Source organism: Hyaena hyaena, unplaced genomic scaffold (assembly GCF_003009895.1).
Source record: "Hyaena hyaena isolate Hyena2069 unplaced genomic scaffold, ASM300989v1 scaffold_1541, whole genome shotgun sequence".
NCBI lineage: Eukaryota > Metazoa > Chordata > Mammalia > Carnivora > Hyaenidae > Hyaena > Hyaena hyaena.
In genome coordinates, this window is record NW_024082178.1 from 148,181 (window position 1) to 220,269 (window position 72,089).

The 72,089-nt window shown below is 45.8% G+C and overlaps 1 protein-coding gene across 1 annotated transcript; it reads left to right on the plus strand.

The window, feature by feature from the left end:
• The first annotated feature begins 19,714 nt into the window (after window positions 1-19,714).
• CDC42EP3 (CDC42 effector protein 3) lies at window positions 19,715-44,726 on the plus strand. The gene is made up of 2 exons (XM_039224168.1): window positions 19,715-20,460; window positions 42,727-44,726. The coding sequence occupies exon 2, from the start codon at window positions 42,959-42,961 to the stop codon at window positions 43,721-43,723; it is 765 nt and encodes a 254-aa protein (XP_039080099.1). The 5' UTR covers window positions 19,715-20,460; window positions 42,727-42,958; the 3' UTR covers window positions 43,724-44,726.
• The last annotated feature ends 27,363 nt before the right edge of the window (window positions 44,727-72,089 follow it).

The window sequence follows — 72,089 nt, forward strand, 5'->3', positions numbered from 1 at the left end:
GGCCTGAAATAGGAGACATTTAAACAGTGGTATTCGTGGGGCATCTGGCTGGCTCAGTGCGTTAAGAGGCTGGCTCTTGATTTTTGCTTGGGTCATGATCTCGAGGTAGTAAGATAGAGGCCCATGTCGGGTTCCGTGCTGGGCATGGAGCCTGCTTAAGAATCTCTCTCTCTCTGTCTCTCCCTCCCCCTCTATGCCTCCCCCACTCATGCTTTTTCCCTGAAAAAAAAAAAAATCTTAGGGACGCCTGGGTGGCTTAGTTGGTTAAGCGTCCGACTTTCGCTTAGGTCATGATCTCGCGGTTCGTGGGTTCGAGACCCGCGTCGGGCTCTGTGCTGACTGCCGGCTCAGAGCCTGGAGCTTGTTTGAGTCTGTGACTCCCTCTCTCTCTGACCCTCCCCTGCTCACGCTCTCTCTCTCTCCTAGAAATAAATAAAAATAAATAAATTAGGGGCGCCTGGGTGGCTTAGTCGGTTAAGCGTCCGACTTTCCGACTTTCGCTTAGGTCATGATCTCGCGGTTCGTGGGTTTGAGCCCCGCGTCGGGCTCTGTGCTGACTGCCAGCTCGGAGCCTGGAGCCTGTTTCAGTCTGTGACTCCCTCTCTCTCTGACCCTCCCCTGCTCACGTTGTCTCTCTCTCCTAGAAATAAATAAAACATTAAAATTAATTAATTAATTAATTAATTAAAAAAAACCCAAACCTGCCAAAAAAAAAAAATCTTAAAAAAACAGTGGCATTTGTAGGTGCTATAGGTAAGGAAAAGCTCCCCAGAGCAATGAATCGGCATCTCAGATATGGCATCTGGGACTGGATTAGGGTCCAGGCCCCCTTCCCAACAAAAAGCAGAGATTTTGACAGGGCTGAACTCCTGGGTGCAGATAAATTACTCCCTTTTCTAAGGCTAGGAATAAATGGAGCAAAATCCAAACAGAAATTTAAATCAATGTTTCAAATGTGATACAATTAATGCAAAATTCCCAGCCTTCCCTCTCCCCAAGTCTACTGCCTAATTATATGATATGGTTGGAAGCATTGCCAGAATCTCGTTCTAATTTTGCAGCAACAACACTAACTCGGGCTCTGTTTCTGCTTCCACACCCCAAACTGTTAACTCTTAATTCTTCAGCTCCCCTTACTAAAAAGTAAACCCTTTGAGGGGCGCCTGGGTGGCTTAGTCGGTTAAGCGTCCGACTTTCGCTTAGGTCATGATGTCGCGGTTCGTGGGTTCGAGCCCCGCATCGGGCCTCTGTGCTGACCGCCAGCTTGGAGCCTGGAGCCAATTTCAGAGTCTGTATCTCCCTCTCTCTCTGACTCTCCCCTGCTCACGCTGTCTCTCTCTCTCTCTCTCTCTCTCTCCTAGAAATAAATAAAAAAATATTAAAAAAAAAAAAAAAGTAAACCCTTTGGGACCTCCAAGCTATTGAAAAATTCTTAACATGTAACACCCACCACAGAAATTCCTCCCGCAAGTCCTCCAGATACTTTCACAGAATACTGCGTTTGCTGGAAGATTCTGCCAACAGCCCCAACTTGCCTGGTGATGAAATAAAGAACAGGTGTTGCTCTTTCCAAGATTATTTTAATGTAAAGTTAATTAATGGGAAGCAACACAATAAGCAGTATTCACAAATGGCAAATAGAAATGGCAATTCCTTGTCCTATCCAAACCCTAGATCTTTATCAATGAGTTTTTCCATTTCACCTCAGAGACCAATAAGGGGGAACAATTTCCTGACTTGGCTTCTCCACTGGCTTCTGTTAGGGTTCCTTTGGTGGATCCCTCCTGGAACCCAGTTTCTCCATCCATCTTCCACTCCTCTAAAACACACGAATAGTATTTCTGAGAAATCCTCAGATGCATACGCGCTCAGCTATCTGAACTCTTAAGAAATCTGCCTTTTCAACATCTTAATGGAAGGGAAGGTAGAAAAGCCTCCATTCTTTGATTTGTGCAATCCCAGGGGATGCTGCCCCCATTGAAGTTCTCTCCAGTTCGCACCTGCTCTTGAAACAGTCCAGCATGATAGTTTCTGGCTATACCTTAAGCCTCTAGATACTCATTCCTGTTCACCACTTAGATAGCTGGACAACTGTCCCCTCCCTAGAACTCTGATGCCATCACACTGATCTCAGCAGGTTACATTTCCCTCCTTAATTCACCCCATTCCATGAACAACACAAGGCTGTTGGATTTGACCAAAGTTTGGAGATAGAGATAATTATACTTTTTATATTAAAAATGACCATAGGTGGGGTGCCTGGGTGGCTCAGTCACTTACAAGTCCAACTTCTTGATTTCAGCTCAGGTCATGACCTCATGGTACCTTGAGTTCGAGTCCAGCATCAGGCTCCATGCTATCAGCGCAGAGCCTGCTTGGAATTCTTTTCTCCTCTCTCTGCCCTTCCCTTGCTTGCTCTCTCTCAAAATAAATAAATAAACATTTAAAAAAAATGACCATAGGGATGACTGGGTAGTTCAGTTGGTTAAGCATCCAACTCTTGGTCTTGGGTTCCCTGATGCCTAGCCTTGGCCCCCTGTCCATTCCCAGAATTTGAGAAAGAATATTCCTAAATCCATTATGTTGCAAACCTTTACGTTCCTCTATGAAAATTTATCCCTCTACTTTAGAAGGTCGGTCTCATCCTAAAAGACGGTCCTCCACCTCCAACCAGGGCAATCCAGGAGACGTCACAGCCACAGCAGTATCTCCCCCACAGGTTGAATTGTTCATTGTGGAACAGCACTTTGGACCTCCAGCCAAACAAGACATTCGGCTCTGGCAGAACGAATGTAGTCAAAATCCATTTTAAAGAGAACGAATGTAGTCAAAATCCATTTTAAAGAGAGAAACGATGATGAGGTGCCTGGGTAGCTCAGTGGGTTAAGCATCTGACTCCAGCACAGGTCATGATCTCACAGTTCATGAGTTCGAGCCCTGAGTCGGGCCCCATGCTGACAGTTCAGAGCCTGGAGCCTGCTTCAGATTCTGTGTCTCCCTCTTTCTCCGCCCCTCTTCTGCTTGCACTCTGTCTCTCTTTGCTTCTCTCCCCAAAATAAAATAAAACATTAAAAAACCTTTAAGGAAAGAAACATTGGGATGCCTGGGTGGCCCAGCTGATTAAGCATCCAACTCTTGATCTTGGCTGGGGTCACGATCTCACAGTTCGTGAGATGGATCCTCTCTCTCTCTCTCTCTGTGCCCCTCCCCCCTCTTTCTTTCTCTCTCTCTCAAAATAAGTAAATAAACATTTTTTTAAAAAGAGAGAGAGGGTGAGAAAAACATTTCCCTAAAGGCAACATGATCTGAACAGGTGCCAAAGGAGATGGCATTTTGCCATTATTGACAGATACCAATCCCTTGTTTGTATTCTCCTGCTTCCAGATATTTCCCAGGCTTTTCTCTTTGTAAACCAACTAACCAACCAATCAGCCAAGGAGCCCATTACAGCATCTTTGAGAATAACAGAACCATGAACATAATCGCTACTCCATAGCGATTCTTTACCTTGGACCAAATCCTATTCTAGTCAAGATTTCCTCCTATTCATGCTAGTGTTGGAAGTGGGGCAAAGACTAACACAGAGGTCCACGGTCCACCGAAGCCGTCTGCTTTCTGCCTGCAGGACTGCTTTTTCCTGTTTTACTGGCATGGAGTTAACACTTAGCTTCTCTGCAAGGCTCTTTGCCATCAGTCCTCAGACCTCATGTCCTTCCTGGGTTGTACCCAATCCCCTATCAGTGACAGCTCATGGCTAATCTGGCAGCCGACTAGTGATGCCTAGTTAGAGTTCAGTTACATGAGCTTTGTCAGTATAGCTTCTACTTTAAAACACATTCAAAACCATCTTCTGCCCACGCATCTTCTGTTTCCCCCATAAATCCCTACCGTTCTAAATCCACATTCTGACTCCTTTCATTAGTTCCCGTTTCTGGGCCAGATTTTACTTCTCATCCTCACATAAGTCTGCTTTCTTCCAACTCCTCTGCTCCCATCTTTTTTTGTTCCAGAATTTCTCTTTTCCTGCCCTGTTTCTCTTCCACATCTGCACTTTTTTTTTTTCAAGCCGCCTGACTGCTCTGGAACACCTTCTCTCTTCTCACCTGACACGCCAGCTCTCTCAGCTATTGAAATTCAGGAAATTTCCCAACCACGCCAGAGCCAATAGTGACAGAATCACTACTGCTGTCAGTAGACAGTTCTACGGGGCTCAAAATAAACACGACTTGGTTAATCCGGGCTTTGTTGACCATGTTGCAACGGCATAATATATGCATTACTGCAGCTACCTTACCCACTAGAAATGTAACCCAGTGGCATTACTAATGAAACAGCCTGTATGGGATAACCCAAGACTCTAACCACCATTTATAATATTATCTGTTTAGGAAAATGAGGCCTCCATTCTAAATAACCACAAATGAATTTTTGGAATGTGACTGGCCCACCCCTGACATCTGTAAACATTGCAGTAATTTCCCTTCCACTTGCAAGTTTCATCTGATCCAAAAAGCAGCACCTTTCCTGCTTTAAACTCCCAGAGAGACCCAGAAAAAATGCACTGGTGCAACTAGAGGAAGCCCACTTGCTGATGAGAATAACAGTAAAACATTTATTTCTGTGTATTTTCACCTTCTTACCACATCTAATTTTCAAAACAACTCTTAAGACTTCAAGAGCAAATAGCAATGACTTGAGCAAAGAGCAAACTATTTAGCAATGGGGGACCTAGGTTAAGGTCTGACTCTACTATGTATTAGACATCTAGTTGGCCAAGTCACGTAAGCCGTGTGAGCCTCAGTTTCCCTAACAGTAAAGCAATTGTAGTAACAACAGCAATATCCCACCTAACAAATTTCATGATTCTTCAGAAGGCATAGAAGCAAGACAAGCTGTGAGCAGGGGCAGAGCTGCTGGACAGGTGGGAACTCAGGTGACCACAGAAATTCCAACAAGCACCTAGAGACATGGCAGCCAAGGAAACTAAGCGATGTCCAGATAGACACAAATAGCAGGACGTCCTCACTTGTGGTCAAAGCCTGGTGAGCAAAACTGAGTGTGTGGTATTCACCATCCCAGTATTTCATGGAGGCCTTGAAACAAGCCAGGTTAAATCCTCGGGGAAGAGCACCCAGCATTCGAAATTCTAGGAAGAGAGACTAGAAACCCAGAATGAGAATCCAAAGAAAACCCAGCTCTATGAAATGAGGGGGGACAGAGGACACTTGGAAACAGGTGGCCAAGAATCATGACACTCTTGAGTGGCTTAACCATGATTCAAGACAAATAAGGAATTCTAGTGATCCTCTCTGAGACCCCAGGCCCAGCAACAAAAGAACCTTGGCACATGGCATCGGAGCTCACGCGTTATCAGGCCAAGGTATAGGTTATAGGAATGTACACTAAGTTGGCAGAGGAAAAAACATTTTCTAGTAGAATTAAGGTTGACCGATCAGGTAGTTCAATCAGTTGAGGTTCTGTGTGCTTGGCTGGGCACTCAGTCCCAGAGCAGGTGGATCTATCTCACTGCCTTATGGCCATGACCTCTTCTCTGCTCCTGTCAATTACCCTATAAGTGCTGAGTGCCAGGGCACCGTGGTGATGAAGTAGATTGGCACCACAGCAGATATTCATCAAGTGTCAGATGAGTGCAGGGAAAGAGGCTTGAGGACTGAATACAAATTAAAGTCCCCGCATGATAAGTGGGGATTCAGACGCTGTAACGTTTTGTGCAAAGAATAGCCTGTGCTTTTTCTCTCATGCAAAGGAATTTTAAGGACGGTGTCTCGTCCTTCGTAATTAAGCCTGCAGACATCCTTAGTTCTCTGCTTTTGGAACTTTGGAAGAGAAAAGGCAGCTCTCTGCATTTTAAGAGCTGTGTAGAAAAAGGACACACCAACTTCAAAGACTTCAATAAAAGACGAGAAGTCAATTGTCAACAAAGTTCAGAGTTCCTATTCGAGGCCAGTCAAAAGTAAGAAGCCAAAAAAAAATTGTTAGGCAGAGAGAGTTAATCACTTAGTTAATACTTTAATATTTGAAAGTGACTGATTTATCAGTCCTGACAGCTCTCCTTTGCAATGCTTTCAAGGAGGAGTGTAATATAGGACAGAATCCTAGGTGTCAGCTTCCTGGCGGTTGTGTGAGGAATGTGGATGTCTGGTGAGGGCTGCCCTTGAGCCCTGCAAGATCAAAACCCAGGCGCAAGCCTCGAGGAGCCCTGTCCTGGGGAGAGGCGTGTGGACCTGTGCTTCCCCAGTGCTCATCCCCAGCAAAGGGAACTTCGCATTTCCTAATTAGGTTATATTCAGTGTTCACAGGCTGGTGATGGATGAGATACTGAAGTGTAATCACAACTGATATTATTCATGTCCCAGGAATGTGCAGCCGAGGCTGCTCGGCGAGCTCAAGCAGAAAACAATGCTACAGCCCACAAGTAGCTTTTTTCATATTTCAGATTCTCGTTTGGATGCGCTCCTCTGTTTGGTCACGATTGCAGAACACGTCTCTAGAGAAGGCACATAAACATGTTGTAAGTTCCACTTCCAGGTTGTTACGACTCCTTGGGCCACATAAAGCCTGGCACAGCGTGCTTTTCAGAATGCCCAGAAACGGGGCCAACCGGGACAGCCTCTGCATCTGCCTGGTGATGCTCAGTTGCCTAGAGGTCCAAGTAAGCACAGAGAGGGTAATTAAATCCATCAGTAGGTGTTGTGCCAGGCACTGTGCTAAAATAAAAGAGGAAGATGAACCGCCTATTCTGAAAGGGTTAGCAATCAGGTGGAAAAGCCAGACCTAACACGCCAGTCACTCTAGGAGTTCTGCTCCCCCACCGCAGTTTCACCTTCCGTCTTAGTTACTCTCGGTTAACCTCACATTAGATATTGGGACGTGTGAGACTCAAGGTAGAAACAATCTGACTTATCAGTGAATGATGCTGATGACCCTCAAATCAAAGCCACATGCTTACAAGTATTTGGTAGGCTTATACCAATCCACTCAAATGCATTCTTAGAACTAACACTGCTTTCCTGATTACAACCAATCCATTCAACAATTCACAAATACATATTGATCACTACTATGTGCTAGGTACTGTTCTTGCACATCAGATGCAACTCAGTGATATCAGAGAGGGATAAATCCTGAGTGGCTCCCTGGAGAAGAGGAAGATTAATTGTGACTAGAGGGAAGGGGGATACCAAAGAGGAGGTTTAAGGAATGAGTAAGTGTATATGGGGAGAGGAAGAATAGTTCAGGAGATAAGAAATGAGACAGAGCCATGGGCAAGGAGTTATAATAACAGAGTCCAGCAACAGGACCAGAGAGCATTTGACAGAGGCAGTGAGCCTTGAAGCTATGGTGTTGATAGTCAGATGCAGGGCAGAGGGAAGGGCATTCCAGAAAGAAACAGCAGCAGTGCTCTAAGAGGTGAAGGAACATAGCAGTTTTGAATACAAGTAACTCAATGTGTTTAGAACCTGGGGAAAGTTTAGAAGATGAGGCTGGAGAAGAAGGCAAGGACCGGGGAATGCCAGAAGGTTTTCCTCAGCCATCTAAGTACTCTGTGTTGTATCCTTATGGCTATGAGAAGCCACCTGGGTGGCTGACTTGAGAGTCAATCTCTCTGACTTGGTGAGTAACTGGATGTGGAGAGAAGGTACAGACAAAAGATCCAGGTTAAACATAAATAAACCGGAAATATAACTTGACACAGAAATAAAGAGCCTCATGTGATCCCACAGGCTTTAGTAGGCAGGAGGAAAAAATGGAATGATTCTCCTATCTGTTCAGTACTACTATTTTCCAGTGATCATTGTCTACCTCATTTCATTATTTATGCAAATGCTCTCCCTTCTCTTAGATTATCTGTTCTTGGAGGGAAGACCAGAGAGATTCATGTCTAACTCACCTTTGTGTTATTCACACTTTCTGTACAGGCCTCACACACACTAACCATTCTCTAAATGTGTGTTAAATGAACAGAAGACACAGAATTTGTGTCTGGGAGCGGGGGGAGAGGCAGTGCCAGGGTTAGTACTTAAACAAGAGAAAGTCCTTCAACTACTTGCTGGGCAGAAAGGTTAATTTCTCTGTCATTCTGCACTTCCTGCAGGCAGTTATGGCCACCAGAGACCTTTGAAAACTTCAGAGTGTCCCTGCTGCCCATCTTAGAGATGATGGACTCTAGAGTCATCCGAGTCTATATAATTTCTAGAAGATTCCAAAGACTGCCAGACATACACTTGCCCGTGTAAGGCAAAAGTGAGTGGGAGTTTCTTGTCAAAATGTTAAGATATCCGTAGGGGCGCCTGGGGGTTTCTCAGTCGGTTAAGCATCTGACTTTTGATTTTGGCTCAGGTCATGATCTCACAGGTTGTAAGATCGGGCCCTGAGTCAGGCTCCATGCTGATCGTGGGGGCTTCTTGGGATTCTGCCTCTCCCTCTCTGTGCCCCTCCACCTCTCTGTCTCTCTGTCTCTCTCTCAAAATAAATAAGTAAACATTTTAAAAAAATTTTTAAAAGACAGCCACTCACTTATTTACTGATACCTAATGGTTCATGTTCACCAGGATTCTCTCAGGACATTCATTTCCAAGCTGTGTTCTAAAGCCAGCAGTATTTTGTATACTAAAGGTATACAGCGTACACCTAAATGCAGAGCTTACTTTTGTCATGGAACTTTTGTATTTTCATTTCGGTAATGCAGATCAATAGTGCAATGATCAACTCTTATCAACAGTAAGGAAAATATAGAATTCTATAAATCCCTGGGTTTTCAGTGATCTACCTGGTTTCATTATTTGTGCAAATGTTATCTCCTCTATTGGATTATCTGCTCCTTGAGGAAAGATCATTTTTTCCTGATTTAATTGTTTACTTCCAATTTTCAGAAAGAAAGACTTTTGGCTCTTTATAATGAGTTAAAATTTATTTATTTTATTATTGCAAAAGTTCAGTTTCCGATCTCTAATAAATTAAAGAACAACGAGTTAAAGATGGAAACCAGCTTTAAGCAAAGCAAGTAAGCCCAGATCCTCTTCCTAGAACTTAAAAAAAATAAACCTTTTAATTTTAAAATAGTTCTAGACTTAGAGAAAAATTGAAAATATGGTGATTTCCCATATACCATTTCCCTGTTAATGTCTTACATGAATACGGTATATCTGTGACACTTAATGAACCAGCATTGATACGTTATATTTAACTAAAGTTTGAATATACATTATTCAGATTTCTTTACTTTTTATCAAATATCTTTTTTCCTTGCTGTTCCAGGATGCCATTCCACAGCACATTACATTTAGTTGTTATGTCTCCTTAAGCTCTTCTTACAGTTGCTAAGTCTTTCCTTGCTTTTGACCTTGACACTTTTGAGAAATAGATCTCTCAATTAGGAATCGTCTGATGTTTTTCTCATAATTTGACTCTGGCTATGAGTTTTGGGGAGTTAGACCACAGAGGTAAAGTACCCTCCTCATCCTGTAATGTCAAGGTTGCATACTACCAACATGATCTATGACTGTTGATGTTGACTTTGATCTCCTGGCTGAGGCAGTGTTTGCCAGGTTTCTGCATTGTAAAGTTACTCCCTGCTCACCCCGCCCCCCCCCCCCCCCCCCCCCCCCCCCCCCCGCAACACACTGGTATATTGTGTTCCTTGAAAGGAAGTCACTATATACAGTCCACAATTAAGGAGTGGGGAGTTACATTCTACTTCATTGACCGAAAAATATTTATAGAAATTATCTGGAATTCTTCTGCAGAGGAGATCTGTCTATTGTCCCCCATTTATTTATTTATTCAATCATTTATTTATTAATAATTTTTAATGTTTACTTATTTTTGAGAGAGAGACAGAGAGAGAGCACAAGCAAGGGAGGGCCAGAGAAAGAGTGAGATACAGAATCCGAAGCAGGCTCCAAACTCCACATTGTTTTCACAGAGCTTGACATGGGGCTCAAACCTACAAATAGTGAGATCATGACCTGAGCTGAAGTTGGACACTTAACCGACTGAGCCACCCAGGCGCCCCTTCAATCATTTATTTATATCAGTATAGATTCATGGATATTTATTTTACTCTTTGGGCTAAAACCCAATACTACTTTATTTTGTTGCTCAAATTGGCTTTGGCCATTGAGAGCTCTGTCAGTTGGTTTCTGGGTCCTTCAAAACACTCAAGTCATTCTGGGTTCTCTTGTATACTGCCTTACTTTCCAGAACTACTAGATGGCCCAGGCTTATCTTGTATATTTCCTGCTTCTGTCCTAGAATCAGGCACATCTCCAAGGAGCCCTGGTTCTTTTATTGGCGAATAGTGTTGGAGATCATGATCTGGGTGTGCTGGATGCTACTGGGGTATTGTTGCTTCTAGACCTTCCTAGCTGACAGAAAGAATGTGTGTGTGTGTGTGTGTGTGTGTGTGTGTGTGTGTGTTTAACACATGTATATACACATATACCTATAAATACCCAGTACCACACGGATCATTCTAGCCTTCTTCCCTTGCTCGTCTACATCCTTTCCTATACTGAGAAGCTTGGTCCCTACCATCAGCCATCCATTACCTAATTGCTCAATCCAGTGTAATGTATTTACATCATTGTTAGCCCATAACCCCGTAGAAAATAATTTTATAAACTAGAGCTTATGTACAATCCCTTATGCCTTTTGTTTTTTACGAACTCAATTTATTTCCAAATTTACTTACGTCAGCACTTTCCTCACCCCCTCCTCAGTGATTGTTCATGCATTTATAACACAGTTACATTCTTTTGTCATATTTTACACTCCATCCTGGGATCCTATAGCCTCCTAAATGATTTTTAAATTTGCATAATTAAGGTTCACCCTGTGTGCTGAAAAGTTTTGACAAGAATAAAGAGGCATGCTTAATACAGCCCATCTTGCAGGATCTTTCTTGTTGGGTCTATTTTCACCACCACTGCCTGAGACTCTCCTCCCCCTTGACCTCCCTGGTTCCTGAGGGCTGAGCAGTAGAAGCCTCTCTGGATGCTTGGGGCAACCTTTCCCTCTTCAAATCGTGGTTAAGATGAGGCTGCTTCTGGCGTCGACGATCCTGCACACCTGTTTCGTACTTCATGCTTTGCAAGGCATGTCAAGTGCACCTGCTGTGTGGTCGCATGTGACCCTGGAGGTGGGGGATTCCTCTTTCCCTCTTACTGCCCTTTAACACTTTTCAAATCTTTCCATTTGCTTGAGAATCTGAACATTTACAGATCTCCCTTATCCACATATTATCTTGTATGTCCCTTTTTCTTTTCCCAGATTTATGTGCTATTGTGTCTCCTGGGCCACTCCTGGTGCTTCACTCACTCAACACACGTTTGTTGCACATAGACTCGGTCCCAGGGACACAGGACAATCCTACCCCTGGAGTAGGAAGAACAGATCCGAACATATTTTCTTGAGGTTTGAGAATGTGCCCGTCACATTCATAAGAGCTGTTTCACTTAACCTTCATACCCACTCTCAAGGTGTGCTCTAGGATAAACCCCCCACCCACTCACCATTCTTACAGACAAAAGCACTAAGGCCTAGAGAGCATAAGTCTTGGCCTCAAGGTCACACAGCTAGCTGATGGACAGCTGGGGTCTGAACCCAGGTGTCTGACTCCAGAGCACACTCGTTTCACCTCGATGCCATGGCCCTCCCGGGGACGTGATTTACAGCCCATTCTAATCTGTGCAGGGATGAACCGTTTTTCTCCAAATAGAAGCCAAATTATTTAGGAACAATAAAACAAACAAACAAAAACCTTTCTAGGCTTGGAGTCTCTGCCAATAACTGGACGCCCTTGAGAAAAATCACTCCCTTTTTCTTGGCTTCCATTTCTTCTGCTGTAACACGGGAGGGCAGGACTAGTGGCTTTATACGGTCCCGCTAAGCTCTGCTGTTCTTCTAATTAACCAGACACACCTGCAGCCCCATTTCGGAGAACCGTTTGCTTTGCGGCCCAATCGAACTAGAGAAGGAAAGCCAGGGAAGACAAAACACTCACCCAGTGACAAGAAATGTCCCCAAATCTTTGTGGCTGGTGTTTCTGTCAAAATGGGTCTTTCAGTGTTGCAGACTCTGTATTGAAACCATCAAGTGCTGGCACCAGGGGTAAAGAGAAGCAAGCCAATGATTTTGTCCATACCCATAGCATGAGTGTACAAGCCAGGATGAACCCTGATATAAACCATCAGCTTTGAGTGATAATGATGTGTCAATGTAGGCTCACTGGTTGTAACAAATGTAGCACTCTGATGCAGGATGTTGATCGTGGGGAAGGCTGTATCTATGTGGAGGCAGAGGGTATATGGAAACCCTGTCTTTTCTGCTCAATTTCGCTGTGCCACTAAGACTGCTCTGGAAAATAAAGGAAATAATTCAGCAAATATATTTTTAATTGAACCGAATTTTCTGCACAACCCTCACACACTTGTAAATCTGTGTCTGACTTCCAGCTTGGGGTTTTCCATAAACCCTGCTTTCTTTGACAACTAAGTCATTAGGCCGACAGGGAAGAATAAAAGCAATTAAGGAAGACAGTGGTATGTCTGACTTGGTCTTTCCTCTATCTTAGTCCTGAGTTTTAGGGGGTTCAAGACGGCATGAACCTCAGTGGAGGCAGCCCACTTCCCCAGCGATGGTAACTGTACCCCAAGGTAGCATAAAACTTTGATCCGCCAGAATGCTGTGCTAAAGGACCAGGATTCTAGTTCATTGGTTCTATGACCCGTGAGAATGTACTTCTTCCCAAGTCTGCCCTCCTTGCAAGAAAGCACAACATCTGTTGTTGCGGTGACCTTGGCATGGGTTTCTGGGGCCCATTGCTACAGGAATAAATGTTAGAATCCACTGTAAATGCTGCTGCTGGGAAAGGACAAATATCTAGAGGAGCCGAGGCCCTAGGCTGACAAAGGGACAACAGAAAGTCCCTTGTAGTTGGTTAGAAGGAAGGATGATAAGAAAGGAGGAAGAGAGGGTCAGAGGAGGCCGGAGGTAAACCTCAGATCCTTCACCATCATGAACCTCACAAACCAAGTGTTGGATCCTCCCTGACATCCTCTGTGGAGGCCATTTCCTGGGTTGTAAAGATCTAGGCCTTGTACAGGTACATTCAGACCACATGGGAAGTCCAAGGATCACCCTATACTAATGTCTATTTCAAATGCCGTCTTCACCATCAGTCTGTCCTAATCACCCTAAGCAGAGGCAATCTCTACCCTGACTGATCATCTCGCCATGGTTTTACCTTTGTTTCTTGGAGCCCAGAAAAGTCAGGAGGGAGTTTCAAGAAACTCCTTGGGGCCCTTGGGTGGCTCAGTCGGTTAAGTGTCCGACTTCGGCTCAGGTCATGATCTCACGGTTCGTGAATTCAAGCTCCACAAGGGGCTTTGTGCTGACAGCTCAGAACCTGGAGCCTGCTTCGGCTTCTCTGTCTCCCTCTCTCTCTGCCCCCTCCCGCTCACGTTCTGTCTCTCTCAAAAATAAACAAACATTTAAAAAAGTTAAAAAAAAAAAAAAAAAAAAAAAGGAACTCCTTGATGAGCGTGTGGAAGGCCCAGAGGGGAAGGGCCCCAGAATAGCTTCATTTTTGCCCTTCACAGACACCGGGGCCCTCCTTACAATGCCATTTAAACAGGCCACAAATGTATAGGAAATACCAATATTATATCAAATAGTGAAATATCAATATTACTGGGCCATCCATCCCAGAGAACCCAGATGATCTCAACTGAGATACATGTCGTCCTTGTCAGAGAGCACATTAGGGTACACGTCCTCATCAGCCTTTGGACAATATCCTGGAGTTGACGACATTTATCATACATTGCCTATATTTGTGTTACTCGTGCACTTGTTTTTATTACCTCTATGAATTTCGAATGGCTTAAGTGTAGGAAGCATATTCTTTGCATCCCTTAGACTACCTGCCCCAGTGCCCTACACTCTGGTGTTCAACAAAGAGAAGTTGAATGCCAGTCAGAATGTCAGATCACATTCCCTAGCAAGCCGACTTTATGGAATGAATGTGCTAAATTCTTATCTTTGCTTTCTAGGCAGATGCACGGGCAGAAGCAACTTGAAAATAGCACTTGCCAAACCAAACAGGAAGTCTTAGACCCCTGTCGGAGAACAGAGATTTTAATATTGTACGACAGAGGAGGCACCTACCTTAGAGAAAGCTCAGCATTCAGTATTCACTTGTGTTAATCTCAGTGTTTCTGGGCTAAGGGGCAAAGCATAGTGTGGGGTCACCACATGTTGACTCTTAAATGGGTACCTAATTTGCACACCATGTCCTTCCGCTCAGACAAGTTACCTAACCACAGTCAGGGGCACCAAGATGTCACTGGAATATCAAGATGAAGGCCTCTGGAATACAGTTTCCATATTTAGTCCAGCACGTTTGGAAAGATGAGAGAAATATAGGTCAGCCCGAGAGGAGTGCCAGCAGTATTGGCCTGATTTCTTGGCACAGAATGGCTGCCTAATAAATATGTGCTGGATGTGTGAAATGGCCCCCCTCCCCTCCTGCTCCAACCTGTTCCGTCAGTAGACAGCTCAGGGTGCTCACAGGGCCACTAACCCAAGACATTAACTGAAATGATCAGTTTCATTTCCTGCTCATCTTACAATCACTGATATATCTCCGTAATGTTCATTTTGGCAGGCAGAAATTGGATGAACATAGAAACTTTGACAATACAGTGGTCTGGACTTGCTAGCAGATAGACACGTGAAGACGATGCAGAGAAAGAATTAGTCGGGATCGAAATCTTTACGAATCCAGTTATCACTATCCGCACGACCTTGCGTGAATCACAGACCTTCCTCTAACTCATTCATGAAGGCGTGGTTTTATTCAACAAACATTCACTGGGTGTCCTGCACAGTGCATAAGCACTGAGGAATCATTTATTCATTCAACAAATACCTAGGAAGTCTCTACTACATGCGAAGCACCTAATCAGGTCATTGGGATGCAGCAGGGAATAGAACAGGCAAACTTTCTGCCCTCTCAGAGGAGGGGAGAATAGAGTGATACAGGGTGGGGGAGGAGATAATCAACAAATAAATATATGGTATGTTGGGTCTGTGTGTGGGGGGAAGATAACTGACAAATAAATACACAATATGTTGAGTGATAAACGCCAGGAAGGATAAAGGCAGTAAAGAGATAAAAAGGGCCACGAGTAGTATTTTATATAGAAGGTCCAAGAAGGACTCTGGGGAGCTACGCTGGAGCGGAGGCCTGAGAAAGCTAAGGAGGGAGGCATACAAGTATCTGGAGAAAGAGAACACCACAAAGAGCACGATAGGAATGACTCATAAACACAAAAGCCTTTTAAATTGCCCCAAATCCCTTCTGGAAGGAGAGGTGAAGTGTGAATCAATCGTCAGGGCTTTACCTACCCAACACGGACCAAGGACCTAAGAGGGGAAAGAAATGGAATGAAAGTAAAGGGTTCTGTAAGGCAAAGCAGGCTATCTGTACATAAGGTAAGGCCATTTATTAGTCACTGGTTTCCCGGCAATAATCGAATGTGCATCTCTATTTGAAGGCTTTATCCACAAATAAAATCGGGGCTGCCTGAGTTCAAAAACTAATTCAGATGCTGAGAGAGTCCCAGGATTTGGCAGTATCTGTGAGTGACTGTCTAACCCTGCACAGAACTGCAGGCTAGGCCTGCAGGCTACATGCTGCCGTAGCCTCCCTCAGAGTATACCATTTCCTGCTGCCTTTGATTAGGTGAAATAGTGACATTCTTTATTTACAAGGAAATCACTGGCTCGAAAATTCCTTAACTTTCACTGACTGTTTAACCAAATTCATTAGCGTGGGTTACCTTTATTTCCAGGACTGCCGAAACTAATTGGGGAGCGAAGAGAGGAATCCGCCAATTACAGGGGCCTTCTCGTTCAAAATGTTCTAACGTTCCAGTTTCTCTTACATTCTGCCTTACATCTAACTTAGGGGGATAATCGGGAACATGCACACACAAATTCAGTCTGAATGTGGCATTTTGGAGGAAAACCCCAGCTGGGTACACAAGAGTGTGTTTCAGCTTTGCTAGAAGAGAAGTAGTTATACATTATCCATGGACTATAAAGACATTTTTTGTGAGCCTTACTTTTAAATGTTTGAATTTCAGAACTTAAAATGTTCCATGTGTTTAGTATTTCTTGCTCAGCTCCACGAAAGAAAAGTGGTCAAAAATCCAGTCTCAGCATATGTGTGGTGTATTTCAGGAATGTTTAATATATTATTATTTCTGGAGCTATGGAGTTTGTGAACACGGCTTTTACGTTCATTACGGGTTGTCGCCAGGGGGTCATTGATTGAGTATCTACTATGCACCAGGCCCCATTTTACAAAGGAAAGATACAAGAGCAAATAAAGCCCACGCATCAGACAAAACAGGCCATAAATGAATATATACATAAATATAGTATAATGTCAGGTAATGAAGAAATCCTTCTTGCTTTAAGCCCAGGATGGCAATGTGGGTGGGGCTGCTATTTTAGAGAAAAAGCCTCTCCCCTGAAGTCTCATTTGAATAAAGGCCTTAATGGATCATCTGGTTATCTGGGGAAGAAGTGTCCGAGCAGATGGAGTGCCCCAGGCCCTGCTGGAGTTCCTGGAAAAGCCTGAAGGCCATGTGCAGTGAGAGGGATAGCTAGTAATCGGAAATGAGGTCTTACAGGAAACCATATGTCAAAGGGTTCCTGGTGGCCCCGAAGTGAAAGGGCCACTGAGCCCAGCTTCATTTTCTGGAGGTTCAAACAATTATAATGAATTGCAACGAGAGAGCCTGCTACCAAACTCCGATCTCATTAAGTTTCACTTTACCCCATATCAAAATGGCATATTTGGTGTTTTATCGCCCGGGGCCCATTTACCTATGCCTTTCTCCTGCCTGAAATGCCCTTCTTGACTCCTCTCCCTATTTACTCTCTCCCATATTTCAAAGCATAACTGTAGCTCTGCCTCCTGTGAAGGATGTCCCCCTACCTGGGGATGGCTGACCTTGAGAGGCTCTGACACCGGAGGCTTTTCCGGGACTTCTTACCACTTGTAGACTGGCATTCCGGGGAACTCTGGGGTGGAGAGCTGGAGCGCCGGTGTGCCGTTCTCTGTGTTTGTCTTTCACACAAGCGTATTCCTACGTACCAGGAGATTGTAAAATGAACCTCTGACTTTTTTAAAAACAGGTTGATGGGGCGCCTGGGTGGCTCAGTCAGTTGAGCGTCTGACTTCGGCTCTGGTCGTGATCTCACGGTTCGTGGATTCGAGCCCCAAGTCGGGCTCTGTGCTGAGAGCTCAGAGCCCGGAGCCTGTCTGCGGATTGCGTCTCCCTCTTTCTCTGACCCTCCCCTGCTCACGCTGTCTCACTCTCTCTCTCTCTCAAAAACAAATAAAACATTAAAAAAAAATTTTTTTTAAAGATTGAGAACCACTACCTTTGACCGGTGCTTCTCAAACATCACATGTGCACACAAAGCGTCTACATTCCATTACAATGAAGACGGCAAGTCAGTAGCCCTGGAGTGAGGCTTGGTGCTGCTGGTCCCAGGGCCACACTTGGTGACATGATGGTCCCCGCCAGCACTGGCTTGCACACACTGGCATGTCGCTCTGCCCTTTGAGTAGACTGCAGGAGAGCACAAGTGTGCTGCTGACGCTTTTTGGCTTATTGGGACTAATAGAAGAATATGCACTGTCAAGCCTGCCAGATGCTTGCTCTACAGATATCAGTGCGTTAATTGAAACTGATAGAGTATCTTCTCTACGTCTACTTCCTTAGTCTCGCTTAGGCTTCTAAGGTTACCACCAGTTTTTCAAGGCTCAACTTTTCTGTAATTCAGAGCAGAATCCCAGAACCCTTAAAATCTTCCTCAGACGATCCCTTTCTTCCCCCCTAAGCGAAATAAAGATTCATTGTACCTAAAAGCCTTCAGAGTTAGTACACAAAATGTACTCATTTGGAAGGATAATTCACTGTGTATGTAAGTGCACTCTCCCTGAGGATGTTCAGTATCGAGAAGATGGCCAGTACAAATAAATAATGTGGAGTATCAAAGAGACCAGGATAAATCAAATCAGCACCACTGGCCCTTGAAGGGGCAGGTTCTGGGTGAACCGTTTAGAGCCCAGGGATGGGAAGTCTCACAAAGGGCAGAGAGAGAGTTTCTAGAAGGTGAGGAATGGTGTAGGAAAATGAAAATGGTGTTTGGGGATAAAATAGCTACCCCAAACAACCTGGCACTCTACATTTGCACAAGCTATAAAAGAAGTTATTTACTTAGTCATGTGGAAGGAAAGTGTTTTTAACAGCAGCTAACTATAGAGCAAGTGAAAAAAATTTTTTTTACACATAAGACATATGTGCGAAGAATGTCTTCGTGTGTAAAAAAGTAATTTTTCATGTGGTATTTAATAAATATATACACATATTATTTGTACTTATAAAAATACCACATGCAATGAAAACTATGCATAAATATTTGTAAAAATCCCTTTATCTAAGTAGGCCAGTAACATTTAATATTTTTCAATAAATCCATACATAAAATATATACATTAGTGCCAAATGGAACATATATTTTGAAATATGAACCCCGAGCAAAACTCTTAGGAATCTGGAGTAAAATCCAGGTACCTGCCAAAGGAAACCTTGGAGCAGCCGTCATTTGAAGAAAAGAAACAACGCAGGGTCTGTTATCTCCCTGGACTGCTTTGCTGGTCAGATTTCTAACATCACTTCGGCTGAGTTTTGTATTTGACTTCCAGCCTCACGGCCATTTGACCTGCCAACTATTATTTTCGTTGAGGGTTTTACCACTCCACCCAAGTCCTTTGCTTTCCAGAGCAGTTGCGTCCGTTTCCTTTTCACTTCACCTTAACGTCAGCCCTCGTTTACCACGCAAGCTTTAAGTGCATCCTCTACGGGTTCAGACCCGGGGGCTTGGCGCCGAGGACCTGGAGCTGACAGCGCTCTGGAAAGTCAAGGTCCTCTGCAATGATCTGCTTTGTGCCAGGATTTCCGTCCAACCTGAGAGTCCCAGAGCCCTGTCCAGGCCCGGAGCTCCTGATCCACCCCCCCCCCGCCCCCCCGCCCCCGGTTCCAGCCGCCTCCCCAGGCCGACCGTGCGGGCTGGGACCTCACAGCCGGAAAACGCCGCCCTTTCCTGTCGCCTACTCATTAACCCAGGCGGAGGACTCGAGGAGGAAGAGACGGAGACGGATTAAGAAAATTAATTAACCCGGTCCGAGCTGGGCCTCCGGGCGCAGGGGCGGGGCGTGCCGAGGCGGTCGCCGGAATGACCGGCGGGCGCAGGTGCCTCCAAGGGCCGAATTTTAGGCTCCCGGGCCCGCAGCTGCGCCACTTGCACCTCGCCGCGCGTCGGGGGCGGCCGCCACCCGTCTGCCCCCGCTTCAGGCAAGTCTCTTTAGGGACCCCGCGGGAGAGGAAACACCTCCCCCTGGACTGGAAAAACCTGCAGCGTCGGCGGTTCCGTGCCCACTTGCTCAGCCCGCAGCCCCAGGCGTCTCCAGTGCGCCAAATCCACTCTCCGGGTTTTGGCAGCAGCTCCAAAGGGAGCGAGCTGGAAACTGACAAAACACCACCTTTCCCCGGAGCCGGGGCTACGGCTGGCTGCGCGACCCGCGGCCGGGGAGGGTCGGCGCGGTCAGGTGACCCCGCTTCCCCGAGAGTCACCCGCCCGCTGCGCCCTAGCTTCGCCGGGCTAGATCGGCTTGTTGGGACGAGGAGAGGTGGGCGCAAGAGGTTTAGTGCAGGTGTCCAGGGAGCGGGCGGAGTCCCTTTGTCCTTGGGCACCCAGGAGCTAGCACCCCGGGGGTCCCTCTTTGAGGAAGGTCGCGCGAGCTTCCCGCGACCTGTCTTTGTGCGGAGGGAGCCCCACGCAGCTTTTTGGGGGGAAGCCGCGTCCTTAAGGGTGGCGCCCGGGGGGTAACAATGGGCGCCCATTGTACTCCCGGGGCCCGCAGGCTCTGCCGCCGCTGACCCCCGCCCGCTCCGCGCGGCCCGGGCGCAGGTACCGCGGCGGGGTGGGTCTTTCGAGGCCGCGCGCGCCCTCCGCCCCGCCCCGGCCCTCCCCCGGCGCCGCCGGCCCCGCCCCGCGGGGCCCCGCCCTTCACAGGTTCAAGCTCGGCGTCCGGCCGCTGCGCGCTCAGTCCGCCTTGCACCTTCCTTCCCGGCCGCGGCCGGAGTCTACACCAGCAGGAGCGGGGGGCCGCGCCTGGAGACCCGCCGCCTCGCGCGCCTTTACGCCGACTCGGAGTGAATAGTGCTGTGAGGTGCCGCGCGGGCCGCCCCGGCAGGATCTGCGGGTAACGGGCTGGGACTGCGTGAGTCCTCGGGAGGCGTCCGTGCGGGGCGTCCCGCCCAGGGGCAGCGACTGGGATCGTCGGGGCTGCTGGTGAGTTGCTGCCTGCCCTGGGCTCCTTCCTCTCAGCCTGTGAGTCTGTGGGACCCGCGGTCGTGGCCGCTTCCGGCGTGCGCGGGGTGCTAGGCTTGGAAACGCACAGGGAGCGGCGGATGCCGAGAGCATCGCCTTCCCAGCTGGTGTCCAAAGGACCAAAGGGGACGTAAAGCAGCCCGGGAGGGGTTCGGGTGGCACGATCGAGACGCACAGCTCCACCATTTGTGCCCACCGCTTTTCAGGGTGGGGCTGCACTGCGCCCTCCGAGCTATTTTGACAGCCATTCTGGGCGCATATTCCATTTTTCCATCTCAGAACAAGCTGCACATGGCTACCGCCCCCCTCCCATCGTGGATTGGCACCAGGGCCGCGCATGGGTGCCCCGTGCAGATCTGCGGTGGCGGTACCCGCCGGGTGTCCTCTCTCTTGACGGGGCATTGTGGCTGGAGCTCCAACCTGCAGATCTGGCAGCTTTATTATTATTATTATTATTATTATTAATTATTTACGGTGGCTTCTGAACAGCTGAAGCGTCTTCAAGTTTTTTTTTTCTCCTTGAAACTGCCTTGACATAGACAAGTATCAGACACGTGAGGACGAATGGATCTGGCCATTTTTTTCGTTATGAATTATTGTACTCCACTCCCTCCCTCCCCTCGACTTGGGGAGGCATGTGTTTCATCTTATAAATAGAAAGTAGCATATTTTTTGGCAGGACCTCCTTTATACTGTACAGTCTCGGAGAGGTCAGTTTAAAAATAAATATGCACTTGAATGTTGAATTACCGAGAGCCAGGCTGTGGCTGGGACAAGCTGCGTGGACAGCAGCATCAAAGCCCAGAGCGCAGCTGTGTTGAAAAGAGTAAAAGCCCCAGAGTGCAGCCCAGGCTGACAGTCAAGTAATTACATTTTTGTTTAAAAAAAAAAAAAAAGGCAGTGAGTGAATTAAAATGAGGGCGGGAATAGGAATGTCAGGAGGGTATTGCAACATGAATCTTTCCAGCCCTGGTGCATTTGGGGGAGTCGCTGCATGTGTGTGCTGAGGGTGTAGAGGGTTCTGGAGAGGGAGGTGCTGGGAAGGGGGAGGGAATTGATGAATGTGTTAGGGAGACACAGATTTCCTCTCCACCCCCAACTTGTAGGCCTCACAATATTCTAGAGTTTCTTGGGGGTGCTGCTTTTGAAACAGAACAAGAAATTTGGAGTGTAGCAGATGTCCGTGTTTGAACAGCAAAGGCAATCTTGGAGACTTCCCCTTAAGGTCCCAAGGAGACAAAAGGCTCACCACGAAGCTCTGGTGATGGGGTGTCCCTAAGGCTATTTGAAAGGCTCCTATAACGTTTTAACTCAGAAAAGATCTTGCATCTAACAACCAAGAAATGCAACTTCTCCACTTCTCTGGACAGCGCTAAAGGTCTTCTCTTTGATACCACCTGTAATTTGTACGAGCTCTTCTTGGCAGTTAAAGAATTAGCTAGACGGTATGTGTGTGACAGACCCTTTCAGAATAGATTGAAACACTCCAGAGATACGTCGGGGCTGTTGTGAACTGTTCAGCACGGTCACACCTGGCATACATAACCGACTATTTGGATAGCCAAGGAATGGTTGGAAGTTCTTCCTTAAGTCTCCCAAAGAATGTAGATTTCCCAGGGGGCCTCACTTACTGAATAAAATACTGAGTACCAGCCTCTGGGCCCGAAGATAAGAACTTTACAGAAATTTGGAAGTGTTTCTGGATCCATGGCAGTTTCTGTTTTCCAGTGGTATCATCTGCAAGAGATTTACATTCTGAATTCCATGATTGGAACATGGTGCTGTGGCAGCAGCTACAGACATGAAATCGGATGAGCTCCCCCTTGCCTCCAAATCTAAGCAGCAAAATTCTGTTTTCTCTCTGAATGTAACTTGTAAAGACAGCTAAAGCAATGAGCATCACCCCCCCTTTTTTTTTTTTTAATTTTTTTATTGTGAATGTGCAAGAGGAATAAACACAGAACCATCGGCTCCCATGAGCCGGTCTCTCTGCCGTCCAACTTTTCCTTTAATGTGGTGTTTTGTTTTAGGTCCAACATGTTCACAGAAGCTGCCCTTTCTCACTTCTAAAGTTCGTGGTATTCAACAGCCGTGGGGATAAGGCTGTTTTAACCTGTATCACCCAAAGATTTTTACCAGGCCATACATTTTTCACAAGCTCCGTGCCCTGTAGTCATAGCATTTACCCAGTGGGTGCAGTACAATACCTAACCTGAAGAAACCCTCCAGAAAGAATGCCCTGATGTTTTCTTTTTAACTGTTAAAATTCTTATTTTCTGTCTAATTTCATTCAGGTCTGGCCTAATTTCTTTCTAACCAGACTCCTGTGGACCCGACTTATTCATTGAATAAGAACTTCAATCTATTTTTAAATGCAGTATGTTTTGCCAGAGAACAAGGATAGTCATTTGAAACTAGTAGCCTGAGCCAGCTACAAAATCTCCTTTACCAAGTGCCCGGAGCCCAAGAATTCTGCTAACACGCCACGCTGTTCAGGACTTTAGATGATAAAGATACTTCTTACATGGAGCCTGTCCTAAATGCCCAGCTGTCTTCTCAGCCCTTTACCTTGATTAACCCATTTATTTCTAGTAATCATTCTGTGGAAGGAGGAATTGTTAATATCCCCATTTTACAGGTGTGGAAGCCAGAGACAGACCTATTCTATACTTGCCCAAAATTACACTGAAAGGAACATGCCTAAATATGCATATACAGTTTAACAACCCAGTATGTGCCTGTAGGAGTGGCTAATCCTGCATGAATATCGGTACCTTTTGAGGCAAGGAGATGGGGGGTGGGGAAACCCTGAGGTTGAGAAGCCTCTCTCTGAGTCAGGCTGCCTGAGCTCATAGCCTAGCTCCAGCTCTTAATACTTGTGTGATTTGGGCAAATTACTTAGCCTGTGTACTTCAGCTTACCAATTATACAATGGGCATAATAATATTACTTGGAGGTTGAAATGAATTAAAAAAAGGAAACGACATAATAATGCACTTAGAACAGTGCCTGATCCAGAGTGTGTACAATAAAAGGTTGATGCTTTCCTTGTTGCTTTTATTTCTTTTCCCCCAGGTGCTTAATATTGACTCTCTTATTTAATATCCATAACTACTCATTGACGTAGATAGTATTGTTTCAAGATGAGGACATGGCCTCAGACAGGTTTAGTTACTTGGCCAAGGCCACACAGCTAAGTAAGTAGCAGAATCAGGTCTGGATTCAAGTCTACTTGACCTTGTACTAAATGCCACGCCCCCACTACCAGGAAGGAGTGGCAGGAAGACGATTAAATCTGACTCAGGTCTGGATTCAAGTCTACTTGACCTTGTACTAAATACCACGCCCCCACTACTAGGGAGGAGTGGCAGGAAGACTATTAAATCTGACCCTTATGAGGGGTTTTGGCCTCTGGCAGTGAACTCATTTCACAGGACTCTATATTCAAAGGAAGATGGCAGTAATTGCCAGCCTTGAGGGGTACCGGTTGAAGTATTTCATTTTTGAAGATAGTTTAATCCCACAGGTATGGCCACAGTCTTCTCTTGCAGTGGATCCAGCATCAGACTGCTAGTTAACGTGAGCATTTAATTTATACCATAAATGAAGAGGTTTGCTACGTGAAATTGTAGGACTCGGGAATGAGGAAAATAAAAAAGAAAGCCCTGAACATCTAGGGGCCTAGGGAACTTCTAGGGCCAAGGATGAAGGACCACAACCCTGCATTGAAGTTCAGGAGAACCAGGGGCTGCAGTGTCCTGTAGCGGTCTGGATGGTCCCTTCTTCAGGCCAGTGTCCACACCCACGGGGTCTGGCCCTTCAGTCCCTGGCACCCAATGAACATTTAATACCTGTTTCATAATGACACTGCTTTGGGAGGAGCTAAGCAAGAGGCAGGAGCCACCAGTAAACTGGGCAGGAAGGTTCCATCCTTGGCGGAAGTCAGGCCTCCTTACAGTTCCGAGGTCTGCACCTGCCCCGGGCGCTGCCAGATAAGCTTCTGGTGGGACAGACAGAGTAGGGAGGCCTTTGAAACCTAAGAGAGGTGCCCTGGATCAGCCTGCCTGGCATCCACTGCCTTGGACATGTGGGATTGTGATTAGCTGGGAGAGGCCGTCCAGACCAAAGTAGAGGTTCTAGAAAGCACTGCCCAAAGTAACTCAGGTTGCCTCAAAACCAAGAGCAGTAGCCTCAAGCTGTCGGCTTCCTTTTCAAATCTTCCCTTCTTCTGTCCCCACCCTTTAAAGGTTACAAAATAAAACAGTACCCCACAAACCAAAATAATATATAAGTAGCCAGATAGTTTTGTAGCAATAGTAGGGTATGTTTCTTTCTTTAAAAAAAAAAAGGCCTAGCTTGGCCTTGATACATTTCATCTCAGTGCCAAGTTCACCAGCATCTCTGGTGGTGGGCGAGTTTGACAGCATCTCTGGTGGAAAAGCCATTTTAAGGATGAAAACCCACAGTTTTATAATGGGAATGATGATACCGATATTTTAAAAGTTCACTGTTTTCTGAATAGCCAAGCAAACTGATGCATGCGAAAGCTGGTAGCATTCCAAATTAGTAGTATTCGATGAATCCTTATTGCTTGCTCGAGCCATGAATGAACAGTAGAAGCCTTGAATCTCAAGTATGAAATGAAAAGAACCTGATTTTCAGGGATTCGGCTTTTGTTTGCATGTTTGAAAACATCGTTATTAGGCTTCTGGCCTTTGGTTCTTTGTTGTTTTTTGTTTAATATTCTATTTATTTCTGAGAGAGAGAGCGTGAGCAGGGGAGGGTCAGAGAGAGAAGGGCATACAGAATCTGAAACAGGCTCCAGGCTCTGAGCTAGCTGTCAGCACAGAGTCCGACGCGGGATTCGAACCCACAAACCGTGAGATCATGACCTGAGCCAGAGTCGGACGCTGAACTGACTGAGCCACCCAGGCGCCCCCTTTGGTTCTTCGTTAAACCATGTTGCAGCGATAACACATCTGTGCTTAGCTAGTATAGCACCACCTAATTGGAACTCTGAAGTATGAATGGCATCAGAAAGGGATTCTTTGGGAAACTAGTTTGACGAAGGTCCCTTTCTGCAGGACTTCTTAGAGCATTTAATATGTCACTGGGCTTGGAGTCTCCACAGGGAGATAGTGTCCAGAGTCTCAAATCATTAGCCCACAGAGCAACTGACAGGAAACCATCAAGCCGGAGGCCGAAGCTGTATACTGCAGCCTGCCCTACAGAGCTCAGGAGCCCGGGGACATTTTCAAGAGCCCCCGGATTAGAGCCACAAGAAAACACCAGAAGATGTGAGCACACCTGTCATTTTGCTGTTTGATAACATTAATACGAAACTAATGGAAGCCATCACAGAGGTACTGGAGTCGAGAAAACAGCTTCTGGTCTTAGCTCTGATCCGGGGGGAACCGACTTCAGGGTCTCTCTCTCATCTCTTAGAGGAGGCGTTTGGTGCTGGATGCCTTCAGATCGTCTCTATCTGTAGAACCCAGGGAGCTGGAATCAAGACACCCATCAGCCTAGCAGTCTTACTGCTAATAACGGAAAACCCTATGTGGGGAAACAGACCAGGGCAGCTCTGTGGCAAGCGGCCTGAGCCGGCGTGCAAGGCAGGGAACTTCAAAGTCAGGCGTCTATTTAGACAGCTTACACATTTGGGAATCTGTCATGTTCGGGGGACAGCTTGAAGGTCATATCTGTGGACACATCATTGCCAGTGATAAATCACTGTGTGTGTAGCTGAAAAAGACCTGTTCTGTTCAAATTCATTAGAGGCTACACACAGTTTCTAAACAAGCAAGGCATTTTGGGTTTAATGTGGCTTTGCCATTTCAGAATGTATTTGATTGCTTTTCCTTTTATTTCTTTCTTTCTTTTACTTTTTTTCTCTTTTTTTTGCCAAGGATCAGTTCAGATGTATAACATTGATTTTAACGCAGCAGGAGACGAGGCTCTAAGCCCTTGGCTGGCCAGATGTGTCACAAGGCGCACCCTGCCCTTCCCGGGGTGGGCTCTGCCCCCTTGTCTGTGAAGCAGCGGAAGGGGAGGGACGGGGACACAGAAGAAGCAGATGGACATTTTGCAGCTCTGGCTGTAGACCGCTGTCATTCTGTCACTCTTTGCCCCGCTTGTGTCCGAGTCATTTCCACAGCGTCTTGTACTTTGCATTGTAACACTGCGTTTGAATGATCGTCTGTGGACCCTTGAGGCTCCCTAGTTAGACTGCCGGCTCCTTGGAAGTAGGGACTGAACCTAGTTCATGTCAGCTTTCGTCTCTTTTACAAACAGGACCTAAAGGAATAGCAGTCTAGTCCTAGCCTCTTCTGTAGTTCTGCCTGGGGCACGGTCTTCTCCCAGTGTTGTCAAGCCGGAAGTCATGTTCACTTAGCAGCTTATTCAACTCCTGCTGTAGTAGGGGTGCAAACAAATCGAATCCTGCGGCAGTAAAGTTACTCCTTCCCAGGCTACAGAACTTCCACATTCAAAGGGAGGCACCACCAGTCCTTCGATTCTGATGGTCACGATCACCCAGGGTTCTCTGAGCAGCAGGCCACCACCAGAACCTTCTCTAGTCGTCTTGGCTGGGTAGGTGCAACCTGTTCTGAAGCCTCCTGCCCGGGTGCCACTGTGGCGGCTCAGTGCCACGTGTCAGCCTGGCACTGGGCAGAGTCATGGTCAGTGCACTTCCTAGTGCTTGCCTGCCTCTCTCGGCCGTGACTGCATGAACCGTGGACCCCCTGGCGGACGTACTGATCGTTTGCTTCTGTGCGCCTGAGTGTCTGCTCCCAGCGGGTCAGCCCTGCAGCCTCTGCTCCTGCCCCTCAGTAGAGGCTGGTGAATGTGAGAGATCAGCCAGGACGAAGGCCCGTGGAAGCTTCTCTCCAAAGCCTACTTCTCACTGAGTCAGTCAGCTCCAGCCACGTGTCCCACCAGGTGCCTAACATAGCACCAAACTGCAAAGTGTTTTCTTGCTCGCAGATGGCTTCAGAGTGAAATGTCTTCCACAGACAGTAATGTTGATGGGGGGGGGGGGGGAGACTCGTGTAAGTCTGGTAAAAGTTTACGTTCATGGGCGTATTTCGTTCTGTCTTCCTCGCAAGCAAGCCTTCAGCTATGGGCTCCCCCAAGGGGCAGGTGGTTCTTCTTCTTCTTTTTTTTTTTTTTTAATAGTTTTTAAATAGTTTATTGTCAAGTTGGTTTCCATGTAATACCCAGTGCTCATCCCCACAAGTGCCCTCCTCCATGCCCATCACTCCCCTTCCCCTCCCCCCCACCCCCCTCAGCCCTCAGTTTGTTCTCAGCATTCAAGAGTCTCTCATGGTTTGCCTCCCTCCCTCTCCCCACTTTTTTTCCCTTTCATCTCCCCCATGGTCCTACGTTAAGTTCCTCCTAATCCACCTATACGTGCCAACATGTGGTATCTGTCCTCTGCCGGACTTATTTCGCTCAGCATAACACCTCAAGTTCCATCTATGTTGCTACACATGGCCAGATTTCATTCTTTCTCATTGCCATGTAGTATTCCATTGTATAGATGAACCACATCTTCTTGATCCATTCGTCCGCTGATGGACACTTAGGCTCTTTCCATGTTTTGGCTATTGCTGAGAGTGCTGCTATGAATACTGGGGTACATGTGCCCCCATGCATCAGCACCCCTGTATCCCTTGGGTAGATTCCTAGCAGTGCTATTGCTGGGTCATAGGGGAGTTCTACTGTTAATTTTTTGAGGAATCTCCACATTGTTTTCCAGAGGGTCTGCCACAGCAATTTCTTACTTGACACATCCCCAAAGGCAAGGGAATCAAGAGCAAAAATGAACTATTGGGACCTCATCAAGATTAGAAGCTTCTGCACGGCAAAGGAAACAATCCATAAAACTAATAGGCAGTCGATGGAATGGGAAAAGATAGTTGCAAATGGCATATCAGATAAAGGGCTAGTATCCAAAATCTATAAGGAACTCCCCAAACTCCACACCCGAGAAACAAACAATCCACTGAAGAAATGGGCAGAAGATATGAACAGACACTTCTCCAAAGAGGACATCCAGATGGCCAACAGACACATGAAATGATGCTCAGCATCCCTGCTCATCAGGGAAATACAAATCAAAACCACACTGAGATACCACCTCACGCCAGTTAGAGTGGCTAAAATGAGCAAATCAGAGGACTCTAGATGCTGGCGAGGATGTGGAGAAATGGGCACCCTCCTACACTGCAGGTGGTTCTTAACTTACAAGCCTGGTGGAGTGCCGACATGCCTCTGGGGCAGTGTGGGCAGCGAGATGGTGACTTCTTTCCATCTTTCCGGTTTTTTTCTCAGGATGAGGAATTCTACTTGGAACCAGAACATTTGGGGGGGGGTGTGTGTGGCAGGGGAGGTTCACACTATTTAAAACAATCAGTTCAGGTACATGGCTAGATCCCAAGGTCTAAAAGAAATAAGGTTGGATAAAAATCCCAACAGTGAACTTCCAACCTGCCTCATTCCTTATGCAGCTCTAGTTTCTTGGAAGGATTAATAATAATTGCCTCTTCTACTGATTTGTCAGCTCATTGCCTAACAGAACTTTGTCAAGCACTTTATACGTGTGTTGTCTCCTCCTAAGAAACACTGTTCTTACCTCCACTCGGCAGAGGAGCAAAGTGAGGCTCCCAGAGAAAATTACCGGCCTTGCTTTGTACCCTTAATTTGGTACCAGGAAGGATGGGAAGAGATGATGAACATTTTATAGGCTGGTAACAAGTATTTTGATTCTAAGGATAGTCTTAACTTCATTAAAAAGTGTTATGGTTTTTTTCCCCTTAAAATGCCCTGGAAACTAGATGTTTCTGCAGATGTCGAATCACAGACTCTAGCATTTCACAGGTGGAAGGGTCCTTAATTTCGGCGCTGCTCTCATCCCTACAGCATAAAACCAAGGCCCTAAGAGTTGAGTGACAGAAAGCATGATTCCTCTTCCGGACTTTTTCTTTTTTCTAGCTACAGCAAAGAAAGAAAATCTTAATATAAACCCAGTATATTAAATAACAGATTTGAGAGTCTTTTGGTTAAAGAGGAGGAAGGAAATGGGCAGGGAAGTTGGCCCTACTCTTCTGTCTACCTTCCCTTCACCAGTGACCCAGATGTGCCTCCCTTGAGCTCTGGGAGTTCCGGGGAACACAATGTGAGGAATCTCTGTTGTAAAATGCTTTGTCTTTAATACCAAGGATAAATCTTACAAGTCTATGGTTATATCATCTCTGTGCATCGGTGTAGCTCACAGACACCTGCCAGAGACTGCTACTTTAAGTCAGGAGCCTGGCCTACGGGATACCTAACTCCCAGGGAGGGGAGGGGGACTGCTTCCTCCCTCCTACCCTCCCAGAGAATCCAGACAGCATCTCAGCCTCAGCGGGGAGGCCTCTCCCCTTCTTCAAGCTGATTAATTCAAGTTGTTTTAGCCTTCTTCCTCAGCCCCAGCCCCACCTGGCCTCGCCATGACCTCTAACCACATGCCTCTGTCTTTCCTTGGGACCCTACACATTCCCTCTCACCCGACAGCTTACCAAATATTTAAAGAAAATAACTAGAGGCCCTTAAATTTTTCTTCATCTGACCGATCGTGGTTGATGATCATTTTCCCAGCTCATAGAAGTCTCATTTGTCCTCAGGCTGGGAGAATTGTACCTGGAGAGAAAGGGTGCCTGTACATTTGTAGGAGAAGCTAGCCCCGTGTCAGAGGAAAGAATTCTCCCCTGAGTCAGCTGGACATGGGAGTTTCTTCCAGCTGTGGAGACTGTTTACAGGGTGGACACGAACCATTTTATTGATGACTGCTACAGACAACATTTAAGGAGAAAATTAATTTGGCGATTAGAATGGTTGCCCTCCGTCATGTTGAATTTCAGTAGATGTTCTGGTTTTTCACTTGGTATAAAGATGATGCTTTGTGTTTACATAGTGCTCAGCTCTTAGAATCACCTTTAAGAGAAGAAGGTTGGGGCACCTGGGTAGCTTAGTTGGTTAAGCGTCCAACTTCAGGTCATGATCTCACGGTCTGTGAGTTCCAGCCTCACATCCGGCTCTGTGTTGACAGCTCAGAGCCTGAAGTCTGTTTCAGATTCTGTATCTCCCTTTCTCTCTGCCTTTCCCCTGCGCATGCTCTGTTTCTCTCTCTCTCTCTCAAAAATAAAGATTTAAAAAAAAAGAGAAGAGAAGCAGGTTGGGGATAATTGTCTCCGTTTACATAGACGATAACTGGCATATATATGTGTGTCTGGAGTTCTCCAAGGAGCCTGCAAGCCTGACTTGTCGGGAGAAGTCTTTGCTTCTCCCCTAAGGCCTAGAGCCTCAGTGAGCTCTGTTGTTTTGTTTGCCAATATGTTCATTCATTTGATAAGTTGTTTTTCTTAAGTACCTGCTCTGTGCTAGTCCCACATTGATATTCAAAACAACCCTTTTCTGTCGAATGTCCATTATACTTTCTTGTGGTTTCCTTGTACCTTTTGGGCCAAATAATCCAAATTTCCCCCTTAACCTATTTCCTTTTGAAAGGAAAGGTCAGGAGAGTGAGCTCATTGTTTCTTCCAGGGCCTCATTCTTTAAGATTGACTTAAATATAACTAGCGGGTCTGCATTCAGGGGAATGTATTGTCAATTTATTCTTGCCTGTCTCTCTGAGATGCTATTTGCACATTTCAGTCAAGACTTGAAGTCTTTTCCCTTCAAATAGCACGATAACAAATATTCTCAGCCTTAATCCCAAAGATCTGTCAGAGCCTATAGAATTACTGTGGCTTGCATTGATAGGCTGTAAAATTCTTACCCAGCATGGATAGAGAAAGGTTAAAATGTCTTACAGATGGAGAAATGAAAGAAAGCCTTTGCCACAAGAGGCCACAGCTCCTTTGTTAAATGATTTTATTTATTTTTTTCCCCACAGGAGTCACAGAGAGACTCCATCTTGGACTTTCAACAAGGGGGGCAGGGTTGAAGGGGGAGCAAGTCAAGACAGTCTCTTTCAAACTTTCTCATTTGTTCCTTTATTCAACATTTATTCAGTGCCAGCTGTGAGGTAAATGTAATCGTCTCTCCCCAAAAGAAGGCAACCTGGTGGGAGACAGAAGTGGTGACAGCAGCATAGTGTGATAGTTGGTGGTTTTGAAGTATAAACAAGGCACAGTAGGGGCGCCCGGGTGGCTCAGTTGGTTAAGCATCTGACTCTTGATTTCGGCCCAGGTCATGATCCTACAGTTCGTGAGTTCAAGCCCTGTGTCAGGCTCCGCGCTGACAGCACTGAGCCTGCTTGGTATTCTCTGTCTCCCTCTCTCTCTGTCCCTCCCCTGCTCCTGCTCTTTCTCTCTCAAAATAAATAAACATTTAAAAAAAATAAACATTTAGAAAAAATAAACATTTAGAAAACATTTAAAAAAACATTTTAAAAAAACATTTAAAAAAACCATTTAGAACCAACAAGGTACAGTAGAGGCTCAGTTTAAGAGGCCTTGGGGGAACGGGCAGGAAATACTAGCCGCAGGGGTGGGCAGGACCCAGAGGGCTTATTCTGTGTCCAGTCTACAAGAGTGAGCCTGCCTTTGAAGACCGAGAGTGATCAGGTGACTTGGGCATTGTAGCTGGCTCGCTCAAGATGAGGTTGGAGGCAAGGAGAGAAGTGGAGAGGCAAAATGCCCTTGTGCAGGAGAGAGATCTTGAGGAATTTAAAAAAAAAAAAAAAGGCTGAGGCCGTGGTGTTGATGAGAGGAGACAGCCGTGGGCCTTGATTTGGAGAATGAGGCAAGGGGAGGGGGTGGGGGTGACAGCCAGCTTTTGGGTTGGGGTGACTTCCTGCCGTTTACCAAGAGAGGAAAGTACAGAAGGGCTGTGCTGGGCTAGAAAAGGGGAAAAGATGGCACATTCGTGTGGGAGTTGAACAGGAAGTGCCTGGGGGAAGCCAAGTGAAGTCTCAAAGGCCAGGGGAGAAAAGTCCAATGCTATTTGTGAAGGAGCAGTGTCTTTTTTAGTGTTTTATTTGTTTTGATTTCCAATCCATTGTATACTAATACTAGTGTGCACAGTGCTTACCTTGGGCCCGCACCCAGCTCCCACGCAAGCCAAATGGAACTCGGCTCTCAAACCCGTCAATAGCCTGTCCAAGCTGAAGAAGCCACTCACCATGTGCTCGATTGTTTGGAAATGTCCAAAAGTTTCTAGTAGCTTACTTTTGATTTTCTTCTCTTGTCATTAGAGGAGACAGTTGAAGCCACGTTGAGAGGGAGGGGGTGATTGCAGGGGGATTGTTAAAGGTTGGGGGATGGACAGTAACTATCCAACCCCTGGAAATGCCATATCTAAGGCAGGGGCTCAAACTTTTTCTGTAAAGGGTCCATTAGTGTTTTAGACTTGGAGGGCCAAGTAGCCTGCCGTAACTCCTCAACTTTGACCTTGTCATGTGAAAGCATCTCTCCCACGTTTCCCAACGCCAGCACCACTGAGAACTGGAGCCAGATAATTCTTTGTTGTGGGGGGGCTATCCTGGGCATTGTAGAATGTTTAGCATCATCCATGGCCCCACTCACTAAATGCCAGTACCACCCCCCCCATCATGAGAATCAAAAACATCTATCGACATTGCCAGATGTGGGGGTGTGAAATCACCCTCAGTTGAGAACTGCTGAGCTAGAGACAACATATAAATGAATGGGCTTGGATGTGTTCTAATAAAACTTTATCTACACAAACAGGCCAAGGTCTGGAGTTGGCCCACTGATTATAATTTGTCAATACTAGCTCTTACTCATAGCGTCTTTGCTCGCCTTATTCTTATGGAGCTTACCACCAATCTGGAGATATCAGGCACAAAATCACGACACCAGAAAACAGAAAAATAACAAATGCAGACTCTTCAGGAGTCCTAAGAAAGCCTCTGCCAATGCAGTTCTGAGTCTGGGTTGCGTGAGGGGAGTTGGGAGAATTTCCCTGGGAAGGAAGTGACTAAAGCAGGTCTTGGAGGATGTTATGAGTAAGGGTCGATCATAAGCAGGTGGGAGGACATTCCATGTAAGGAACACAGGGTTCTTCGTTTCAGAAAGTTGGGGGGAAGTGAAGTGTCACTAGTGAGGGAAGGGAGCCATTGTCCCCGGTGAAAGCTGTTTGGTTGTTGTAAATGGCCCCCTGCACGTGCTTCCTCTGGGAAAAGAATTAACGGCACTGAACACTATTTTCTAAGAACAGGGTGTTTGTTTTTCTCCTCGAGACTCAAGGGGCTTTTATTGCTGCAAAATTTTAACCATTAGGCTTTTCTCTTACAGAAAGTCAAATTCCTTTTGAGATCCTTTTTGACAAAATTCTTTTGGTTGGTGTCTAGGACCATTTTATTCATTTTTGCTTCCCAACAAGGTTAAGTTCTGATCTCCGCCTCTCACTGATGTTGAGACCATAGTGTATCACTTCTCCGTGCTGTCAGACCTTAAGGCAGGTAGCCTGCAGTGGACATTCCATTCTGAACTCACTTATGTGCAAGTTCTCACATTGGCCGACCAGTAGCAATTAAGAGCCCGGACTGAGGAGTCGAGCTGTGGCTCAAATCGTAGCTCCTTCATGTTTTGGCTGATTGACCAAAGATACGGGCTTAATCTAAGATCCCTTCCTCAGAGGTGTTTTCTAACACCTACCTGGCCCACAACAAACACTCAGACGTTTGGCATTAATATTCATAAGTGTGAATTCCTTAGAAAAGCAGGCATTTCAAACTTGCCACTTCCTTGAGGAGCCCCTGCAGAGTTGGACTGGGGGCGGAACCGGGGAGCAAATCAACTCCTCTCTCATGACAGAAAGTGTCACAGGGGTTATGGATTTAAACACTTCTTGTCTTGATGTTCACTGCGTGTCATGTGTAGTGCGAGGCAAACAGAGAGGACCCAGCTCGTGTCCATAGACAGCCCAGTCTGAGGGGACATTCATTCATTCATTAGATAAATATTTGTGCACAGATGTTTACATACAAATAACACAGGAGAGCCTGCCTTGGAAGTGGGCGGCGAATGGGATTGGCCACATGTACCCAGTGGTGGTATGATGTGGAGATGCCATGATTCAGCCCATCCACTGAGAATGAATGGTTATCGAGGACCCGAGCAGGTTGGGAGAACAACATGGAAGATCCCCTATCTGTCTTTTCACCCCATTAAGAAAACAGAGTATTCAAGGGGCCTAACCTGTGTGGTCAAGTTCTCTTTCTGCATTGATATTGTCCCCGCTGCTTCTCAGGTCAGGTGGGATCCATTAGTTACGGAAGCATGCGAGCAGTTCACGTATCCGCCAAACTATCGTGCCAGCCTTGGTCTTCCTGACTAGCCCTGAGTCTCTGCCCCATGTAAAACTAGTCATGATAAATGACTCAGGCATTTCGAGAGAACCTGTCCTCCTTCTCCCACCTTGCTACAGGTGCCAGAGTTCAATGTCCCTTTCGAGTCCTCCCCAGTAACTGATTTTACTGGGAAAGGGTGTGGAATGGCCTGTCTTCAAAAGCGCAGACTCTCAAGGTGGATGTGCTGTCTTCCAGTTTCGCTTCTAAAACATCTTTCAACTTGTACTATTAGATCCTATAAATGTGAGGTGTGTACACAAATTAGCAGTGAGTTTGTGGCTTTCTACAAAGCAGGTCGTAAAAGAAAAATAAATACAAGCTGTAGCTGAATCATAAACGAGAAGTCCATTATAAATAAGTGAAGGTGAGATGTATCAGCCTTTCTGAGTGGGTCTATAAAATATAGTCTGTTCAGTCTGGCTGTAAGTTCATGTGCATGAAAGAAAGCTAGGCAGCTGGGGGCCAAGAGAATGTGGAGTTTTGCTGTCTTGCATTATACAGCTGTGTCCTCGGTTTGGATGATGTGGGAGAGGGTAAGAATCTAAAAATATAAAAGGCATCTTCTTATCTTTTGATGGGTAGAATAAGTAGACCAAAAATATGAAAAGCATCCCTTCAGGATGCTGTTTATCGGGTGTTCTCTGGTTACATTTTTTCTCTTAGATTTTGATTGAAGTTGAGTGTGGAATTTCAAATACTGTGATTTTTTTTTTCTGTGAATTTCGAATTCTTTGAAATTTTAGTAAAAACACAGCCGTCTTCAAATGGAAAGTCTTCTAGGTAAAGTCTGTGAGCGTGACCAGAGGCCATGAGTCCGTTGGCAGTGATCGTATTCCCCAGTAGGAGACTTAGAATGAGCAGGGACAAAATCACCACCCACCATGCACCACGGAGGAGGCCTGGGATGAGGGCTGCTCCCTATGACATCGTCAGACCTTGATCGCCATCCCCCATCCCACAGCCACCCTTTCCATCTTTGAGAGACCTGGAGTCTCCCTTGGAGAAGCCAAAATCTATGTCCCTGTAGCTTCTGCTGAGTAATCCTGGGGCCTCAGAGAATAAGCTAATCCCCTTTCGATGAAGGTTTAAATGAATCCTTGAGATTCCTAAAGATTCGTTTTCCTTCGCTTTGAATTTTCTTTCAGCCGCTCCCCTCCTTGAGCTGTTCATGTGTCATGACCAAGTTCTTTGTCTCCCAGTTGGGACTCCTCCGAACATGTAGGAACATGTTCCAGGTAGCCTTTATCCCTTCTAAAGTGTGGAGTCCGGGGCCAAACAGTTTTCCAGGGCTTCTCACAGCGCATAGAAATACCCTGAAGATGGCTGGGGGTGGAGAAGTTCTTGACTGAGTCCTCATCATCCTTCCCCGGGGACTGACGATTCAGACTTGAAGGAGGAAGCATGTCACATTTTTGCTTGGGGCCCAGGTGCTGTGCGGCAGTGCTGCATCTGGATGTTTGGAAGAAGGGAGGCAAAGTGAAAAGTGGTAAGAAGCTAGGATGTCCTTGGAGGATGTGACAACCAAGCAAGAAAGGGGAAGTCCGGTACACGCTCACTTCCCGAAAGTAGAATGAAAAAACCTCAGGATGGTGTCCCCACCCCCCACCTGTCCCTGTCTTTACACATGTGTGTTTTAAATCAACATCGCAACCTATTTTGCAGGATGCAAGGACTTTTTTACCCTCTCTCTCCACCAAGAATTACTCTAAAAATAATTAGTAGACCAACCAAACATTCCTTTCTTAAAATAAATGGAATTTTAAACATCTAAACCTCTTTGTTCTTTTCAGATGAGTTGTTAGTCTGGTCAGCTCTTAAATGATTCAGGAACTGAGTTTTCCGTGTGTCACTTCTTAAGAACCCCCTGTTTCCCCCCACCTCCTGGCCACGGCCCTGCTTTGGTCTTTTTTGGCATCATTCTGTTTGCCAAAAGGATGGTAAGGAAGTGAATCAAAGGGCTGCTTCAGTTTTTTTCTTCATTGAGTTATTATCATGATAGTGATGATTTCTCTTATTAACACTGTCACTTATGCTTCATTCAGTGACCAGAAAATGGAATTGGCCAGCTTATGGCGGGAAAGACAGCTCCAATGCTGTCATTCTTATCCAAACCGTGACATTAACTTCCCCTCGAGTCCTTCCGTGTCGTGGAATACTTGCGTTTCTCCCAGATTCCTGTAAGTGGGGGCCTGTGCGTTTGCAGCTGGACCCATGTCCCCACATCTGCCGGACATGCTCTCTCACCTTGCTAGAGGGTGACAAGCAGCTGACTGGGGGGGTGACCCCCTTTGTTGACAAAATCTATCCTCTCCAGTGCCCCGGGACTGGGACCTTTGCTTTCCAAGGGATCTAGTTTCCCAGATGAATATTATCTCCAGTGTCATCGAAGTGGGAGAAAGAGGAGCAAACAGTGATCCAAGAACACAGAGAAAGGGATCAAGGCGGGGCGCCTGGGTGGCTTAGTCAGTTAAGCGTCCGACTTTCACTTAGGTCATGGTCTCGCGGTTCGTGGGTTCGAGCCCCGCGTCGGGCTCTGTGCTGACAGCCAGCTCAGAGCCTGGAGCCTGTTCCAGTCTGTGACTCCCTCTCTCTCTGACCCTCCCCTGCTCACGCTGTCTCTCTCTCTCTCTCTCCTAGAAGTAAATAAAAATAAAAAACCATTAAAAAAAAAAGAAAGGGATCAAGGCATCGTGGAGAGTTTGGATTTCAGGGTCAAGAGGAGAGTTTTTGAGAAAAGGCCCACACGTGGGAAGATTTCTTTCTGTCTCCCTCTCTTTTTCTTTCTTGTCTTCCTGCCTCCTTTCTCTCTGACTTACTGTCTTGGGATTTGAGGAAGATGGTGGGAGGAGAGGAATCAGGGCCAAGAGAGGCCCCGAGTGGGGGCAGGCAGCATCCCTTGGGTGGTTCGGTACCAGGTGTTCAGGATGGATGGTAGAGTCTTGACTGATAGTCACAGGCTAGCAGTTCTCTTCATTTGACCCGTGTAACACCCGGGTTCTGGTTGCGTAGTTCACACCTGGCCTGGGCGCCCCTCCTTGCTCTCCCCACCCCAACCTATGGCAAGTAATCCCACTTCCTTCTGGGCAGAGGGCAAAGCCTCTGGGGTGTCGCCTGACTCAGGCTTTCCCACTGGGATTCATCCCCGCTGTATCTACTGCCGTAGCCGGTAGCCTCCCGGAGCCCAGGTCTCCTTTTCTGCAAGCGGTGAGCCAGGGACAGGATTTCGCGTTGGGTGTTTAGGACCGTGGCGTCGTAGAGCATGGTCCGTGCCAGTAGCCACCGCCTGAACGGAAGCTGTGCGCCCGAGCCCCGGTGTGTCCTCTGGTCGGTGCTGCCCTCCTCATGGACACTGCTGCATCCTCTGCCTCTTAGCTCTTCTCACGTCTTGGTGGCTAAAAACCCTTCTCTTGTGAGATCTTTTCCATTCTGCAAAGTAACACCCGTGCTGCCTCAAACGTGAAGGCCAGGTCCCTGTAGGAAGAGGTGATCTGTCCCTTGGCCATGCTCCGGAGAGACCAGGTCAGCCCTCTCCTGAGGTCTTCCTATACCCACATGCACCACCCTCCATTTTGGCTTTTGAACACAATTGCCACACGAGTGTTTGCATTATGATCCAGTAACAGGTTGAGTAGGCTTTTCAGGACCTTTGTATAACATTCGCTCTGAGGTTTAAGCAGCCTTATACTTACTTACTTACTTACTTACTTACTTATTTAAATAACTAATGGCTAAGTCATTCGTGTGGTTCAAAAACCCAAAGTCACACAAGGCTATACAGTGAGAAGTTTCTCTCCCACCCCTGTCCTGTCCTGTCCACCCCTTCCTGGGGGCGGTCACCATGATTAGTTCCTTGCGTGTGCTCCCAGAGGTACTTAGACACACGAACCAGTATCTTATAGATAGATATCTTTGAGCTCTTTCTATCAGCAGACAAAGAGCTGTTGCAACCTTTATAAGAACTGTGTAATAGTCATTCGTAATTGATAATACCTTAATTTCTTTAACCGGTCCTTTATCGGTGGACAGTTAGGTTGTTTCCAACTCAAGACTGTTGTAACCTCCTGGATTTGATAATCTTGTACATGTATTATTTCCGCTACATGCAAGCCAGGTAAATCTCTGTAAGTGGAATTCTGGTGTCAAAGGCAACCACCTTCCAATGAGGTGGAATCTGTTCGGGCTTTCACCACCGGGTAGACGCAAGGCCTGACCCCACCCTTATCAGCCCAGTGTGTCATCACACGTTTGTTTCTTAAACAGTCTCTGGAATGCACCCCCTTCATAATTTGGGAGTTGACTGAATTACCAGTGAGTGTGATCATTAAGTGTCAGGACCTTAAACTCTGGAGTCTGGCCACTGGGTTTAGTGCCTCGTAGCCATGTATCCTTGGCAAAGGGACTCAAGACTCAATGCCTGTACCTCAGTGCATTATTTATAAAATGGGGATGTTAACAGTAGCAGCCTCGTGGGTTCTTCTGAGTGAGCTTGTACATAGCCAAGGCTGGCACGGTGCCCAGAACATAGAGATGCTCTCAGTAATACTTAGTGTTGATGGTTCCCAGGTGCATGCACGTACCCTCCCCAGGACCAGCTCCTTTGTTAACAACTAAGAAATTGTGCATTAGCAATGGCAGAGAAGATGCGGAGGGAATAGGCCAGGAAGGGAAAGCCACATTGATGTACGTTGGCTGATAAGCCAGGGGGCCCAGAATATCCAAAAAGGGGGGGGGGGAAGCAGCCAGTGTGAGAAATCCTCATTATTAGGTCAAACATGGTTGCCCCTGAACAGGAGAAGAGAGATTAAATAGAGGGATGGGGTCAGAGCTCCATTTCCCCCACGTTACATTGCAAATAGCAACTCACCTAAAGCTAGAGAGACATTTATGTCCACACTTACTTTTAAAAAAACCCCGAACAACTTCCAATGAATGGGAGCTCATGGGTACATGGGAGAAATTCAATACAAATTACTGTTTGCAAAGTCCTAGAAGCCTACATCCCTCTCACTCAATAAACACTATGTAAATATTTATAGGAGGAAAAATGCCCTTTACAGTGTCTTCTCCTCCACTCTAGGCTCACTGCCTGCAGCTGATCTAACCTTCACTCACCAAGCATTTTCTTCCTCTTTTCCCCCTATGTTTTGTCCCTTCCTTTCTGCCTTTGCGTCTATGCCCCTGGCATAAAACCCAGCTTCTACCAGACTGAGCCGGCCTCTGGTGAAAGGCCGGCAGTGCCCACGGCCGTGACCGTGGCCCACAGGGACTGAGGGCGGGCATTCCTCTCCCTTCTCTCCCCAGAGCAGCCAGACGCTGTTCAAGTGAGGGCGATGGTGAGTGGCCCAGTCAGCAGGGAGGAGAGCACGGTCCTCTGGCTGCATCCTCACCGTATTTTTACTTCCCTGCCTGACTGGAAGGGCCCCGCCTCGATTTCTGGCCTTGCGTAACCCTGGCTGCACCCGCTGACCACGGGCAGCCGTCCCTTGCCCCTGAGCTGGCAGAGGACATGCTGTATCTCTCCCTGGCAGCTGTGCTCCTGGCTGTGTGAGCCTGGACACCGCTCCAAGGGACACCTGTCCCTCAGGGCTGCCCCCACCTCTTGTGGGCCCGGTGCCCTGGCGGCTCCTGCAGGCCACCATCCACCACGCTGTGCCCAGAGGTACAGAAGGGCAGTGCCAGTCACCCCTGAGTGGCAGGGGCCCCCGGTTGTTGTACATTCACAGGGGAGAGGACATCTTGCCATTGGGATCCAGGGCTTTGGACTTGTGCCACTTGCCACTGCCCCCAGACCCAAATTAGCGTCAAAGCTGAGAGAGCATCCGGACCCACCAGCGGGGCTTCTTCTGCGCATCTCTGTTAGTAACTGTTTCCCTGCAGCCCTAACCTCATGTGGGAAGCAGAACCACGGGGCACCTCCATGTGGCCGCAGCAGCAGCACTTCGGGGAGCCTGGTGGAGCCAGGTCCTTAGTTGGGACTAAAGAGAGAGGTGGTGCGTGTGAGTTCCGAGCTGGCAGCTTCAGGGTCGGCTCACTCCAGGTGCAAACCAGTTCGTGCTGCGTGGACCTCCTCCCCCACAGACGAAGTCAGGGCGGGGTGGGGCTGGCCTCTCTAAGCCCATCGGTCCCTGCCTTGTCCAGCCTGGGGGGCATGCCACTTCCCAAACAGAGCTCGTTGGGACCTTGCCGCTGGGTGCCAGAGCACAGCTCTTTCCACCTGCCATGGGGAAATGGACTCAAAGTTTTCATACAGATAGCCTCCAGCTGCTACAGAGCAAATGTGACTGGCTCTCTCCAAGCAACCACCCAGCTCAGCTCTTGGACATTTATTTCTTTATTTGCTCCGCTGCCAATGGGGAGGGGAGCCCAATGGGAGAGGTCTCAGTAGAGCATTTCAGGAATTCCCGTAGTGGGAAAGGTTTTCAACTTCTTCACGCCAGCTGATGGGACTGAAGAGTCAGAGGATTTATTTTTAAGAGATGAGGAGTTTCTCATCTGTAAGATGAGAACCCAGAGCCCCACACCTCCTGGCTTAGCGCTTCTCATTGTGTGAAGTAGCACATGCAGGGACAGCGTGTGCATTTTCTATGCTGGTAACACATTGCCGCAAACTTAGTGGCTTACAGCATCACCTAGTTATTGTCACACAGTTTCTGTGGGTTGGGAGCCCAGGCAGGGCTTAGCTCCAGGGTCTCATCAGGCTGTGAGACAGGTGTCAGGGGGCTTTGGTCTCATCAGAGGCTCAACCGGGGCCAGGGGAATCTACTTCCAGTTCCCCCAGGTTGTCGGCAGAAAAACTCCACAGGCCCTCCCTCAGCACAGAAGTTACTTTTTCAAAGCCAGTGAACGGCACCCTCCTCCAGTCTAAGATAGACTCTTTTATCATGTCACCTAACCACGGGGTGGTGACATCCCCCCACCTTTGCCATATTCTGTAGTTTAGAAGCAAGTCCCAGGCTGTGCCCACACAGGTGTTAGCATCTAGAGGCACATCATGGGGGTTACTCTGGGGTGCCACCTACCACAAGGAGAGGACACACACTTTATCAACACGTGTTCCAAAAGTATTTCCAAGACCCCACCCTGTTGTAGATGATCACACTATTTTTAATTTGAAAAGAAGTTTTGTTCTTTTGCTTCTATCAAAAAATGCCTCCAAGACCTGAATCCCTTGACAGCCCAGTTTTCTGTGCCACAACTTGGTTCCAGCTCCAGCTCTTTCTGTACCAGCTGGGTGTTCTTGACGAAGGGTGATTTACTGTTTGACTCCTGAATCCCTATTTTCTCATGTGGAAGACGGCATTTTGCTGAGATTTTGTTGGCCACTGGCATATAATAGCCGCTGTCACTTAGCCAGTGATAATTCCAGCCCCTTTCCTTATAGGACTAATCGCTGCATTGCATTAATGTATTTAGATGCAGAACTCAACAACAAAATATTATCAAACAAAAGAGAAAACATTTTAAAGCAAATCCACTTTGTATTGAAGGAGCTGAAATCACTCTGGTCATGTGCTGACAGCAGTTCTTATAATAGAGGAAAAATCTAAAATCTTAGGCATCTGCAGAAAATTGTGTCCATGGCCATGTTTAGAAAATACTGATGTCATAGATACGAGCTTTTTTTTTCATCTCTTTCTTTCCTTTTCCCTTTTTTTCCCCCCTAAAATAAGACTAAGATTAGTGGGCCCTTAGTAAAAGACCCCGAGATTAAAGTTTTTATCCTACTTGATAGAGAGAGAAAATAAAATCAAGTTTGGCTGTAGATGGGAACTGGTCCTGCCTTTATTCACAGGCTCTGGGGGAACAGGCAGGCCCCCGTGAACCCTGAATGGTCAGCTGACTATAACCTGCTTTGGTTTCCTTTCCAGGTTTCTCCCCACTGTGGAAGGGGTTGGATGACGGAACTGGCCCACCAGGACGCCACCCGTGGCTGTGACTTCAGGAAGGCCTCTTAAACCCAGGCTCCTTTCAGAGCCACTTCTGGAAGCTTCTTGAGAAAAATGATGTGACAGATCCTATCAGAAAGGATATTCGGAAACAAGATCTGCGAAGAAAGTGGCCCTTTTCCCTTTGGCAAAGCAGACCTTCTCCGACTCCAAAATGCCAGCCAAGACCCCAATTTACCTGAAAGCTGCCAATAACAAGAAAGGAAAGAAATTTAAACTGAGGGACATCTTGTCCCCCGATATGATCAGTCCTCCTCTGGGAGACTTCCGCCACACCATTCACATCGGCAAAGAGGGCCAGCATGACGTCTTTGGAGATATTTCTTTCCTCCAGGGGAACTACGAGCTTTTGCCGGGAAACCAGGAGAAGGCCCGCCTGGGCCAGCTGCCCGGCCACGGCGAGTTCTTCCGGGCCAACAGCACGTCCGACTCCATGTTCACAGAAACGCCCTCCCCGGTGCTCAAAAACGCCATCTCCCTGCCGACCATCGGAGGCTCCCAGGCGCTCATGCTGCCCTTACTGTCACCGGTGACGTTTAGTTCTAAGCAGGAGTCCTTCGGGCCGGCCAAGCTGCCCCGGCTCAGCTGTGAGCCCGTCGTGGAGGAGAAGGCCCCGGAGAAAAGCGGTCTGTTGGAGAATGGGACAGGCCACCAGGGAGACATGTCCTGGGGCTCCAGCGGGTCCGCGTCCCAGTCCAGCCAGGGCAGGGACAGCCACTCCTCCAGCCTCTCTGAACAGTACCCCGACTGGCCGGCCGAGGACATGTATGACCAGCCTGCCCCGTGCGAGCTCGTCAAGGAAAAGACTAAATCAGAGGAGTCCCTCTCCGATCTCACGGGGTCCCTCCTCTCCCTGCAGCTCGATCTGGGGCCCTCGTTTTTGGATGAGGTGCTGAATGTCATGGATAAAAATAAGTAACAGCCACCGCCAACTCTGGTCCTCGGGGGTAGAAGGTATCAAAAAATAAAAACTAAACCAACCACAGTCCAAGAGGAGAGCATCGCTGGCTGTGTTTGCCGTTGTGTGATAGGTTTTCTAAAATAATGTTCCTACAAAGTATTTTTTGCACCTGTTACGCCCTGTTTGCAAAAACAAAACAAAGCAAAAGACTGTCCTGGCAGAAAGAAAGTGAGTCAGTCAGGACCCATTTTTTTTCGGCGGGTATTGCTGATGTTCAGCTCATGTTTTCTGCTTCCAGACACGTAAGAAATCTGGCTTGGCCAGGACTGGCACTAGTTACGAAGGGCTGCGCAAGTCACGTTAAAGAACTTCACAGTACTCTAGCATTTCCTGGGCAGGAAGAAGTCAAAATTTATTTAACACCTAAGCCTTTTTTCTAGACTCTTTTCTAGATTATATCATTTGGGCTCGCCATAGCAAATTCTTCAGTGTTAAAACTATTTCTGTTTTCACATTTGAACAACTTTTTGGGTTCAGGGGATTTTCTTGTAGCTCTTTATATCCCTATATATTCTATCTATCTCGCGAAATTCTGACTGTCCGCTACATGTTGGTAAGACACAAGCAAAGTATTACTGTAACTAAGTTATTTTTAAAGTTAAAATATATTTTTATGTGCCTTTGGCTTTTTATTGCAGAGTCTACATTTTATAGATATTACATCAAATGTCATTTGACTTGTTTCCATGTGGGGTCCCATTGTAAGCTGCGTATGTATATGTTTGGAAAAGTGTATTCATATTTAGCTTTATTTCTTTTTCTTCATCTGTTAATCATACTTTTCACAGCACCCAGCAATGGATTGTAAAGTATAAAGGTACAGGTTACTCAAGATGCTTCTGCAGAGACTGTGGGCTACACCATATAATGTTATTTGGAAATATAGGTATTTTAGTACAGTACATACTTGCATTACATAGGTACTTCATGCAACACAATAAAGAGTAAATGTTAAAATGAAGTTGCTTGTTTATAGTAATAAATAAAAACATAATAAGAGAATGATAACCTTTTCTGTAAGTCCAGGACTAGGAAAGCTGCTTCTCTGAAGTGTATGTGAGCCTTTAAAATAAGGTAGGAGGTAATATCCATCCACTCTGCAGTTTTGATTATTTCCCGAAGGTTTGCGATTCCAGATACAGCACCCCTCAATTTTAGGAAAAATGGACATGTGAGATCAGAATTTTTTAAAAAATATTTATTTTGGGGACAGCATCAGTAGGGGAGGGGCAGAGAGAGGGGGGACAGAGGGTCCAAAGCAGGCTCTGCACCGACAGGCTGACAGCCGCAAGTCTGATTGCAGGGCTGGAACTCCCAGACCGCAAGATCACGACCTGAGCTGAAGTTGGACACTCAACCCACTGAGCCACCCAGGGGTCCCTCAGAGTTTTTAGGGCAACGTTGATGCCAGCCTCTCAAAATTCGTTTCTGTGCATCTCTGACTTTAACGCACTATAACCAACTCTCGTAACCCCGTCCCCATTGGACAGATGTTTCCTCGCTGCAGGTCCCATATAAACAAGATGGAGGCAGCTAAAAGGAGGGCAGTAGAGAACACTCCTCTCCTCCCCACCCCCACACCAAGGAGGAGAGATGCCTGAGGATGTCGGTTAAGGAACAGGAACAGGAAATGTACACAGCGATTCATAACCTCCTGTCAGCACCCTCCTCCCCCTTCAAAGTCAAGCGCTTGCACATCGTAACTTTAATGTCTCCTTGAACCGTATCCTGAAGTGACTTCCTCTCTCAGACATTTCAGTGATTGTCCCAGCTGGTTTGGAGCTGTTGAAATTCTATCATCCGATCATCTAAAATAACCTCTGAACTTCAGGTGAAACGCGGGACAAGGAACCACATAGAAGAGGAAACCGGTTTCCCTGGAGCCCTGAGTCCCTGCCTTCAGCTGTATTTCTATCCCACAACTGTCCAGTGTTCTTCTGTTCATCCAGACCCTTTCGACATTTCCGCCTTCTTAATTATTGGTCCCATTTATTCTCATTTTACTCTTCATCTGCAGCGTGACCTCAAGAAAAAGATTTAACTGTCAGATGGAATGATGTTTGTGCATTTCCTCTGCTACAGGACGGTTGGTTTGAGAGAATCTAAGTAGTAATGCGTTCTTGCAGGTATTTAACTATTATACTTTCTCTGGGTCTTTTCCCGTACAGCCTCTCAGTAGATTAGGTATAATTGAGGGGGCACAAATATGCCTCTATTGGAGAGGAAGCAGAGCTACATCTGGCTTCTGATTTTGTTAAGTCATTTCTCCCTTGGCAGCCCTTCTAAGACTGTTTCCTTCTCCAGGGAGCAGGTTACAGAGCTAGTGGTGGCTTTCTGCAAAAAGGCACTTTCAACTTGTACCTGCCAAGAGCTGAATTGCTGTTCTCAGTCTCTGAACATTCTCCTACTTTGAACCTTATTTATCAAGATGCACTTTATTTGCAAACTCAGAGCGGCGAGCCACCTGTGACCCAACAACCAGGAAGGAGACCATGTAGCTTCTCTAGGTAGAGACACTGCGTGTTGTAGGTGAGGCTCTTGGAGGTCATCTTTTTCCTGGGCAATGAGTCCTCACAAAGGACATGGATATATCATTTCTGCCTCAAATTAGTTGCTTAAAAAAATTGAAACGATCAGGGTACTTAGCTCTTCACACGTATAAGCAGACAAAAAGAAAAGTATACATTAAATGATGGCTCTGCTCCTCATAATATGAAGCCTGGTGAGACTGAATCATTTTACTGTGAGACATAAAACGAGTCAACGTGATGGTTTCTCTCCCATAAGAACTTCTCCTTTGGAAATCGTTACCAACCTAGTCTCTAATTCAGCAATTCTAATAAATAAAATCCTCAGACTTTAGACTTAGTTTCCAGACTAATGTGAATGATCAACTAAAGTTTTTTTGGACAAGTCAATAAGCCATACACATAATTAGGTTATTGGCTGTCACCCTGTGTCCCCACCCATACTTTTGGGCCAGATCCAGCAAAATCAAAGAAATTTCCATATGCTAAATGATGAACTAGGATTAACTCAGATGGGTAGCCTTCTGGTTTCTTTGGCTGTATGGGACTTGAGAATGTCACAATACTCAAAACTATATTCACACACACTAACTTACGGGGGGCCTAAGCAATACAATTATTTTCTAAAGAAGAGATGATCTCCCTGCTTGCTTGACTGATTGGCATGTTTGTGTCATCTGATGGTGTCTGGAAAGTTGCATGCTTCACTGGTATTACACACCAGTTCAGCCAGCCAGTCTCCTACCTGAGAATGCTTTATTCTTAACCTTATTCTTAGGGCAAGTGATTATTGAGAGGCAGGCCTAGCCATCTCTTACTTGGGTTGCCAGGAGTCATCATTCTGTGATGAAATGAAATGCTGCAAAGAAAGTCACGTGGGAGAACCATGCTTAGTCTATGAAGAGATGGATAGCATAATGAAGTCTATTTTACTACAGTAGTCCCTCTTATCCGTGGTTTTGATCTCCAAAGTTTCAGTTACTCATGGCCATGGGGTCTGGAAGCAGACAATCTTCCTAGTGACCAATCACCAGAAGGTTATAGCCTAATGCTGTGTCACAATGTCTACTAACCCTACTTCATCTTACTGTGTAGGTATTTCATCAACTCTCACAAGAAGGAGGGGGAGGTACAGTACAGTAAGATATTTTGAGAAACAAGTCACATAGTTTATTACAGTATGTTATTGTAATTGTTCTGTTTTATCATTGTTGTTAATGTTGCTGTGCCTAATTTAGAAATGAAACTTTATGGACGTATGGAAAAACATAGTACATAGAGGGTTTGGTACTATCTGTGTTTTAGGCATCCACTGAGGGGTCTTGAAGCGTATCCCTTGTGGATAAGAAGGGGCTACTGTACTATGCTGCCTTTAATTGTCTTCCATTTTTACGTTAAAAAAAAAAAAAGTCTGATAGTGAATTCACTTCCATTGGCTTCCAAGGGAGGTCAATAATCTTTGTCCTTTGAAGGTCAGCCAAATTTCCCTCATGGAAAGCAGATTGACACTAGTGATAGATCTATAAAAACATCTGCCCAAATCAAAGCCACTTTGCCAAAGACATTTAATATTCCAGAGTCTCCTTGTGCAGACAGAGATGCCTGCCATAGGTCAAAATTAGGAAAGCTTACTAGGTGAAGTGGGTATTAAGCTTACCATAAAGCAATTATTGGAGTAAGTCATAAGACGTGTATGATTCATTGCCAAAAGATGGTTGGGGAAAAAAGAGTTCTGGGGAAGGAAAAATGTGGATGGCTTTATGCAAGAGGAGGAGAACCCAAATAGATTTTTTTCAGGAGGGGGAATTCTCAGGAGGAAGATTATAAGCAAACAAAAGGGTACACTCTCTCCTAGAAGGATTTCTACTCAAAACAGTCCAAGAACAGGGATTGAAGTAGAGAATTCTCAGTTCCAGGCCTGAAAGAATTGGGCGCAAGCCTGAGAAGGTTCTGCCAGGAGAGTAAGAAGACTCTGGAATCCGAGACTGTGATACAGGTGGCTCCCAGGGTTAGAAATCTATATCCAATAAGCCACCATCTTGTGAAAGCTCATGTCCAATTAATGGTACTTATGCTATAACCTGAAAGCCAGACTAGGGACACTTCAACTGTGAGGCCATTGAGTGTTCAAGGAAAGTGACTTATGATGAAGGAAGAAGAAAGAGAGGCTAAGTATCTCCTGAAACAGCACCCGATGAAACAAGTTTTTCTTACAGTCCCTGGACTGAACCTACTTGGGCAGTAGAACCTCCAGGTTGCTTCTTCAAGCCCCCTCTCAACCATCTTTTCCTGGCTGGGTTACAATTTCTGATTGAACATCCCCAAGATTATGAGAGAAAGCTCCTCAGGAAATGGAGAGAAAAGTCCAAATGTCATTGAAGTATTTCAGCTGGGAGGCAAAGAAGCTCAATGGAGGAGAGCCAAACAGCCCCTGATGTTCCCTCAAATACCTTGAAGTCCAAACTCACAAATCCAAAACCTAGAAAGAGGCAGAGATTCTGGACTTCCAGACACAGAACCTGCCCGAGGACCTGCCTCTTCCCAGTCAGGGGTGACTTCTGGGCTGCCTACCCCTTAGGGAAGACCACATCCACTCACTGGATTAGCCCTTACCCTGCAAGGTACATCAGGAAAACAGGTCAGCACGGCGCAAAGTCCCCAATGTTTACACCACAAATAACCACCAGTGAGAAGTAGGAAGATCCTTGCATGATGTTTGGGTCTTGAACAAAGATGCCCTTGAGGTACTGTTTCCATGGAAAATTCCATCTTTGATTTGAGTCACAAGAAATGTGAATTAAAACCCCCAAAGGATGTTGTCCCCACACCCATGCCCAGAGTTGTTTGTATGAAACAGGCAGAAGTTGAGTGGCCTCAGAAAGACAACCCTGCTCAAAACAATTTCTCCTTTATGTAGCTGCCCCAGGGCCAGAAAATTTGCCATTGGAAATGGGCTCTTTTGGGTACGGCATTATGCTAGGCATGAGTCCCCTTAGAATACTCCCTGGAGTATCAGCATCTTAAAGCCATCAACAATGGGATGTGGACTCACTGTTGTTATACGTCTGCTCTAGAAATGCAAGCCTCTAGCAAATGGACTAGGGTATGGGAGACACAGGGAGAAAGAGAAACTGGGAGAAACACAAAAGAGTGAGTTCACTTAATGTAGAATTTTGCCTGGAACCCAAAAAGAAGGGGTGGGGAGACCGGCTTTTCCAAGATCCTGTCACCAAATGTGGCCCTCACCAGAAGAGATAATAAAGATTAGTTGGCCGGTCTCCCTGGTGCCAGAGGAGTAAATGTAAGCCTTGCAAGTAAATCTAATTTTGAACCAACACAAATTAGATAGTACAGGAAGAATTTCAAGTAAAGCTTTCAGTGATTAACATGGTTCCCCTCCCCCTACAGGCCATAAGGCATTAATGCCGTGATACCAAATGTTGATATTTCTTATTCGCTGTCTCATCTTCCCTCTGCCTTTCCCCTCCCTCCCCTAGATAATAGTCTCTTGGCGACATGGCTTCTTTAAGCAGATTATGACTTTCTCCTAAAGTCTCTTTTGTAACTTTATAATAGTTTGTCTGCATTCTGAGGTAAACCATTAGCAATGCTCCACAAACACACGAAACTTGGAAAAGCCTGAAACAAACTTAAAATCACATACTGAATTTTTCAGAGTAAGCAGTAATGTTTAAACTTATCTTTGTAAAGCAAGCAGAGGCGTTGTTAAAAGCAGGATAAGAAAATTGCTAATTATCTTCTAACCCCTACTCTCATTGCATGAAAATGAAATTGGGACGGGACTAGAAAGAAGAAAGAAAACATTTACAGTGTCCTGGCCTCAGATAATTTTTTACCATAAATGGCCAGAAGGAAGAGCAAACACAAGCTTAGATATTAGATTAGCATCCAATAAAGTTCTCCAGTCCTCAGAGCAGATCATGGGTCCAGTGACCAAATAAAGCACTGTTTGTGAAGATTCACTCCACAGTAACCCCCTTCTTGAAAAAGGAAAAAAAAAAAAAAAAAAAAACAGTGGTGGCTTTGCTATTGATTAAAATTGCTAATTTTCAACACAGTTGGCTTTCCGGACTTCATAAGCACATTGAAAATTGAGAGGGGAAATTGTGTCATGATGGGGGGTGGGGGCAGACCCTGTGGAAGTGGGGAGGAAGCAGGGTCTCCCTTGTGGAGACCCCACTCTTAGAGATGGCTCGAACTAGAGGTAACCAAAGTACTACAAGCTAAATAGCCCACCCTTATGCCTAGCCATGAAATAGGAATGCAGAGAAGGCTCCTTCCTTCTCACCACTGGTCATGTGAGCATTTCCTCTCCAAGGACACCCTCCCAGTCCCTTGCCCCGAGCCCTCCCTTCAGATCCTATGAGAAAGCCATGGGAGAGGACAGAGCCACCTCTCTGGAAGATGATTTGCAGAGTGTGATCTCACCCAGACATGCCCAAGAAAGACATGTTTGGGTCTCTTGCCCTTCCAACAAGAGCTCCTCTCGATTGACTCCCCTATTAAAACACCAAATGACAGTATATGAACAATATACCTAGGGTGGGCTGAATAAAGGCCCACGAAGATATCAGGTCCTAATCCCTGGACCCTGAAAATGTTACTTCATTTGGAAAAAGGATCTTTACAGATGTGATTAAATCAAGGGTCTTGAGATGGGGAGCTCTCCTGGATGGTGAACTATCCAGGTGTTCCCTAACTGCAATCACAATTGTCCTTATAAGAAAGAGATGGAAAGTTGACACGCAGAAGAGGAGGAAACAATGTGGCTACAGAGACAGAGATTGGAGTGATGTGACCACAAGTAAGAGAATGCTGTAGGCACCAAAATCTGGAAGAAGCAAGGAACAGATTCTCCTTTAGAGCTTAGAGCTTCGGGAGGGAGTGTGATCCTGTTGACAGCTTGATTTCAGCCCATGGATACCAATTTCTGACTTCTGGCCTTCAGAACAGTGAGAGAATAAATTTCTGTTCTTTACGCTACCAGGTTTGTAGTAATTTGTTAAGGCAGCAGAGGAAACTGATGTAATAGCAAAGCACTGGAGACAATGCAGAAAAATATAGTACGTTAAGGTCAAAGAGCACTATGGACTGAACTGTGCTCCCCTTAAATTCGTATGTTGAAGCCTTACCCCCATGCGGCTGTATTTGGAAACAGGGCCTTTAGGAGGTAATTAAAGTTAAATGAGGCCATAAGGGTGAACTCTAACCTGCTAGGATTGGTGGATTCAGAAGAGGATGAGAGAAAGATCTCCCCCACCATACCTCTCTCCATGCACATACCCAGGGCAAAGGCGATGTGAAGACACAGCAAGAAAATGCCATCTGTAAGCCACAGAGAGAGGCCTCAGGACAAAATAGCCCCACTGGCCCCTTACCATGGACTCCCAGCATCCAGAATGGTGGGAAAATTCATTTCTGTTGTTTATGGCACCCAGTGTGTGGCATTTTGTTATGGTGCGTCCAAGCGAGCCAATACAGAGAGAGTCGACAAAGAAGACTCCTTTTAAGAGTGTTCTTTAAGGACACAAGGCCAGGGTGCTCCCACCTCCCTGGGCCTTAGTCTCCACTGTAAGACCAGGCATTTACGCTGATTCAGGGGTGCTCTGGCTGGTGGCGAGCAAGGGGAGAACATTCCAGGCAGGAGATGAGCAGGAGCAAAGTCTAGCCTGGCATTCCAATTTCCAGAAAGCACCCCCCCCTACGAGTGCAGGAGAGAAAGTTGCTTTCATGGGCCATATGTTCAGACAGGGTAACACAGTGTCTAATCAGACGCAGGTGTGATGCCTGGCCCCAGGGGGGCCAATTCAGCCACCTTCAGGAGGGTCACTGTCACTCACAATTCATTGTTTCTGTGTGATGTAAGTCAAGTGTGTGCTCGGTGGGCAGGTTTGGGGGAGATGGAAAGGAAGGATTTAAAACCTGTTTTGAGGCTTGTTTCCAGTCCCAGACAGGATTTGACGTGGGCAGGGGCCAGATTATCCCTGTCATCCAGATAACAACAAAAGGGAAGCAGAGAAGACCTCAGGTTGTTGATAGGAACATATTCAGTAGCTCTTTGCCCAAGAAGTGTTCCCACACAAATGCAGGCAAACTTCAATAGGCCTTCCGAGTCTGCAGAGGGCAAATCTAGGAGGAAGCCGGAGAGCGAACTGGAACCCAGGCATGTTGTAAGGGGATTGCACATCCCCTCCAGGAAGCTGGTTGGCAAAGATAGGGTGCTGGAGGTGGCGCCCTTGGGCAGCGCTTCCCATGCCATGGTGCCACAAAGGAAACAGAGGCATTTGAATGACACCCTGGGGAAATGAAAGTGCCGTTATAGCTGAGGCAAGCCCCCCCTAGCACCCCAGGTGCTGTGGGCTCAGTGCTTCAGCACCCTGGTAACGTATGGACACCCGGTAACGTATGGGCACCCCACAGTAGCACTGATGTTTTACAATGACCAGACCATTCCAACTGCCAGACCGGAAAAGCGGATAGCAGCTGAAAATCTAGAAGACCACACCCCCCACATCCCCTTGTCTGTCCACGGCCGTGGGTTGAGCACTTACCGCAGACCATGAGCTCTCCGCCTGCTCTACTGCACATATGCCCCACCCCACCCCCAGCCTTTCCTATAAAACTCTAGTGACCGTCTCGTGGGCAGAGAGGTTAGTGGTTAAAGCTTGCACCTGCCACCTCCCCAGGCTGCCAGAACCTGAAATAAATTTCCCCCTTTCTCTCTTCCAAACCCTCATCTTCTCTTGCGACTAAGTTCATCCGAGTTTGTTTGGCAATAGTGTTGGCGGGCCCAGCCAGGAGCTGGGCTTTCTCTGGGTCAGCCTTCTTGGAAATCCCCTGGGCAGGGGTGGGTGGCCCCAGCAGTCGGGGCTCACATGTTTGTTTCTTGAGTTAGTGGCTGTGATAGATGGGTTGGTAACGGTGACAGTACTCTGCACCCAGGGGTCATCCCTGTCCTTCTCTGTGTCCCTCTGTTTGTGGCAAAGCTTCAACCACCAGCTACTTATTGATGACTCTCAGCTCTGTATCTCCTGCCTGGACTCAATTCTTGGGCTTCATACCTGAATACCCAGTTGAACACTGCGAAGCTCCACTTGTTTGTCCTGCAAGAACCCTGAATTTTCCGTATTCCAAACTGAGCTCACCAACAATATGCTCCCCTCCCCTTTTCCTATCCTAGTGCATGACAATCACCAGCCCAGCCAGCTGCTCAAGACAAACACATGGGAGTTGACCCCTCCCTCCCCACAACCTTCTCCTTCACCCCCAACCTTGGTAGTTCTTACATTCAGCTCTTTTCTCCATTCCCACTAGCACTAGCTTTGTTCAGTTCCTCATCATCCCTTTCTTCTATTACAGCAACAGCTTCCAAACTATTACCCTGTCTTCACATTGACCCCTGCCCATGTTTCTGTGTTATTTTGCTGGTGGTGAGTTTTCAATATTTCAATATTTAAAAAATATTTTACGGGCACCTGGGTGGTTCAGTTGGTTGAGCTTCTGACTTCGGCTCAGGTCATGATCTTGCCATTTGTAAGTCCAAGCCCATGAAGAGTCTGCTTCAGATCCTCAATCCCCCTCTCTGGCCCTCTCCTGCTCATTTGCTCTCTCTCTCTCAAAAATAAACATTAAAAAAAAGATTAAAAATATTTTAGATTTCTCCACAATATCTAAACCCATAAAGTTCCAAGTTAACAACCTTCAGAGACTCCCTCTTACCATAAAAGCCTAAACTCCTAAGCAGGCATGTAAGGTCCTCCATGAACTCATTGTGTTAGTGCCAGAAACTGGACATAAAATCCAAATTTCATGAATCAAGTCTAATGCTTACCACCCTTCCCAACACTCTAATCCATATCCAAGGAGGTAAAAATTGGATTTACACTTTTTCAGGATTAAGTTTAGAAGATAAACACCCTTGCTTCTGACTGGGTACTTCATTTAGAATTTCTTCCTTTGAAGTTCAACTTTCCTAAAATTTAGATCACGTCTCTCTCCTTGCTTCCTAGCTGCTGGTGGGTTAAATGGGTCTAGGGTCTCCTAATGACTATAGAGCAGCACTGTCTTTCTTCCCTGTCTTAAAAACCCATGCAGGGGGGCGCCTGGGTGGCTCCGTCGGTTAAGCGTCTGGCTTCAGCTCAGGTCATGATCTCACGGTTTGCGGGTTCGAGCCCTGAGTCGGGCTCTGTGCTGACAGCCAGCTCAGAGCCTGGAGCCTGCTTCAGATTCTGTGCCTCCCTCTCTCTCTGACCCTCCCCTGTTCACACTGTCTCTCTCTCTCTCTGAGAAATAAATAAAACATTAAAAAAAATTTTAAAAACCCATGCAGGAACTAGGTCAAGACCAGGAGAAAGGAGCCAGAGATATCCTTTCACCTGCTTCTGGTCTTGAACTTAGAGGAGGCAGAGGGTCCTTAGATGCCACCCAAGGCTTATCCCAGGGGTGGGGCGTGGGCCAGGATAGGCACCCACATAAAGTATAAGGGGTAAAGCCCTAGCTGGTAACTGCATGTCCCTTTCCTGGGGATTGGTGACAAGGAATAGGACAGGATTTGAGGCTTTAGGACCTTGCCTACCTTCTCTGTGTAGGTGTGACTAACTTCATTTACACCCCTGGCTTCCATCACACGGACTATCGCTGACCTCCCCAAACACCCAACTTTTCAGCCTCTGCCCTGGCAGGAGCTCCTCCTCTGTTCCCAGCCCACTGACACCTTCTCTGGGACGCCTGCATGAGAAACTGACGGTCATCTGTTCTCTCCGTTTTGGGCCCATCCCACTTTGCTCAAGCCTCTCTTCTGCGGGTCTTCTACGATACTACAGCTGCTGTATCCTGATGAGATGACACCGTTCTCAGACCTGACCCCAGACAGACACAGGAGCTGCGGTTCAATGAAGTAAACAACTAAGGAAAATAGTGACTAAATGGATTAAAAGTAGACACTAAAATTAATGCTCACCAAAAAATTTTTTTACTAGTCCACAAGCTATAAAGCCCACCAGAAGTTAAGGCACCTCAGGAGCCTTAACTAGATGGGAGCCATGTCATAAATTCTGAAAAAGAATTTTTGAGAAAAAGAAAACCCGGTATGATGCACATCTCTAATGTATCCAAGGGAGATACAGACTAACTAACAGGACTGAAACTTTTGAAAAATCTATATATACTTAAAAAGATTCCCATGGATCTGGTTTGTTTTTCCATATGTATACATTATTGTTAGCTACCTTATAAAAGAATATAGCCCTATAGAAATGTATTATTGCTTGCTACAATAAGAGAGAGCCATTACAGGAAGCTTTTAAGATGTTGTTGGTTTAAAGAAGGACAAGAATGTGATTTGGAGCCTGTGGGCACTTACGATCCTGAACAAGCCTAAACAAACATTTTTAATCAGCGCTAGTGCTTTATGAAATTTTTAATCTGCCACTTAAGAGACACTAATGTGCAAGCTGGCAAAAAAGAAAAAAAAAAGCTGTCACCTTTCCCGTACATTATCTAAATGTGCTGAAGCAAATGCATTTCAAGTGCCCTTCCCTGCTGATGCATGAACACATAATAGGACAGACAGTCAGCAACTGATTTTATGTCCTAATTGGTGGCATCGGCTGTTTCTAGGACAGCCAGAGAGTGCCCGGAATAAAGACGTATAAATTATCTGTAACAACAAAGAGGAATAGCACATAAAAATGGATGGTCTCATCTCCCAGTAGAAAGCACGAATTGCATCTTAGGCTATCCAAATATTTTTAAACGCCAGAAAATGTGATTTTAGTTCAATAGTCTCCTATTGTGAAAATGTAGACACACAGCCATGAATTACACATAGCACCCCTTATCTCATCTAACACTGCAGCTGTCACAAGTCACAGGACATTTGATCCATAGACAAGTAAAAGTTTAAAGAGCCAAGTTCTAACCACAGACTGGAGCACACAACAGGGCATCTAAAAGAATTCCCACTTGTGTGCCATCCTGGCATCTTGGCATTCTTCGCATGCTATGTAAGACCTCACTGTCCTGACGCTAGATTCGAGAATGAGGGGGAGTCATCCTGGACTCTCTAACCTGTATCACATGCAAGCCCTTGATTTCATGAGTTTCATCATTCCTAAAGCAAGAACACATCCCACAGAAACGTGCTGCCTACACATCAAAGCGTTCTGTTCATTAGTTGTGTGCATGCCTGTGTGATGTGGCATGTATGGGTAGAGTGTGTGTGTATGTGTGTGTACGTGTGCGTATGCATGTGTGGATGTGTGACAGAGAGAAAGAAAAAATGGATGACAGATGAAGGCAGATGATCAAAGAGACAGAGAAAGGGTGGCAAATTGTCTGCTTGAAAAGAAGTCAAGGAGTACACAGTATTACAAAGCCTGGGTTGATTTTTGCGAAGGATACAAGAAAGGGCTACCTGAATGAGCAGAAAACATACGGGAAAGCACAAACCTGAAAAGATATAGGAGAAACTATAAACGGAATCAAGAGTGACTCATCTGAAAAGAAAAGAAGGTGACCCCAAGCGGGATTGTCCCTAGAGTATGTGCTCCGGGCAAATCTTTTTTTTTTTTTTTTTTGCAAGGCCCGTGTTTATACAAACAATTTGATTTTTTAAAATATTTATTTATTTTGAGAGAAAGAGAGCCCATGCATGTGAGCAGGGGAGGCACACAGAGAGAGAAAATCCCAACTGGGGGTGGGGGGGTGTCGACTGTGCAAATAATCATGGGATCATGACCCTAGCAGAAATCAAGAGTCGGTTGACTGAGCCACCCAGGCACCCCTGATTTTTAAAATGTTTTACAAGTTGGTGGACCTATGTGAGATATAAGGATTTATCAATGGAGACTTAGAATCACGGGTGGATTAATATTCATATTTGTTTCTTGTCCAGTCAGCATATTGAAGATGATTCATATTGCCTGCACTTACCTGAGGGGCCAGAGTCATCTATTTGTGTTCTCTATCATTACATGTGCTACTTTCACCTCTCCCACTGGGAGGAAAGGGTGCCAACATTATTATCACTCATGCTCTGGTTCTTCAGAATATGTTTGTATGGGAACAGCACAGATCTTCTTGCCTCTGCATTTCCCCAAGACCCTTTATTTAATTCTGATTTATTATCATTCAGGATGCCCCATCCATCTGCCACTCACAAATCCCAGTTTCCAGTGACTCTCAAAGGCTCTCACTGGCTTTGCAGACGATGCCCACAAAGGCCGTTTTACCCAGAGTGTGAAGGGAAATGGGAATGCTAACTACTTTCTCATCATGTGAAATTCACTGTTTTAAATTTTACAGAATAAGCATGGAACAGCACATTTTTCTAACCTTATCTTCTCTTGAACTCCTGTGGGTAATCGCTGAATTCCTAGAATGTGATTTCTTCCAATGCTGACCACACCTCTGCCTTCCACCAACAGTTGTGGTGGGGAGTGGGCTATGAGTAGACAAAGAAGAGTGGTCACATTTGTGTAAAGAATGTCTGTCTCTCACCCAAGTGGTGTAACCTGGATTTCAGGATCAACACGTTGATCGGCACCTAGAGAGGGCATCAATCACAAGGGTCTGCTGCCATTGAAGAACAATGGCTTGAAAGCTCTTGGAAGAGAATGACATAGCCACCTCTGGAGGACTTCTCAGGCTGGGGGGTTGACCATCCTGGCCCCTATGATGAGAGATGAGCAGGATCAAGGATCCATGATGCCACATTTAGTGTCCTGGGGGTGCTACAGACCACAGGCTGCTATATCTTGGAACACGGAGGGGTGAGAGGTGACACATGCACCCAACGTGTGGCAGCCCAAGTGTTGGCAGTGTGCCACGGGTACCCCAGAGCCCTGAACTTGTGTCTCCTACCTGAGAGTCATCAAAATCAGAGTGTCTAAACTTACACGGTAGCTCAAGCTCATGAAGTCTCATCAAAGAGAGACTGGGTGAGGTGGGGGGGCACCTGGGTGGCTCAGTCGGTTAAGCATCCAAAGTCAGCTCAGGTCATGACCTCACGGTTCGTGGGTTGGAGGCCCCGCATCAGGCTCTGTGCTGACAGCTCAGAGCCTGGAGCCTGCTACAGATTCTGTGTCCCCCTCTCTCTCTGCTCCTCTCCCACCTCTCTCAAATAAATAAACATTAAAAAGATTTTTTTAAAAAAGAGAGGGAGACTACTAGGCTATCCTGGGGGCAATCACTTGTCAGACCACCCTCTTGGAATCAGGGTCAGGCCAGGAGCCCCAGAATGATCCCATATATATGAATCCTGAAGCTCTTTGGGGCATCTGGTTGATTCCATATGGTAGACAGGGAATAGAGATCAAAGATACCCCAAAAGGGAGAAATGAGGGCCAGAATCCACAAAGATATTGATCCTAGGATCCTGCCCAGATAACACAGCCATCCTAGTGTGCCCAGTTACCTGAGGGGAACTTTGAAAATGTTGAGGAAGGCATCCGAACCATGGAGGCCCTGAGGCATAGGGCCTGGGACAGCCGTGCTGGGTCTAAGGGCTGTGCTGATCTCAAAGATGACATCTTTTAACAACTGGAAGAGTGCTGGAGAAATCTAAGACACAGGACAGTTAACCAAAATGTCCAATACGCAGCTTCTAAGTGGTAGAGTCTGATTTGAACCCAGTCTAGCTCTAGGACCTGTGTTCTCTCTACAAAAATATCTAAGATTATAGACTTAATATTCGGACATACTTGGGCTTGACTCAACACCTTGACAATACCAGTGTGTGAGTTGGGGGTCAAGTGGGGATAATGGTATTTACTGCATAGGATTGTGTTGCAAGGATCAGCTAACTTGTTCTATAAAGAACAAGATTATAAATTCCTTAGGCAGGCAGTCCATAGACTCTCTGCTGAAACTGCTTGTTCTCTAGCCTGGAAGGAGCCAGAGACAACACATAAGTGAAGGACATTGCTCTGTCTCAGTAAAACTCCATACAACAGACGGTGGGCTGGACTTGGCCCACACGGCTCAGTTTGCCAGCTACTGGCTCTGAGTATTAATTCAGATACTGCCAATAAAAGTTTTATAAAAGTTGTCCACACTTAATAAACATTCAATAAATATTAACTGTTATTATGATACCAACAAAAGGCCTACATTCTCAACTTGTTAGTGTAAGATTCTAGTTCTGCTTGCCACCTTTTTTTTGGTCTCATTATTTTACAGTTACATTTTATATGTTTGAGGGAAAATAATAGGTGACTTTCTATTTATTTGAGTTCTTCCTCATTACGATTATTTTAAAAAAGTTTTTAGAGTTATTTCACTTCTGAAAACGGTCATTGTCTTCGAAATGTGTGAGTCAAAATGAGCTGCTACCACATGATTTCATTTATATATGGCGTCTAAAAAAACAAAACAAAACAAATTTTAAAAACCAGACTTTTAAATTCAGAGACAAATTGGTGGTTGCCAGAGGCGAGGTGGGTCAGGGGCTGAGTGAAATAGGTGTAGTGGATTAAGACGCACAAAATTCCAGTTATAAAATAAATGTCATGGAGATGAAAAGTACAACACAGGGAATTTGGTCAATAACACTGTAATAACATTACATGGTGACTGATGGTGGCTACAGTTACCATGTGAGCACCAACTTATGTATCGAGTCATCAAATCACTATGTTGCATACATGAAACTAATATAACATTGTACCTTAACTATACTGCAACAATTATTTAAAAAATGAGTTGGTATCTCTTAAGTGTGGCTTGATTATGTATTTAAAATAAAATTTTCTCATCCATTCATATTTCTATTTCAGTAATATAAAATAGTGAAAATTTTAGAAGCTACACATCAAATTTTTCCTTGAAACCTACAATTCACAAACACATGTAATGTATCCACAAAATAAAATGACAATCTACTAAATGGAAGATATTTGCACATGATATGTCAGATAAGGGGTCAATATCCAAAATATATAAAGAACTTCTACAACTGAACACCAAAAAACCCACAAAGAAGAACTCAATTAAAAACTAGGCAGAGGGCCTGAGTAGACATTTTTTCAAAGAAGACCTACAGATGGCCAACAGACACTTGAAAAGATGCTCAGCATCAAGAACCATCAGGGAAACGCAAATCAAAACCTCAGTGAGATATCACTTTATACCTGTTAGAATGGCTAAAATCAAAGGGAGAAGAAATAACAAGTGTTGGAAAGGATACAGAGAAAAGCGAACCCTTTGTAAATTGTTCCAGCCACTGTGGAAAACAGTAAGGGGTTCCTCAAAAGATTAAAAATAGAAATACCAGGGGCGCCTGGGTGGCTTAGTTGGTTAAGCATCCGACTTTCGCTTAGGTCATGATCTTGTGGTTCATGGGTTCAAGCCCCGCGTCGGGCTCTGTGCTGACAGCCAGCTCAGAGCCTGGAGCCTGTTTTGGAGTCTGTGACTCCCTCTCTCTCTGACCCTCCCCTGCTCACACTGTCTTTCTCTCTCTCTCCTAGAAATAAATAAAAATATTAAAAAAAAAAAAAAAAAAAGAAATACCATATGATCCAAGAATTCCACTGTTGGGTACTTACCCAAAGAAAACAAAACACTAATTCAAACAGACCTACGCACTTCACTGTAGCATTATTTACAATAGCCAAGATATGGAAGCAAACTAAGTGTCCATTAATAGACAAATGGATAAGGAAGATGTGGTGTATGTATGTATATATACATACATATATATATATATACACACACACACATAATGAAATATTATGCAGCCATTAAAAAGGAATGAAATCATGCCTTTAAGACAACACGAAGAGACATAGAGAGTATTGTGCTAAGTAAAATAAGTCAGACTAAGAAAGACAAATACCATATAATTTCACTCACAAGTGGAATCTAAACAACCCCACCAAGAACAACAAATGTAAAAACAGAAAGTAGAATCTGACCTATAAACACAGACAACTGACTGTTGCGAGAGGGGAGGGGGAAGGGTTGGGCAAAATGGGTGAAGGGGAGTGAGAGATACAGGCTTCCAGTTATTGAATGAATAAGCCACAGGAATAAAAAGACAGCATAGGGAATATGGTCAATGATACTGTAATAGTATTATATTGACAGACTGACAGATGGTAACTACACCAGGGTGAACATGGCATAATGTACAAATCCGTTGAATCATGTTATGCACTGAAAACTAACGTAACTAACGTAACATTGTGTCTCAATTATACTCAAATGATAATAATAAATTTCTATATATTTGATCTTTGTCCACAGTTCCTGGCTTCCAGCTCCTAAACCCCTTAGAATTTCTTAAGTGATGAGAGCAATAAAGATATCTGTTGTTACGTTAATGAAGTCATTTGGGGGAACACATGGATGGAGGCTAGCAGTCCTGAGAAACAACCATTGATTAGAGGGTTGGAACTGTCAGTCCCACCCAGACCTCCAGCTAGAGTACAGGGGCTGGAGAGGAGATTGAGTTCAGGCATTAATGGTCAATAAGAGAAAGAAAGGGAAAGGGAAAGGGAAAGGGAAAGGGAAAGGGAAAGGGAAAGGGAAAGGGGAAGGGGAAGGGGAAGGGGAAGGGAAGGGAAGGGAAGGGAAGGGAAGGGAAGGGAAGGGAAGGGAAGGGAAGGGAAGGGAAGGAAAGGGAAAAAATAATGAAGGAAAGAAAGAACGAAGGAAAGAACGAAGGAAAGAATGAAGGAAAGAAAGGAGGAGGAAGGGAAGGAGGGAGGAAAGGAAAGAAGGAAGGAAGGGAGGGAGAGAGAGAGAGAGGAAGAAAGGATGAAAGAAGAGAGGAAGGGCACAGGTAATGCATACATAATCAGTTTTATTATCATTTATTTGTGATCTCCATGGCCATTTGTAGCATCATCTATTTGGAACCTACATAGCCCCTTTCTGCGCTTCTTTTTTGAACAGCATTTCTTAACTTTGGGGGATGAACCCTTCCTCCATTCTATTCATGTGATTTGAAACAGCTACCATCGATGCCAGCTGGTTTTGGAGGTGAGCCTTGGGTCCAAGCAGTGAGCTGCTTCTGCTGGTCTTATTTCCAGCTGCTTGGAGGACATTTGTCAGAAAGAATGGAATCACTGAGTAGCAAACAGCAGCGGGGGGAGGAGGGGTACAGGGCTGGGAGGACAGAGGCTTACAATGATCAAGTCTTCACCCAGTCGCTCCTAAAGCCTTGCCACAATCCTGTGCTCTCCTGATCTGGTCACGAGACACAACGAATTCCCCCTTTGCCTGAGCACGTTTCAGCTGACCTAGGACCATGATGACATCACTCTTGGGTGATGTGAATCATCCCCATTTGGCTCATCCCAAGGGAAACTTTCCCATCTGCCAGTCACCAGATGTGTGGCTTTGGCAACACTGAAAGTAACTTCCAAAGAATAAAGCTCATTTGGAGGCACTTCCTTCATCTGGAGGACCAGACGGAAACAGGTCGAGAAGAGAGCTACTTTGAATGACTGGGCATGGTTTTTGCATTTAGTTTTTATAACGAATACAATCGGGAACATTGTGCCCAATCAGGGAAAACTTTTCTGGAGGAAAACTCTAAGCTGATATTGCGGGGCTAAGAGAAATTGGGGCCAATTTTATAGCAAGTAGCTTGTACTCAGGGTTTTATAGCAAAACACAATTTTAGGAAAACCCAGTAAGGAAGGAGCATTCTCGGGCTTTTTTAGTTTTTGGTTTTGTTTTTTTGTTTTGTTTTGTTTTGTTTTTTGTTTTTTGTGTTCTTCCTAGTTCTTGCCTGGCTTCTTGGGCTTCATCTTGTGGACATTTAATAGACAGCAGATATGGGTACATGACTACATGTTAGCACAATGGTCCCCATGCTCTCTGTGTTCTCCTTTTTTCAGTTTGGGTTGTCATAACAAAATACCACTGACTGGGTAACTTAAACAGCAGAAACATATTTTTCCATAGTTGTGGAGGCTGGAAATCCGAGATCAGCATGCCAGCAGCATTGGGCTCTGATGAGACGTTCTTTCTGGCTTGTTTTCTCACTGTGCCTTCAGATGGCAGGGAGAGGGAGAGGGAGAGGGAGAGGGACAGGGGAGAGAGAGAGAGAGAGAGAGGGATAGCAAGCTCGCGGACAGCTCTTCCTAAAAGGGCACTGATTCTGCCATGAGCACCCCATCCTCACTACCTCCTCTAAAACTGGTTATTTCCCAAAGGCCCCACCTCTAAGTACCAACAAGTTGGAGGTTAGGGTTTTAACATATGAATGTGAGGGAGACACAATTCAGCCCATTACACCCCCTTTGACTGCTGATCTTTAGAGATTAACTTATTAGTCCTCCTGAAAGTTAAGAAGAATTAACAATCAAAATATATTTTCATCTGTTCAGGTAGCAGAGTGTGAAGGAAGGAACTAGGCCTCTTGGAGCCAGACATCTGGGTTCAAGCCTTGCCTAGACTATTTATTTAAGTAGGTGGAGTTTTTTGAGCCTCAGTATCCCCTTCTGTAAAAGTGAGATAGTAAGAGTATCTGCTCTACAGGGATGAATAAGATATATATGTGAAAAGATAGATAAGAAATATTCTTAACCACTTGGCTTTAAAAGATCTTTTATAGTGTGGGGGAGGGCTGGGTGACTCAGTCAGTTAGGCGTCCGACATTGGCTCAGGTCATGATCTCACCGTTCATGAGTTCAAGCCCCACATTGGTCTCTCGGCTGTCAGCATAGAGCCTGTTATGGATCCCCTCCCCCACTCTCTGCCCCTCCTCCACTCATTCTCTCTCTCTCTCTCTCTCTCTCTCTCAAAAAAAATCTTCTATAGTGAATAAGCACCTTAAGTTTCCAACCCCTCAGAGCATCATCAATCATTCACACCTTAGTGTGAATCAATCAATCTGATTGCTTCTTCTGGGATCAGCCCCTAGGAAATGGATATTCTGAAGAGGTGCGGCTGGGGATCATTTTGGAAAGTGGGGTACATACAGTAAAAGAAAAGACTGATGGTGTTGCAAAACAAGATTAAACTGGACATTTGGGAAGTAGGACAAAGGTATCTGTCAGTGGTGAGGATGGGCTGGTATGGAGGAAAGGGTCCCAGAAGGACACAGGAGAAAAAGAAGGTGGAGGTCCTCAAATGTCAGCTTTATGGTTTTCTAAAATCAAGGATTCCTGCCACATCTTCTAGTAATCGGTGTGTCTGGGGCAGGAGGAGGGGAGCAGAGATCAGAAGGTCCTAATCGGCTGACGCCCATCGCCACCAGAGCAGCCCCTGACCCAGAAAGTAAGCAAGCCATGGTCAAGGCCAGCTGTAGTCTGCGAGCTCCCTGGCGGACGCTGCCAGCCTGGGCCTTTCTGCGAGGTGCCACTGTAACTCTCTGCCAGGCAGAGCCTCCGGAAGGCACAGAAACAGAGACCAGACACCTAACTTCATAAAAACTAACAAGTGTCTAATCCTCCCAGAGGCTTGCTTATACAGCTGTACCCACTGCTTGAGACATCTCTCCTTCGCCCACATGCTCGCCAACCGTAACACTCAAGGAGAACAGTCTTTCACAAAGGGTCAGAGGAAACCAAACACCGCCAGGGATTCTTTCCAAAAGTGATTGGAGAATGTCCTTCCCCTCAAGATCACTTTATTCAACTAACATTCCTCTTACTAATATTCCTCTGTCAGAGACTGTGAATTTCAAAAGACAAAACTCTATTTTTCTGGAATATTCCACACTGCAACTGCCTATTAATTACCTCCCCCTGTCAGCTGCCCCCCCCACCACAGGGCTTAAATGTTTAGTCTGCATTCTCCTGCTTCGTAATTACTTTCCAGAATTACCTAACTCTGAAGACTATCACCACAAAGTCTTTGCTTTTCACTGTCTTACAATAGTGCATTATCAGGTCTGTGCTCCTAAGCCTCACTCAGGGATCACACTGAATCTTCAGGCAATGCTGTCCTTCGAGCAAATTCCCAATTCTACACCTACTTCTCAGGATCCTGGGCCAGGGACCAGGTGAGTGGGCTCTGGGGGCAGTCTGTCTTCACTACGCACACAGGAGTTTCCACAGCAAAAGGACATGGCATCTCGGTTTTCTAAACCGGCTCTGTTCCAGTTGGAATAATGAGTTTTCAGGAGCTTCCCCACGGCTTTGTACATTCACCTGGCCATGCCCAGACTCGTGTCAGACTTGGACCCTGGGCATGGACTCTTGGCTTCAAGGGAGAAGCAGAAAGGGAAAGAAGGCCCTGATGGCCTGTGGGAAATGTGGATTCCAGAGATCACTATTTGGGTTTTTTTTTTTTTTTTAATGTTTGTTTATTTACAGAGGGTAAGCACAGTAAGGGCAGCGAGAGGGAGACAGAGAATCCCAAGCCGGCTCTGCACTGTCAGTCCAGAGCCCGATGCGCGACTCAAACTCACGAACCATGAGATCGTGACTTGAGCCGAAGTCAAGAGTTGGACGCTTACGTGGCTGAGCCACCCAGGTGCCTCCAGAGATGGTTACTATTTCAGAGCAAGGCTTTCGTGGTACACCCACCGTGAGTCAGGGCCCTCTATAGTCCAATACACGGGCTACTTCCAGAGCTATCTCTAATTATTTATCATCTGAAACTCCATTTCGGCCAGATTGGCTTCTTTGTCCTCCTCTTCTGGACCCAGACCTTTCCCCACCTCTGCGACTCTCCTTATGCCACCTGCCGCCCAGAACGTCCCTTTTCAGTACTCAGCTCAAATCCACCTCTTCCAGAGAGGTTTCCTTTGCTGCCACCCCCAATTGTCCCTTGGAGACAACTCCATGCATTCCAGGTATAAAGTAATCGTCTCCACCTGTCTTGCATTGTTGTCTTCAAGTGTCATTCACATCTTTCATGGCCGCCTAACTTCGCACTGTTAGTGTGCCTTCTTTACAAATACAATTTCCTTAAAGGCAAGGATCTTATCATATTACCCTCACGTCTCTCACAGCGTCAACAATAATACTCAGTAAGTATCTTTCCTGGGCTTAGTTCGTTTGCTCCAACACATGCAGGGTTTATAGACTCTTTGCTTTCCTAGCAAAAGCCAGGTAAAGATGAGTGGAAAAGTGACTCAGACCCTGTAACAATAGCGCTCACTTAGCTCCTCTACTGATCGGTGCTGTGAGCTCAGGTCGTTGTTTTCTGACTCTTGCATTCTGCGTTCCGGCTACCAGAATGCGCACAAATTGTTTGGGGTGTATGTGTGTGTTTTGCTAGCATGAGAGCCAACTTATTCTCTACCCTCTGTGAAAAGAGGAATTAGTCATGGTTACTGAAAAGAGGAGAACACATTTAAAGTAAATATCAGTGCATAAGATTGCTTTTCACTAGAAATCTAAACACCCACATGAGCCTGAGTTTGTAAATATTTACTGTAAGTTCTGGTAAAAAAAAAAAATTAGCTTCCTAAGCTCTATAGCTGCCAAAATATTTCTTTTGCGCATGCCTGCCCAGCATTCTGGCCTGTGGTTGGTGACATACCCACTTCTTAGGTTAACCTCATAGCTATGATAAAGCTGGAAGTGTACTTTTGTGTATTGTGGAGGCATAAGAGAGGCAGAGAATAAAAGAAAAGAGACTTGAAAAAGAATTAAAATGACAACATAACTCATGACAAAATTATTGTGTCCATTGATGTTGGAAGTCTACCGTATGAGTTAGGCAAAACATTGTAACTTTAAACGCAAAAATCTTATAAAGAGCCTGGGCAAAGACAATTAATCGCCAAACTCACCTGGGCTTTACCCACTCATAAGTGCAGAGAGCACCCACTATAGCCCTACCCAAAATTCAGGGCCATATACACTCACTCTTGCCATCTCACCAGGAAGACCATGGCACAACTGAAATTCTCACTGAGGCCACGCCACCTGGAAGCCAGTTGCCCACTGTCTCTCTGTCTTCTGGTTCCTGAGTCCATGTAGACAATATTCACTTCCATGTTGAATCAACTTGGCCCCTTTTTTGAGTTCTCCAAAGAAATCCAGTAACCCCAAACCTTAGAAACAATGGCAGCTCTACTGAAGATGTTAAAACAGAGTCAGGGAGAGCCAGGGAGGTCACAGTGCACATCTCACAGCAACAGTTGACCCCACTAAACACTTCTGTTCTGATGAAGGCCCTTCTTTGGCCACTTGACCCCTGTGAATTACCTTCTTTGCTCCTCTCCCAGCAGAGCCCACCTCCAGCACAAGGGTTATACCAGAGAAGGCACAGAAGAGGGGGTTCGCCATCCTCCCTCTTGACAATTCCGGGGTGGCCAGTCTGCATTAACCTCAATGGTCTCAATCAGAGGGGATTTTAGACCATGGGGAGACATTTGGGACATCATATCTTTCTGCAAAGATAATCTTTCTGCAAAAAAGCAGACTGCCCATCACTCTGCTAGGTAGCCTCAATAAGACTTAAAGCCAGTGGTGCTCAGCCTCGAGAATCAGGCAGAGGCCTCTGCCAGAGGGATCCATAATTTGCAGAGGCAGTGTAAGGGCGAAATGGGGGAGGGGGCCCTTGCTCAGAAATCATTAGCAATTTCAAGACAGCGACCTCAGGGCTTTAAACCAAGTGTGGGCGGTCCTGAGCATGGGGTCCTATGGGACTGCACGGGCTATATACCCACAAAGCTGTTAAGAACGTCACAGGAATTACAGCCATGTACACGAGACGCGTACCACTTTTGGTCAATTACTGTGCAGCATAATAACAGTTGTGCATTTCATGATTATGTAAGTAAAAATGTGTAATCATTACATAAACACCGCTTTGTAATAACACAATGCCAGGTATTGTTTTGCCCAGGTGCAGGATTTACTCTGCTGAATGGCATATTAATTAGAGAACCAAACCCGTTCATATGTGGACTTCATAGGAGACTTGTGGCAATTCCTCTGCTCACAAATTTTACTTTGAAGAGGTGATGGACGTTGGGGCTCAAAAAGGCATCGTCCTTTATTAGGAGTAGTGCGTTTAGGAGATGAAAGTTAAGCCTCCTTCCTGTTCACGCGAGACACCCTAGTTAATTAAGATTATACTAAGATTCAATCATGGTAAGAGAGGTGGTTCCTATGCTTCTGGATTTTCTACACCAGTGAATTTTCCAAGAAATTCAGGAGATGGGCAGAAAGTTGACACATTTTAATTTCGCCACGTAAGGACAGCTGCAAATAACCACTAATTTATAGAAGAAAGGACATTTAGGGGTGCCTGGGTGGCTCAGTCGGTTAAGCGTCCGACTTCGGCTCAGGTCATGATCTCACGGTTCGTGGGTTCAAGCCCCGCATCAGGCTCTGTGCTGGCAGCTCGGAGCCTGGAGCCTGCTTCAGATTCTGTGTCTCCCTCTCTCTCTGCCCTGCCCCTGCTCATGCTCTGTCTCTCACTGTCTGTCAATAATAAATAAATGTTTAAAAATTTAAAAAAAAAAAAAAGAAGAAGAAGAAAGGACATTTATAACAACGTATTCGAGAACATGATTTTCCAGAAAAGACAGTTCTTGAAATTCAATGAATTGAGTGTTACAAGTGCCTCACTCCATCGCCATTTTTTTTCTCACTTATCCAGAGAAAGGTGAGAAGTTTTCCTCCGTCATCAGCATGGTCAGAGGATGGACAGTCATGGATTATGGGTCTAAGGGTTAGTGACTACAGGAATGTCTATAAAGAAGATTGAAGCACTATTTTACTTGAACACGAATGATTCCTTACAATACTTCATGGCCAATTCTTTGCTTTGGAGGAACAATTCATTTTGATACTGTCATCTGGGTGTCAGCTCCCCCTGCATGTCCGCCCCCTCCCCCCCCCCCAGCTCTATTCCTTAGAGATTTAGTTAAACCTAGCCCAGATCCCAAGTCTATGTCTTTGGACCCTCAAAATCCTTTTCATGCTTCTAGTAGTCCCTATGCCTTGCTTTTCTCTTTGCCTCCCTGTTCCAGTGTTCATACAGAATGCCTCTGGTTCGAATCCACCCATTGCTTCCATGAAAACAGAAATATCTCTTCAGTTCAAACTCTTCAGAATTTAGGCAACCTCGCTGAGATTGGTTGGCATGCGGTTTTCAGCTGTTGTCCTTGATCCACCTCCCTGTTCCCCTTTGTCATCCCTTCTTCGTCCCTAATCTCCCTGGGACTTCAGGTAAAACTCTTTCCTGGTGCCGACAATCCCGCCCCCAAGCAGATCCCGTGTCTACCACCACGGTCTGGCTCCCAAACCAATTCCCTCCCGAAAGGAATTCTGGGGGCTCCATGTTTTCTCCCCTCATTACATGTCATTAACTAATTCCACACACTTACTGAAACTCTCCCTGGTTACCTTGGCTGTCAATAAGCTATTCCTCTGAATTTATGCACTGCTAAGGGGACTGTAAATACCATAGCATATAATACATTGTCCAGAATGTTTCCTCATGTGTCTCGTCTATTTGTCTTGTCCCTCAGTTAGGCTGGAACCTATCTGTGGGTCAGGGCAGTAATTCTTACATCTCTGACCATTCATTCATTCAGCAAGCCCCTGGGTGTCTCCTATGTCCCAGGCACACTTCATACACATGGCAACACCTCACTGTGAGGAGCTCATGGCTTAGGAAGGGGCAGAAGCAGATAGATAAACAGATGAATTACAATGAGCTGCAAGCAGTGCTAGATAGAGATGTGAACATGGTGTACAGGAACCCAGAGGAGGAAAAATTAACTCCACCCAGGAGAGTCAGAAAAGGGCCTTTGCAGGATGCGTAAGATTTCCTAGAGGAAGGACATGCTTGACAGGAAGACAGATGTATAAACGCACAGAGAAAGCAAGTTATGTAAGAAAAACTAAAAAGCTCAACGTGACTAGGGCATGGAGCTTCTAGAATGGATGGGAAAGAGATAAGTAAGGAGCTGTTGTCAGGACAGACTATTAAAAAAGCCTTCTGAATTTCTTATAGCTCCTGGCTCATTGCTGGCTATGTAGTCTGTGCTTGATAAATAGCAGTAGTATGCCTTTAGAGAGCACTTTACCATCTTCTGAAAACTTTTCACATTCATGATCCTTGTTCTCACGAGGACCCTGTAGATAAAGATCTCCCCCCAACTTACAGATGACAAAATTGAGGCTTGGGAGAGTTTTAGTGACGTGCTTCATGTCACTCAGCTAAGTCCTACCTGGTGGGACTCTAATCTAGCTCTTCATTCTGGATCCAAACATCTTTCCACCACCTAGACAGCAGGTGAGTGGGCCCACGCCTGCTGTTGCCACAAAACCTTGCAGAGTGAGATTCACAGCAATTAAGGGGAACAGAATGAGCTTTACGGCTGTAATATCCTAATTCAAGTCCTGGCTCTATTACGTATGACCCATATGACCCGAAGAAAGTGACAAAATCTCTCAGTCTCTGTTTTGTCATCTGTCAATAACATTATGTGAAAAGCTTTCTTCACAGAACCGCTGATGAGATCAAAGCATCCAATCCCTATATATCAATGCCACAAAACTATTTTTAAGCGATTAATCAACAGAGGAAACTTTAATTGCACAGTATATTTCAAAAAATAAATATAGACCTATCTTTAACTCCTTTTTTAAAGTTTATTTATTTTTTTGAGAGAGAGCATGCGCACGTGACGAGAAAGAGAGGGAGACAGAGAGGGGAGAGAGAGAGAGAGAGAGAGAGAGAGAGAGAATCCCAAGCAGACTCTGTGCTGTCCTCATGAAGTTCCACGTGGGGCTTGAACCCATGAACCATGAGATCATGAACTGATCCGAAATCAGGAGTCAGATGCTTAACCGACTGAGCCACCCAGGCGCCCCCTAGACCTATTTTAAGTTATACCAAATATTTTTATTTTGGCCCAAGTATCTGATGCGCCCTCAAGGCTATTCATTCTTCCTTATTTTTCCTGGCCTATACTTTACAGGCTCAGCTTTATTTCTAAAATGGACTATAAACTCACTTACGTATGAATCATTTGCTCTCCTCATGTCACACCACAAGGTCTATTTTGGGGGACTGGACGGGGAGAGTCGATAGCGATTACAAGCTTCTGTAAGAATTTGTTATTTGCTCAGATAAAATGAGTCCTTTCTCTCTGGGTTTCACTTTGAAAGAAATCGGTGAAGACATGGTGTTTTCCAGGATTTTTGTACAATTAAGCTACTGCCACTAGGGCGCAGGGTGGGGGCAGAGGACAAGGGAAATGCCATGCAAATGTCAGTCAGATCTGTGGGCACCCCCTGCTCCCGGGCCTGGCAGACCTTTAACCAGCTTTTCCTCCAAGTGTCAACATGCAAAAAAACCAAGCAATCTACTTAAAATTAAAAATTACCTCTATGACCGAAACAACAGTAAGGTAACGAGCCATAGGGGTGAGAATAAAAGACACCCCCTCCCCATGATATATCAAAAATCACACGGTCTAATTTTATCCCTTGCCCTCAGGGCACCCCACCTCCTTCCAAAGAACCAAGCCCTTCAGTCAATTAGTGCCATCTAGCATGGAAAAGACAAAAAAAAAAAAAAAAAAAAAGAAAGAAAGAAAGAAAGAAAAAAATCACAGGCGATATTTTCCACTGAGCCAGCCACCCCCTTTTTTTTTCTTCCCTGAGGTTAATAGTGAAAGTTCTGTGTGTTTCACAATGTATTAATTCTTACTGCTTGCAAGAAATTATTTCTGGAGGTATCATATTTTAATGTAAGTTTCCATTAATCTTTCCACATGATTCCCTTGCTTTTAAGCAGGGCCCTTGCAAGCGGGCTCCCTCAACAATGCCCACGCTTCATACACACTCAGCCCCGGGACAGGCCAAACACTGTGTTCATCGCCTGGAACGCAGCCCCGGGCGCTG

Bases quoted from the DNA above. Each gene is read 5' to 3' on its own strand.
- CDC42EP3 (XM_039224168.1), top strand. From the start codon at position 42,959: ATGCCAGCCAAGACCCCAATTTACCTGAAAGCTGCCAATAACAAGAAA.